Below are 72,089 nucleotides of genomic sequence, written 5' to 3'. Positions count from 1 at the left end.
TATTTTTAAATTTTGGCTGCACTAGGTCTTCCTTGTGGCATGCAGGGTGTTTAGTTGTATACTTGCGCTTATCTGCCCCACAGCATGTATGATCTTAGTTCCCCAACCAGGGACTGAACCCACGTCCTCTGCATTGGAAGATGGATTCTTAATCACTGGACCACCAGGAAAGTCCCACACCTGCGATTCTTGAGGTCTAAAATTGATTTGCCAATTTAGTGATGTGGGCTAACAATTTGTGTCATATAACAAGCACTAACCTGTTTTCTATGCATTGATTTATGTGATAACCAAGTACTACTAATATCTCTACTTTAGAGACAAGAGTTAAAGCATAGGATTAGTGACTTGCCCAGTGTTACTCAGTTCAATGGGCAAAGGAGGATTTGAACACAAGCCCTCAGTTTCAGAATCCACTCTCACCTGTATTGCCTCTTGTATAATCATTTGTGTCTCTCTATACTTCTGTGTTCTCACTTATGGGGTTCTGGGAAAATATCATTCACCTCATTTGGCTATTAAAATTACATGTACTATGCATTTGAAAGGGCTTTGTAAGGTATAACAGACTTCATCAGGTTGGGTGGCCAAGAATCTAAAATATCAGCACAGTGACCTTTAAAAAATGCCAACTCTCAGAGATAACACAGCTATAAGATTTAGTGGTTTGCCTAAGAATTGGGGAGAATTTTCACTTTTCTACATCCTGTAGTTCAAGGATTTTTGCTTTTGGAGTGTGAGAGGCCTGGCAGCTTTCCTGCAGTTCCAAGTTTTCAGTGTCTTAGAGTTGCTTCAGTCCTAGAACAACCCGATGTCTTCGAAATCACACATAGGAAAGGGATTCAAGGATGAAGAGAGGCAGTGGTGTGTGTGTGTGTGTGTGTGTGTGTGTGTGTGTGTGTGTGTGTGAGTGAGTGTGTGTGTGTGACTAAAGGCCAATGCATGACGTTTATGGACCCTCCAGGAGGTGAAACCTTCAACCAGCACATTTATATATATCTCCACTCTCATGGCTGCTAATACCTACAAAGAGTTCCATGCATTCTTGGCTGGTTCCAGCTGTGACAATTTAGTGAGTAGTACTCTGTCGCCATGACCTGTCTGCCTGAGAGTCCGCTTGCTGTTCTGATTGGAGTCCTACTTCGAGGTGCTAGTATCCATGCATGTGTGTGTATTAAGTTGCTTCAGTCATGTCTGACTCTGCGACCCTATGGACTGTAGCCCAGCAGCTCCTCTGTCCATGGGATTCGGGTTCTCCAAACAAGAATACTGGAGTGGATTGCAATTCCCTTCTTCAGGGGATCTTCTCAATGCAAGGAGGTTCTTTGCCACTAGCGCCACCTAGGAAGCCCATTAGTAGGCCATAGAAGTCAGAAAATTTTTTAGAGAGGCTGTCTTAGGAAGCAATAGTTTTAAAATGTCTCTTAAAGGTGGAAAAGAAGACTGGATAAATAACATCAAAATTCATTAATTTTTTAAAAATAAAAGTAAATGGTAATTTATTTATTAGATACTTAATTATCATTCCCCTGATATACACAGTATAGCTGACATTGACTGAACTCACACCAATTTAACTTTACCATCACTTTATACTTTCTTTCACTTTATTATCATAATAGCCTTGACCTGAAAATGAACACCTACAGTTCAGAATAAAGTACAAATTGAAGCTTAATTTTTTCCTTTCAGTGTTCCTACCTCCTTCGTAGGGAATTCTTGTTAGTACACAATGTATGATACGCCAATTAAGTTATGCAAATTTTCAATGCATCTAGCCATTATAGATTTCCATCATCCATTAAGCATAGCTTTTCCACTTTAAAGAAAGTGTGGTGCCTTAAGATCTCAAGTCGCATACACTTTCAACATTACACCCAGTAACCTAGGTAGCTTTCAATATAGGCTGTTAAGGAGGAAGACAAGGAAAGGTGCAGAATATAGTAGAGATTATTCTAGAGCACCTGACTGGGAAAATAGAGATGGCCAAGAAAACTGTCACGTAAGCAGAGGCCCTGTAGGCCGGGATGGCAGGCCCTGGGCGTGGGTGCGTCTTCCTCCTTTCCTCCTGAGCTCTTGGCACAGGCAGAATTCACAGCTCAGCTCCATTCGCGTAAGGTCTCTCAAAACAGAGCTCACACCACCACCACCAACTAACTGATCTGATCGGAGCTGACACTCACATAATGAACTCTGTTCTTCATCCAGCCTCTGTGATTTTTACTGCCTTGAGGGAAGGATTCAGAGTTTTCTGCTCTCTAATGTAGATTGACTAAATTATGGTAGATTATGAAACATGTATAACAAGGTACTACTCTTTCCATTATTGTAGTAACTCAAAGCCAGCAAGGAAAGTGATCTGAAAGAATTTTCACAGGAGTGTCAGGAGGGCTTGCCTCTCTGGGTTTATGAGTTTTTTTTTTTTTGGCCTACTTTTGGTTGGCTACATTTTCTGATGCTTCAGTAATGACTTAAATTGTTCTATCACAGTAACAAAAAGATAAAACAACTGGAGCTTAATGAAAGAAATAGTAAAATGTATTTTTTTTATAGTCAGTTTCTTTTATCTTTTTTGCTAGCATAAGCAGCCTAGAACAAGAATAAGACTGAAAATAAATTATATACACAAAATGAAAAGTTAGGCTAAAATCCTAAATTTTGGAAAAATTATTTTAAAACTGTAAAGCACCATAAACAATTGTAATAGAGCTTCAAGGTATGCCAAGTTACCCATACCAAAAAAAAAAAAAAAAAATTCACTAAGAACACTTGATGTCTTGAAATTAACTATTGCATAGATACACAAAACAATATTTATAAGCACATGTTTAAGATGCAGACATACAAAAGCACAGCAAATACCTGTGTACCTACCACCCACTTAATTTATGAAATGGAATATGATCATCATTTCCAAAGCCCCCATGTACCTCTCCAGTCCCATCCAATTTTCACTCCCCTGAAGTAACTACTCTTCTGAATTTGGGGGTTTTATCCCTTTGCTTCTCTTTTAAGTTTTATACCAATAAATAATAATTGTTTAATGTGTACATTTTATGCTTTAAATACATGAAATCATATTATGTATATTCTGCAACTTGCTAAGATTCTTTCATGTTATTAACTGTACTTCACTTTTGAAGTTGTGTAATATTCCACTACGTGAATACACAACAATTTATTTGCCCATTTTACAGTTGGTCATTTTTTATTTCTTTACTTCTTTTTATTTTTTCTTTGTAGCTTTAACAAACAGTGCTCCTAAGAAGTTTATCTAACATAGGGCAAGCTGTATCATAGGACATATGTATCTTCAAAAATAATGCTAATGTCACATTATGATCCAAACACCTTATACCTCTTTATGTTTTTACAGTGAATAAAACTACTTTCCAGAGGACTTCCCTGGAGGTCCAGTGGTTAAGACTTCCAATGCAGGGAGTGTGGGTTTAATCCCTAGTTGGGGAACTAAAAGCCCCCCATGCCATGTGGCATGGCCCAAAACAATAAATAAATAGATGAATAATTTCAAAAAGACTGTAAAAATGAAAGTGTTAGTTGTTCAGTTGTGTCCAACTCTTTGCAACCCAATGGACTGTAGCCCATCAGGCTCCTCTGTTCATGGAATTCTCGAAGCAAGAATACTGGAGTGGCTTGTCATTCCCTTCTCCAGGGGATCTTCCCCACCCAGGGACGGAACCCGTGTCTCGTGTCTCCTGCATTGGCAGGTGGATTCTTTACCACCAGTGCCACTTCCCACTTATCCATGTCCTCAGTAGTACTTGCGTTTGTCAGATTTCCACACTTGCTCCTCTGGTGGTGGTGAAGCAGCGCCTCTGTGGCTTGTTTTCATTTCTCTGGTTACCGGGGATAAATTCAAGCACCTTCTTCATGTATCAGTTTGGCAGCTGTGCTTCTTCACACATACAGTGCTGCTCTAACCTGTGCTCATATATCTACTGGGTTGCTTGTCTATTTCTTACAGGTTTACATACGTCTTTAATTATCCTGGATTAAACTTCTGTTGGTTATATGGGCCTTTGTACATCTTCTCCCAGTTTTTAGCTTGTTTCCCACTTTCTCTGATGTTTTAGTCAACAGAAGGTCTCAGTTTTAATACAATGTACTCTGTCAACTTTTTCTCTCATGATTTTCATTCTGTACCTTTTACAACTCCTTCATAATGAATTTATTTATTTATATGTGTTCTTTGAGCTTTAATAATATTTTCTTTCTCATTTAAGTTTTTGATCCACTTGAAGCTGATTTATATATAATGTTTTTTCATTTCATATGAAACTATGAGAATGACTATTAATGTAGTTCCCTCCTGTCAAATACATGTTTATACATTTAATGTTTTCTCTATATATTCCAAAGCTTAAATTTATGAAAATTGACTTTGAAAATTTATTGTGCATATTTCTCTGGTTGTCTGATAGCTCAGTTGGTAAAGAATCTGCCTGCAATGCAGGAGACCCCAATTCAATTCCTTGGTTTGGAAGATCCACTGGAGAAGGGATAGGCTACCCACTCCATTATTCTTGGGCTTCCCTTGTGCCTCAGTTGGTAAAGAATCCGCCTGTATTACAGGAGACCTGGGTTTGATTCCTGGGTTGGGAAGATCCCCTGGAGAAGGGAAAGGCTACCCATTCCAGTATTCTGGCCTGGAGAATTCCATGGATTATAGTCCATGAGGTTGCAAAGAGTCAGACATGACTGAGCAACTTTCACTCTCTTTCTTTTAGGCTATGTAAGATACCTATTATGTTAACCAATAGATGTAACCTTTCCCTTGATTCTTTGTGCTTTCAACATATCTAGTATTTTCTCTGCTTCCAAATGAATGATAAAAAAGCTCTGCAGAACAGAATCCTGAAGCATGTCTCTCCAGATTGTTCTTCCAACTGAATTCTGTTCACAAATCAAAACTCTAGAGAGTCACCTTTTAAAGCAGCTACAAATCCACCAATAAATATTATCAACTTATTCTTTCCAGGTAATCTGTTTGTTGCTATGGTTGTTCAGTTGCTAAGTCATGTCTGACTCTGTGACCCCATGTACTGTAGCTCACCAGGGTTCTCAGTCCTCCATTATCTAAAGGAATTTGCTGAAATTAATGTCTGTTGAGTTGGTATTGCTATCTAAACAACTCATCCTCTGCCACCCCCTTCTCCTTTTGTCTCCAATATTTCCCAGCATCCCGGTTTTTTCCAATAAGTCGACTTGTTGAATCAAGTGGTCAAAGTACTGGGACTTCAGCTCTAGCAACAGTTCTTCCAATGAATATTCAGGACTGATTTCCTTTAGGATTGACTGGTTTGATCTCCTTGCTGTCCAAGGGACTCTCAAGAGTCTTCTCCAGTACCACAGTTCAAAAGCATCAATTCTTCAGTGCTCAGCCTTCTTCATGGTCCAACTCTAACATCTGTACATGACTCCTGGAAAAACTATAGCTTTGGCAATATGGACCTTTGTCAGCAAAGTGATATCTCTGCTTTTTAATACACTGTCTAGGTTTGTCATCATTTCCTTTCCAAGAAGCAAGTGTCTTTTAATTAGCAAATATTAAATTCATTCACCCTCCCTAGAATCTAATGTATCTGGCTGCACACCTCCACTGACCCTGAGGAAATTTGAATATCCTTTAATATTACATACAGAAAACAAAGAGGGACTAAAAAGCCTCTTGATGAAAGTGAAAGAGGAGAGTGAAAAAGTTGGCTTAAAACTCAACATTCAAAAAGCGAAGATCATGGCATCCAGTCCCATCACTTCATGGCAATTATATGGGGAAACAATGGAAACAGTGATAGATTTTATTTTCTTGGGCTCCAAAATCATGGCAGGTGGTGACTACAGCCATGAAATTAAAAGACACTTGCTCCTTGGAAGAAAAGCTATGACCAACCTAGACAGCATATTAAAGAGCAGAGATATTACGTTGCTGACAAAGGTCCATATGGACAAAGCCATGATTTTTCCAGTAGTCATGTATGGATGTGAGAGTTGGACCATAAAGGCATTGGAGTGCCGAAGAATTGATGCTTTTGAACTGTGGTGTTGAAGAAGACTCTTGAGGGTCCCTTGGATTGCAAGAAGATCAAACCAGTCAATCCTAAAGGAAATCAGTCCTGAATATTCATTGGAAGGACTGATGCTGAAACTGAAGCTCTAATACTTTGTCCACCTGATACAAAAAACTGACTCACAGGAAAAGACCCTGATTCTGGAAAAGATTGAAGGCAGAGGGAGAAGGGGATAACAGGATGAGATGGTTGGATGGCATCACCAACTCATTGGTCATGAGTTTGAGAAAGCTCTAGGAGTTGGTGATGGACAGGGAGGCCTGGCATGCTGCAGTCCATGGGGTTGCAAAGAGTCAGACATGACTGAGTGACTGAACTGAATGGAACTGATAACCAAAGAAGTGAATTGAAATAACGTGTTAGACCTTGTGGAATTATATATGTCATCAATAATACTCCCTTATTTGTAAATATCATGAAGCTATGTGTGTGAGTGTATGTGTGTGTGTTAATGTCTTTCCAGTAATTTATTTATGCAGAAGCAAATTGGTATTTGGTTAAAATTTTAGGCTCTAGAGAATGATTACCTAGGATCAAATTCTTACAGCTTTCTTATATCTTTGTAACCTCAGGAAAGTAACCTATCCTCTTTATATCTTAGTATCTCAGTCTGAACATAGACACTGATTATTTCTATCCTTAGGGCTGTGGTTGGGACTGGAGAACACAGGGACATGAAGATACACCTTTACCCTCTCAGTTACTTGCATGAGGCTCTGTTCTCACTCCTCATCCCCCCTTCACTGTGTTCTCCCCTTCCCCCAGATTAGAGTTTCAACCTGCTTCAGTCTGATAATGTGAGGCAGGCAGAGAATGGGAGCCAGTCTCTAATCTGTATGATTGTGGGGCATGTTTTGTGGAGTTTGACTCATGCCTAGGTAGGGCTAAAACTGTTACATGCCATCAGAAACTCCAGCTGCACATATGTTCATGAACTTTGGTACTTGTTGTATATATTATGTAGTATTTTTCAGATAGTACAGCATGGTGATGTTTTCCTATGTTACATTCTTCAATACCATCCTGGTGACTGGTCTGTTAGTTTTGTTCAGAAAATATTTTTGTATTTTACTGTTAAAATTGTGTTAGGATGAATAGTCATTTCTTTAGATCTTTAAGGATTCACATTTTTAATTTCTCAAGGTCAATTCTAGGAAGTGGATTGCTAATTATTTGCTCTTTTTTTGTCAAGAATCTTTAATTCATTGTAAAATCCAGACTAACCTAATTGTTGTGGCCTAACAATTTCACCTTTTAATTGTTTCCTTCCTTAATTTGAATGAAAGGAAAAGGGTTATCGTTAGGGTGAGTGTCTGCGGACAAATCACCCTCTTCACTTCCTGTTCTCTTGTGTAACATCAGTGACGCCATTCTTTCTTTTCTTTGTGTCCTTGAAGCCACTCCATGGCCGAACACTTTTAGAGGTAACATCAGTTTAATTGGAGAAGGAAATGGCAACCCACTCCAGTATTCTTGCCTCGAGAATCCCATGGACAGAGGAGCCTGGCAGGCTACAGTCCATGGGATTGCAAGAGTTGGGCATGATTTAGTGACTACACCATCACCACAACCAGTTTAATGGTCACCTCTTAAAGAGGGTATTTTCAATGGAGAGGGACAAAGCCATCTTTGTTTTGGCAGTTACTGGCATTTGATGAACACACAGACACACACACATTTGCACAACATTTATGGGATCACTCTTATACTTCACAGGGTTTCCCTGGTGGCTCAGACTGTAAAGAATCCGCCTGCAATGCAGAAGACCTGGGCCTGATCCCTGGGTTGGGAAGATCCCCTGGAAGAGGGCGTGGCAATCCACTCCAGTATTCTTGCCTGGAGAGAGAATCCCATGGACAGAGGAGCCTGGTGGGCTACAGTCCATGGAGTCTGACAAAAAGTCAAACACAACTGAGCAACTAACACACACACACACACACTTATACTTCAGCCTCCTAAGTTACTTTCCAAATAAAAGGGTGTCTGGGGAGGACAACCTTGAGCTGGTTGCTTTGGTTCATGCTATCCAGGTTGCTCCAAAAATAGAGATAATCAGGATACAAGTAATGATTTTGTTTTATAAGTACATAATTTTATTCATGCTGCCCACCCTCAGGCATGTATGATCGTCTTGTAACTTGTGAATCTTTAAGGATCGCAGGAGTTCTTCCTCTTCTTCTGTGATGGGAACAGTGAAAAGGCTCATAGTAATATGAAAAGGGAAAGATGGAACCCAGGATGGCATACTGTGAGGAGCATGTCACTGTGAACTGATTCTGCCCTGCTTTTTTCAGGGGTCACAACAATGCATGGTATTAATCTGACTGAAGAAAAATTTTTCTATCCTTCTCACCCATGAGACCAAGAATGTCTGAATATAGAAACTTTAACCTCTATCCCATCATTCTTTTCTCTGTGTTTTTTAAGTTCCTTAATCTTTTATTAATTACTTTTTTTATTATCTTCCTAAGTTTAACATTTCCTTAGGACAACACAAACTAAGTTCTATAAGTTTAATGTTGGTGTTGAGGTTTCTCATTTAACAGTGATTTATCTTTCCTGATGACAGTGTATCTTTACTCTCATGTTTTCAATCAAAGAAGAGGCTAAAAGGGAAAGGAGGTCAATAAGAAGTTCCTGAATAACAGGGGTCCCAGGAGGAGTTTGGGCTTGAGTCTTTGAGACTGAGACACTTTATGCTAATGTGGTTAATTAGAGTGAGTTTTTCCTAGTGAAAAATTTTATCATCAACTTAAAAGAGAATTTTATCCCAAAGTGGGATCAAATATTGTTGTCCCAATGGTTTCCTAAAGTTGAACCATGCCTAGCACATGTCTGATGTTGATACTGATCGAAAAGACCTGTGTCTAATCAACATATCAGAACACTAGATAAGTAGCTCAAGGTCAAAACAAAAACAAAACCTTCAAACACAACCTTGTAAGAAAGACTATTTTCACTATGAAGATTTCAGGTAAAATTTTGGCCTTGGTCTAAAGTGGTGAAAGAAAACATCTAATTAAGTCCTATTAGAGATTAAAATAAAAAACTGAAGGTCAGGGAATTTTTATGGTGTGATGAGAATTACAAAGTTACGAAATGTGAAGTGATCACACACTCTAGCAGCATATGAGGACAGACTGATTGATTCCCAATTCCACAAGACTTTTACCTCCTGGTGTGTTTCTGAATTATATATCCATGTGCTTTGCTGATATATATCTTCACACTGCACTCTTGCATCTTATTTAAAGTGACAATGTTGCTGGTATATTTGAGGTTCTTGCTTTGTCATGAAAGAATTCAGAGATGAAATGACAGGTAAGAAGTGGATTTATATAGAAACACACTTCACAGACAGAGAGTAGGCTATCTCAGAAGGAGACAGAGTAAAAGAGTCTTGAAATATGGGGTGATTAGTTTTTATGGGCTGAGTAATTTCATAGACTAATACATAGGAGGATTATTCCAATTATTTTGGGAGAAGGGTTGGGGATTTTCAGGAATTGGGCTACAGCTCACTTTTTGACCTTTTATACGTGGCCTCAGAACTGTCATGGTGGGAATCTCCTGCCATCTTGGACCTAGTTGTTCTAACCAGTCCTTGTCATGTCCTATGTGCTGGTGGCTCAGCAGTAAAGAATCCGCCTGCCAATGCAGGAGGAGCAGGAGACACGGGTTCAATTCCTGGGTAGGGAAGCTCCCTTGGAGAAGGAAATGGCAACCCACTCCAGCATTCTTGCCAAGAAAAATGCATGGACAGAGGAGCCCGACAGATTACAGAGTCGGAAACAGCTTAGCAACGAAGCGACAACAACAACAGCAATGGCTAAGTCATTCTTTTAAAGGTTGTGCCCTAACCCCTTCCCTCCGTTTCAACAGTATCTGTGAATATCACTGACGCCGAGGTGAGTCTTGTCTTAGGTTGGGGGTTCCCTGAGAAAGATTCAGAGATTTGCCTGCAGGAGGCTTGTGGAAGGATGTTCTCATAACTGAGCAGGACCCTATGGGGCCCTCCCAGAACAAGCCTTCCCCCAATATCCCCCGCTTTAGCTCCTGTATTTAGTACCCAGATACTAGCATTTGAGGCACATTTCCTGAGCTCTTTTGCAGATGTGAAATCCCGTCTCTGCTCACAAATGGAAGATGTTAACTGCTTGATGATCATAAGCACATAGCCCTAGGCCTTCTGGAGCCTAAGACCTGATAATGTTTCCCACGTGACACAACCCGCTACTCCAACATCAGCCAGTCAGAGACTTGTGCACAAGCTGATCACATACCCTCCAACCCCCCCACCCCCACAGCTTTTAAAAGTGCTTTGTGGAAACCCTTGGGGAGCCCAGGACCTTTTAGAGCATGAGCCACCTTGTCTCTTTACATGGCCCTGCAATAAACCTTTCTCTGCTCCAAACTCTGAAGTATCCATTTGTTTGGCCTCACTTTGCTTCAGGCATGCATGGAGCCAGCTGAGGAGTCTGTGCCTATAGAAGGTTGACCCCAGGCTGGCAGAGTTCTTTCTCTGAGCCCCCAGCAGCAGCCAGAGTACATTTGGTTCTGGGGATTTTAGAAGGACTATCCCTGACAGGTGCCGGCTGCTGATGGCATGTTGTTTGGTGCCAAGAAACATCTGGAGCCGTGGTCCACATTTGGTATTGTTGGGTGAGTTGCCCTGCTGCAGCAAAAATCTAAATGAAGCTTTTTCTCTCTTGAGAATTAGCAAAGTAAAGGAAACAGTGAACAGGCTGGAGAAGAAACGTAATCAGGCCTGAAAGGGTTAATCACTTCTAGTTTTATTTTAACTGTTGCTAATCTGTGGTGTCTGCAACTAGATCTGTCCTTCATGAAGCTTAACTATCACCTCCTAATACTATGTCAATTATATCTTGCACCTGGTGTTTGCTCTCCCTTCTCTCTCCTGTAGCAATTCACCCCCTATAACTATTTACATTTCAGAAAGAAGGTCTCAGGCTCTTAACCCAGAGACAAACAGACCCAATTACTGGGCTGCCAGATGCCAGCTGTGAGTATTTTGAAATAAGGCAGGAAGAGGAAGAATGCAAGAACTTCATTACTTTGAGCTATATAATCTGCCTTAGACCACAAGACCCAGGATATATAACATCTCTCAATTCCCCCCGAAGTGGGCACAGTTCTTGAGTCACTAGCCTGTTGTGTTCTCTCCCCTTGCTCAGGAGACAGAATAAAAGCCACTCTTTCTGTTTCTTCCAAACTCTGTCTCTGCATTTCTATTTGACACTGGGCAGGGAGCCAAGATTTTGGCAACAGCTCTGGCTTCCACAGGCTGGGAATTCTCCGTACCCCCTTTGGGAGGCTTCCTTTGCAGTGAGTCACGCCATCCACTCTTTTGAGACTCTGGCCAATTTGTTTGAAGGCCTCCATCTGGGAGTGGAAATGGGCATTCTAGACTGTACCTCCTCTGATTTTCTGTCTGTGTCAGCATAGCTTAGTTGTTGCTTGTGTTTTTGTGTGTATTATGTTGGGGTGGAGACCTCCATTTGCTTGAGGGTAAGTCGCTCTCCTGAGTATAACCGGGAAAAATTTCCCCTCTCAATTTGGGCTCTCCCTCTATGAGACTAGCCAATTTGTTGATGGGGTACCCTGTTGGAGAGGGAAAGTGTTGTAGGACTCAACCCATTTTGAGAACTGATTCATTTGCTTCTGTTTTGTGTGCACTTATGTTGGAATTTGTACTTTTAATTGCTATTTGCTTGAGATTTAATAATACTGGTCATGAATAATTAAATGTGGATGATCAGGGCTCTGTTCCATCCTACAGTCCCGTGGGGTAATTTGACAAAACTGAGAGATCTTTAGCTAAGTTTGCTAAATGAAAGAGAACACCTCAAAACTCCCTGAGATCTGGAGAGTAAAGTCCCTTGATGGCTCCACTATTTTATAGAGGTGTGCCTTTTGCAATTGCTTTTATCTTGGGGGAGTATGTATATATATGTGAATAGTGTCTTGGTACCTATGTCCAAATCCCTTCCTGATTTGCTTCAAGGGGGGCAAACTAATGTGAGAGGATGATATGTACTAATTTTTGTCTATTACTGTTGTTTGTTTGTTTGAACTGAGGTGGATATTTGGGAATGGGAAAGATGTCTGGGTTTTTGTATAAGCAGATACAGGAGAAATATGAGACGTAAATGATCTACCTGGGTTCTCTGGAGCTCATTTAATCAATCTGAATTGCTTGGAATTGAAGAGTATCTATGGCAAATTTGTTAGCAAGAAACATGACTTGGTATGATAAAATTTTTATGAGTGAACTAAATGCAAATATGCTAAGAGCTTTTAGGTAAACTCTATAGTAACAATTATGTTCTGAAAATTATCTAAAATAGTCTCTCGATTTTGGTAACAGTTATTTGCCTCTTGGTTTTCACTAAAGACCCCTGGAGAAGGAAATGGCAGCTCACTCCAGTACTCTTGCCTGGAAAATCCCATGGATGGAGGATCCTGGTGGGCTACAGTCCATGGGTTGCAAAGAGTTGGACACAACTGAGCGACTTCACTTTCATTTTCACTTTTCACTGAAGTTAAGGTTTTTAATAGTTAGGGATTTTCTTTTAAATATGTAATTAAAGCTACTGAAAATATTAAAACATTACACTACACAGTAGGAAATTGGGATATATGTTTTGAGTAAAAAGGAGTTGTGTGCATGGTCAGTCTGAAACTAGATTAAACTTAATTGGTCAAATGGATTGTTACTAAAATTAGACTGGTGAAGGACTAGATTTGGTTTCTCTCTGCTAGGAGAACAAGTGTACAAGAATGCTGCTTTTGATAATAGATTGTGTGAACTTTTTTGCCTTTAACTGATCTCTATGTGCTCAGTCACTTCAGTCGTGTCCGACTCTTTGTGACCCCATGGACTGTAGCCCACCAGGCTCCTCTGTCCATGGGATTTCCCAGGCAGAATACTGGAGTGTGTTGCCACGCCCTTCTCCAGGGGATCTTCCTGACCCAGGGATTGAACCTGTGACTCCTGTGTCTCCTGCATTGCAGGCAGATTCTTTATCCACTGAGTCACCAATGAGGGTTTAACTGATCTATATTCGTTTTTAAATATTCACAGTGACCTATGATTCTATCTGACTGAATGTTTTTTCTTTTTTAACTTTTGGATAATTTTGATGAAAAGAGAAAGTGAAAGTTGCTCAGTCATATCTGACTCTTTGTGACCCCATGAACTATACAGTCCATGAAATTCTCCAGGCAAGAATACTGGAGTGGGTAGCCTTTCCCTTCTCCAGGGGATCTTCCCAACCCAGGGGTCGAACCCAGGTCTCCCACATTGCAGGGGGATGCTTTACCAGCCGAGGCACAAGGGAAGCCCAGGAATACTGTAGTGGGTAGCCTATCCCTTCTCCAGTGGATCTTCCAAACTGAGGAATCGAACCGGGGTCTCCTGCATTGTAGGCGGATTCTTTACCAACTGAGCTATGAGGGAACTTCCTATCAAATTCTAATTAAAGTTCTTTTGACTTCAGATGCAGTGCGGGACACCTGGGTTTGATCCCTGGGTTGAGAAGATCCCCTGGAGGAGGGCATGGCAACCCACTCCAGTATTCTTGCCTGGAGAATCCCATGGACAGAGCAGCCTGGCAGGCCACAGGCCAGAGGGTTGCAAAGAGTCGGACACGGCTGACTGACTAAGCGTAGCACACACAGCTTTGGCATGCTTCAGCGGGCCACTGAGGCACCTCAGGAAAAAAAAATATATTACTATTAAACTGACCAGAATGTGTGGGTATGCTAAATTACACAGAAAACATTGTCAAATGAGTGATAAACCTCCTCAGATTATACTGTATGAATAAATGTTATTAACATAGACAGTTTAGAACTTTTATAAAGTTTCTGAAATTTGTATATGTCTTGGTATTATGTTTTACTGTTAGTTGTTATTTTAAAATGCTGTATGTCACAACAACATGGATAAGCTTCTTTGCCAAGAATCAGATCTTTAACCTTGCCTTTTTAAGAACTTTATCATTCATAGGCAGCAAAGGTATCATTCATACTTTGCAAAACTGCCACATCTTCAAGAAGAGTCATTGAAAGAACATTTTGACAAAACAGATTTCTGATAACTTTTAAAATATTAGTGCTAAACTAGGTCATATATTTTAAAAGTCTAGTGGAAAGAGGGTTATTTTTTACATGTGGTATATGGGAATCATATAATTAACAAATGTGCATCCAAGTCTTACTAGATTCCAGTCCCAGTGATGATTTTTTTCTTTCATTTTATAGACAAGATAGATTCAGTTTATGCCCCGATAGAGCTTATATCTCAGTGAAGAAGGCAGATATTAGGCCTCATAAAACAATACAATGAGAGTGATGATACTGACATTAATAATAATGCACAGTGTTTGCCAACTGCTTTTTGTCTTTCAGTTACTTTGCTTTGTGCTTTAAATGTGTGAATTCAATTTTCACGGCACCTACATGGATTGGGCCCTACTGGTCCTCAGTAGGTTAAGAGATATTTCCAAGCTCACACAGGTAGTGGAGTAGGGATTTTAATTTTGTGCAGAACCAGAGCCCAGGCACCTCTTTGCATAATGTTAATATATATGAAATCCTAAGTTTCATGGGGATTGGCAGTAGGATTAGTTAACCCTGATTTAGGCTGGGAGGACTTGAAAATAATTTTGGAGGAAGTGAAATATAAAGAAAGACCTGGAGGTGAATAGGAATGAACTAAATGAAGGATAAGGAGGAAATGGAGGTCAGGTATGATAAGGGTAGCCTGAGCTTAGTCTATTGGGGCAGAGAGATATGGGGGAATGCCTGATCACCGAGCATTCTGGATAAGATGGCCAGGAGGAGAACAGAAAGATGTCCACACGCCACAAAAGGCCTGTGTTTCTGAGATAGGAAGAGCAGGAGGCACTGAGGATATAGGGGAAAGAATATTACTCAGAAGCTGGAAGAGCCTTAGGATCAGCTCTCAAGTTTTTACTGTTGCCTCAGCCATGTTGTGTTTTTACCTACCCTGTTTCAGTTTATTGTGACTCAACATAACAGATCAAACCGGACTAAAGTTATGGAGTGAAGGATAAAATTTGGAGGAAATGAATAATTACCTAATAACTGATTCCAGAAGGGTCTGCTGGGTCTGGACCCCACCCTTCTTGAAATGTTCTCTGCCTTGCCTTCCAGACCCCATTAACTGCTGCTTCCTTTCCATTCTGCCCTGACCTTTCTTTGTCAGTTCTCTTTGCTGACTTCCTCTTCTGCTCAGCTATTTCCTGCCTGAACTCCCTGTGGCTCCAACGCCTACCCTTTCCCCACTCAGCATGCCCTGACTATCTCATCCTGTTCTAGAGGATCAATGGTCATCTGCATTCTGACTCTGTTCACGTTATTATCTAGAGTTCTGACTTTTCATCTAAGCTCCAGGGTCATCTATTCAATTAAGCATCTCCATTTACATCTCACAGGAACCCCAAGTTCAACACTTCAAGCATTAAAACCACATCTCTTCACATATTCTGATATACTTCTCCTACAGTGCTCCCATTCTCTGTAATGAGCCCATCATTCTCTTATGTTCTTGAGCTAGAAATCTGTGAATGATGTGACTCCTATGTCTTTTGAATGGTTTTAGAGTAGACATGTCATATTCATGGCTACCCAACATCTTTTAAACAATCCACATGTTCCCACCTTCCAACTCAGAAGTCAAACACTCAAGTTCTCTTGCAGTCCAGTTGGATACATGTGGCATAGGTTTGCCCTGTCACCTGCTTCCAAGTGAGGCTTAATTTAGAAGTCATCAGCAGAAGAACCAGGATACACATGGGGCTTCCTTCTGGTGGACACAGCTGGTTTCAAATATGTGAGGGTATTAGGTGATAACAACAATCACAAAGTCAAATTCCCTATATGGAAGTGGCATTAGTACTGCAGATTTCATGAATAAGGTGAAATCAGGTCTTGACATCTTGTATGCAGTGGCAGAAGTACTGAGCTTGCTCTTTCAAAACAATTTTGCTGCCTTGTTTGGAGTGTGTGAATGTGGGTGGGATGAGGAGGTGTGTGAACCATGGTGGAATTTTTTTGTGTGAGTGTAGACTTAAAAAAAAAGAAAGTATTTTATTTAGGCTGCACCCAGCCGTCATTGCTGCATTCGGGCTTTTTCTAGTTGTGGCAAGCAGGGGCTTCTCTTCATTGAGGTATGCAGCTTTCTTGCTGCGATAACTTCTCTCATTGAAAAGCACAGTCTCTATAGGCTGCAAGGGCTTCAGGTGTTGCTGCACGCAGACTCAGTACTTGTGGCAAAGGAATGGGCTAAGTTCCCCTGCCTCGTGTGGAGGGATTGAACCCTTGTCCCCTGCATTGCCAGGCGAATTCTTAACCACTGGGCCACCAGGGAAATCCTGAGTTTAGACTTGATTTTGCTCCTTCAGCTTTCCCAGTGATCAGAGAGGTTAATATCCTTTAATGAAACCCTTTGATTCACTATATCATCACATTGTATGACAAACTAAAAAAAAACCAAAAACAACACTAGTTACAATTTCTGGTAAGGATCTTGAACAGTCTGAGGTTGTTGCTTCCTCTTTAGTAGAATGTTTATCTGTGTGTTGAGCTGTGTGAAAACTGAAGCGGGAAATGGTGTGGTGAGAGAGACATTGAAAGGGTGGATGTGGGTGAATGCAGGGCCTTCCCCTCTAGGGTTTGTTTATGTGATCTGTCTGTACTCCCCCCAAAAAGATTTCTGTATATTGGTGTGTCAAATATACAAATTATTTGCAAATATTCTAAAAGGCAGGGCAGAGTGATATAAAGAGAATGGGCATTTAACAGAAAACAACTGACTTTAAATTCTGTCTCCACCACTAGCTTGCTGGGTTGCTGTTGTTCAGTCACTCAGGCATGTCCAACTTTTGTGACCCATGGACTGCAGCACGCCAGGCTTCCCTGTCCTTCACCATCTCCTGGAGCTTGCTCAAATTCATGTCCATTGAGTCAGTGATACCATCTAACCATCTCATCCTCTGTTGTCCCCTTCTCCTCCTGCCTACAATCTTTCCCAGCATCAGAGTCTTTTCTAATGAGTCAGCTATTTGCATCAGGTGGCAAAAGTATTGGAGCTTCAGCGTCAGCATCAGTCCTTCCAAAGAATATTCAGGACTGATTTCCTTTAGGACTGACTGGTTTGATCTCCTTGCAGTCCAAGGGACTCTCAAGAGTCTTCAACACCACAGTTCAAAAGCATCAGTTCTTTGGCATTCAGACTTCTTTATGGTCCAACTCTCACATACATTCAAGACTACTGGAAAAACCATAGCTTTGACTATATGGACATTTTTTGGCAAAGTAATGTTTCTGCTTTTTAATATGCTGTCTAGGTTTGTCATAGCTTTTCTTCCAAGAGCAAACATCTTTTAATTTCATGGCTGCAGTCACCATCTGCAGTGATTTTGGAGCCGAATAAAACAATATCTGTCACTGTTTCCATTGTTTCCCCATCTATTTGCCATGAAGTGATGGGACCAGATGCCATGATCTTAGTTTTCTGAATATTGAGTTTTAAGCCAGGGTTTTCACTCTCCTCTTTCACTTTCATCAAGAGGTTCTTTAGTTCCTTTTTGCTTTCTGTCATAAGCGAGGTGTAATCTGCTTATCTGAAGTTATTGATATATCTCCCGGCAATCTTGATTCCAGCTTGTGCTTCATTCAGTCCGGCATTTCGTATGATATACTCTGCATATAAGTTAAATAAGCAGGGTGACAATATGCAGCCTTGACATACTCCTTTCCCAATTTGCAACCAGTCTGTTGTTCCATGTCTGTTTCTAACTTGCTTCTCATTCTGCATACAGGTGTCACAGGAGGAGGCAGGCAAGGTGGTCTGATATTCCCATCTTTTTAAGAATTTTCCACAGTTTGTTCCTTGAGCAATTGCATTAGCCTCTTTCAATTTCAGTTCCATTATCGATGAGATGTAGTTAATGTTTAATGTCTTTACCACATGGTATGTTGTGAGGCTACTGGAGAAAATATTTGGAAGGCCCTAGGACTTAGTGTCTAGAGATAAAGTTTAGCTCTCTGTGCCAGAGGCAATCAGAGACTCCAGGGAATATAAGGCTTATTGACTCTACTTATTGTAGATGGTCCTTGAAATTGACTATTTCATTCTGTTGACCTGGGATTCCATTTTTTGTATTCCTACTTACTGAAATCTGATTCTTTCTGATAAGACCATTCCAGTATCTTTTTCCCTAATGGAAGCTTCCCAAATTCTCTTAGTTGTAAGTAATTAAATCTACTTCTGAAATACTATTATGTCTTAATGTAAGTTGTGTTTGAAATTTTGTGTAAAATTAATAGATCCTTAGAATGAGCAAGTGGGAAGGTACTATAATCAGCATCTAGTAGGGCCATTATGTTTCAATTTAATCTTTAAAAAATTTTTGTTATTTTTTAAATTGAAGCATAGTTGATTTACATTGTTGCACCAAACTCTGCTTTATAGCAAACTGACTCAGTTACATACAAATAGAAAGTCTTTTTTATATTCTTTTCCATAAACAAGAATGAAATAATGTCATTTGTAGCAACATGGATACAACTAGAGAATATCATAGTAAGTGAAGTTAATTTAATTTTTCTTGTCATCAAGTGAATATGTTACTATGGATGAGATTTCAAACAGTATTACAGGATGATTTAAAAGAATTATGATAGATAGCATTCTTTAGGCGGTTGATACTGAGTCCATGGGCCCAGTCACATAGTCAGCCTGGTCCTGGAATTTGTGGCCATTTGGGATTTATGTCCATTCACACAAGTCAGAAGCAGATCTAGGGGAACTGACTAATTGATAACAGGAGAGTCAGAGAGGCTGGTTTTCTTGATGTTGTCAAGAGACCTGCCTTCAGACTTTGTAACAAGATCTAAAAAAAACAAACTGACCTAGTGTTAACTGCCCAATCCTATTCAAAAGCTGTTAACAAGTCAAAAGGTATATAATGAGATGTCTTAAAGGGTGGAGGGGTCTCTTCCTACTCCTTGAAGGCGTTTATGTCAGAAGTTGTCTCTCTAACTTCTAACTTTAAGTAATGCTGCTATTTTGCTGCAAAGACCTGAGTGATTGCTTTCCTTTGGTTCTGGATGAATTGTTTTTTTTTTTTTTTTTTGCTTGTGAGACCGTGAGCCAACACCAAATGTCTCAGAACACTAATCCTTGTATGTGATCTTTTTTTTTTTTTTTCAGAAATTTTAAGACTAGCTCTCTTGTTGATGTTTTGTGATTTTTAAAATGATGTGCTTTTGTAAGCACATTCATCAAGCTAGATATTATTTCTTTGATAATTTTTTTCTGTATTATCTTGGTTCACTCTTGCTTGGACACCTATTATATATAACCATCTTGATCTGGTTCATATTCACCTAGGCATAAACGTCTACATTTCTCCTTTTCTCTGTCTCATTGTTTTTTAGGTATACACTGAAAAGGAACTCTTCAAATTTATCCTCTACCACACTATTACATGTAAATTTGTTCTATCACATTTAAAAGACACATCTCTAAAAACTCTTCTGTTAATTAAAAAAATTTTTTTTTCACATTTGTTAGCATTATCTTTTTGTTTCAGTGATACAATCTCTTCTCCTGTCTCTGATGATTAAATATGTGTGTGTGTATGCAGTTTCCTTCTGCCTCCTCTGTTTCTTTCAAGTTCTTTTTTTCTGAATGCTTTGTTCTTTGTCTTTCACTTTAGAGGTTTTTCTGAAGGTGATTCATATTTAAGAGTGAAAACTGCACACATACACAAACTTTAAAAGTTACCTATTTTTGTAAAAATGCTTAAGATTTAATCTCCTAGCAAACTTCAAGTATACATTACAGTATTATTAGCTATAGTCACCATATTGTATTTTAGATCCTTAAATATTACCTATTGTTAAATATTTTTTGAATTAAAAAAATAAGACAGAAGAACTTTCTTCTAAACATACAAAACCAAGAGAATGATCGGCTGTCTCTGTGAATATGTATGTACACCATGTATGCTAATGCATACATGTATGTGTATGTATATGTACATATGTGTGTGTTTGACTCATAAAAGCCAAACCAAAAGGATGAGATGCATATTATTCAGCTGAATTGCCAAAGCCAAAGATTAATGTTAATCTGCAAACTGGTTATTGTCATTTCCTCTAATGTTGAATCCCACTGAATTTCCAAGCCGGTTGTGGCCACGGCATGAAATAACTAACGCCCCCCTCGGAGGAGTCTAGAGTGTGTCTTGCTGCCATAGAACAGTAACACACATCTTAACTGAGCTGACATTTCCTCCCCCATCCTATTGCTCCTCTGTAACTGAATTATTTTGGTTTGTACAACTGCGTGTCTGTCTGCCTCCGTGCCATACATGTCATCCTCCTGAGAGTGAAATTCTATAAACCTTAACTAGCTTGGCAGACCAAAGGGTTTTCAGCATTCCTTTGCTTCATCTATTACAATGTCAACTGCACAGTAAGAATTATGGAGCATTACTCTGAATTGTGCTTATTGATAACAGTAATCTGTTATCAATCTGTTAATCTACAAACATTGATGGTCTTTTAGGGCCCATTTGCAGTCATCTCACTCTCCTTGCAGATCAGCTGGTGAGTAACCAATATAATGTCTGCTGGCTCATGCTGTTTCTTTGACACCTCAGGGTGTATGGTATTCCAGAAGGTATCCACTGTCCTTCACTGAAGTAACACCATAGACCAAATTATTTATCAGACCTGTCTCATTCCAGAGGTTCAGTGTCCTTCCAGAATTTGCAAGATTTCAAAGTTGTCATGAAATAAACCCACTAGCCACTTATGTTTATCCATGACTCATGAGAAAGCATGATAAATAATTGTGAATTTAACCAGTGAGGTTAGGTAGCTAATCATAGTCAGAAGGGCAACTAGTACTTGCTTCTATTATCTGACAAAAGATTGATATATTTGTAATGATCTTTTACAGAAATAAAAGTTTTGTCAAGTTCCAGGTGTGTCAATCATTAACTGGGTGAATGTTTTCAGTTCAGTTGCTCAGTCATGTCCAACTCTTTGTGACCCCATGGACTGCAGCATGCCAGGCTTACCTGTCCATCACAAATTCCCAGAGCTTACTCAAACTTATGTCCATCAAGTTGGTGATGCCATCAAGCCATCTCATCCTCTGTCATCCCCTTCTTCTGCCTTCATTCTTTCCCAGCATCAGAGTCTTTCCCGATGAGTCAGTTCTTCGCATCAGGTGGCCAAAGTATTGGAGCTTCAGTATCAGTCCTTCCAGTGAATATTTAGGACTGATTTCCTTTAGGATTGATTGTTTTGATATCCTTGCAGTACAAGGAACTCTCAAGAGTCTTCTCCAACACCACAGTTCAAAATCATCAATTCTTCAGTGCTCAGCTTTCTTTATAGTCCAACTCTCACTTCCATATATGACTACTGGGAAAACCAGAGCTTTCGCTAGAGGGACCTTTGTTGGCAAAGTGATATCTCTGCTTTTTTAATATTCTGTCTAGGTTAGTCATAACTTTTCTTCCAAGGAGCAAGTGTCTTTTGATTTCATGGCTGCAGTCACCATCAGTAATTTCAGTTCAGTTCAGTTCAATTGCTCAGTCATGCCCAACTCTTTGCGACCCCATGGACTGCAGCACACTAGGCCTCTCTGTCCACCACCGACTCCCAGAGTTTACTCAAACTCATGTTCATTGAGTCAGTGATGCCATCCAACCACCTCATCCTCTGCAGTCCCCTTCTTCTCCTGCCTTCAGTCTTTCCCAGCATAAGGGTCTTTCCAAATGAGTCAGTTCTTCGCATCAGGTGGCCAAAGTATTGGAGTTTTAACTTCAACATCAGTCCTTCCAATGAATATTCAGGACTGATTTCTTTAGGATGGATTGGTTGGATCTCCTTGCAGTCCAAGGGATTCTCAAGAGTCTTCTCCAACACCACAGTTCAAAAGCATCAGTTCTTCAGTACTCAGCTTTCGTTATAGTCCAATCTCACACCCATACATGACTACTGGAAAAACCATAGCCTTGACTAGATGGAGGTTTTTTGGCAAAGTAATGTCTCTGCTTTTTAATATGCTGCCTAGGTCGGTCCTAATTTTTCTTCCAAGGAGTAAGCATCTTTTAATTTCATGACTGCAATCACCATCTGCAGTGACTTTGGTCCCCCCAAATAAAGTCTGACACTGTTTCCACTGTTCCCCCATCTATTTCCCATGAAGTGATGGGACCAGATGCCGTGATCTTAGTTTTCTGAATGTTGAGCTTTAAGTTAACTTTTTCACTCTCCTCTTTCACTTTCATCAAGAGGCTCTTTAGTTTTTCTTCGCTTTCTGCCATAAGGGTGGTGTCATCTGCATATCTGAGGTTACTGATATTTCTCCAGCAATCTTGTTTCCAGCTTGTGTATCCTGCAGCCCAGAGTTTCTCATGATGTCCTCTCCATATAAGTTAAATAAGCAGGGTGACAATATACAGACTTGAGGTACTCCTTTGCTGATTTGGAACCAGTCTGTTGTTTCATGTCCAGTTCTGACTGTTGCTTCCTCACCTGCATACAGGTTTCTCAAGAGGCAGGTCACATGGTCTAGTATTCCTGTCTCTTTCAGAATTTTCCACAATTTATTGTGATCCACACAGTCAAAGGCTTTGGCATAGTCAATAAAACAGAAATATATGTTTTTCTGGAACTTTCTTGCTTTTTGATGATCCAGAATATGTTGGCAATTTGATCTCTGGTTCCTCTGCCTTTTCTAAAACCAGCTTGAACATCTGGAAATTCATGGTTCATGAACTATTGAAGCCTAGCTTGGATAATTTTGAGCATTACTTTCTGCATGAGATGAGTGCAATTGTGCGGTAGTTTGAACATTCTTTGGCATTGCCTTTCTTTGGGATTGCAATGAAAACTGACCTTTTCCAGTCCTGTGGCCACTGCTGAGTTTTCCATATTTGCTGGCATATTTTGCACAGCACTTTCACAGCATCATCTTTTAGGATTTGAAATAGCTCAACCAGAATTCCATCACCTCCACTAGCTTTGTTTGTAGTGATGCTTCCTAAGGCCCACTTGACTTCACATTCCAGGATGTCTGGTTCTACATGAGTGATCACACCATCATGATTATCTGTGTCATGAAGATCTTTTTTTAATGGTTCTTCTGTGTATTCTTGCCACCTCTTCTTAATATCTTCTGCTTCTGTTTAGTCCATACTATTTCTGTCCTTTATTGAGCCCATCTTTGCATGAAATGTTCCCTTGGTATCTCTAATTTTCTTGAAGAGATCTCTAGTCTTTCCCATTGTATTGTTTTCCTTCATTTCTTTGCACTGATCATTGAGGAAGACTTTCTCATCTTTCCTTGCTATTCTTTGGAACTCTGCATTCAAATGGGTATATCTTTCCTTTTCTCCTTTGCTTCTCTTCTTTTCACAGCTATTTGTAAGGCTTCCTCAGATAGCCATTTTGCTTTTTTGCATTTCTTTCCCTTGGGGGTGGTCATGATCCCTGTCTTCTGTACAATGTCATGAACCATCATCCATAGTTCATCAGGCACTCTATCAGATCTAGTCCTTTAAATCTATTTCTCACTTCTATGGTATAATCATAAATGATTTGATTTAGGTCATACCTGAATGGTCTAGTGATTTTCCCCACTTTCTTCAATTTAAGTCTAAATTTGGCAATAAGGAGTTCATGATCTGAGCCACAGTCAGCTCCCTGTCTTTTTTTTTTTTTTTTTTTGCTGACTGTATAGAGCTTCTCCATCTTTGGCTGCAAAGAATATAATCAGTCTGATTTCAGTATTGACCGTCTGGTGATATCCATGTGTAGAGTCATCTCTTATGTTGTTGGAAGAGAGTGTTTGCTATGACCAGTGTGTTCTCTTGGGAAAACTCTATTAGCCTTTGCCCTGCTTCATTCTATACTCCAAGGCCAAATTTGCCTGTTACTCCAGGTGTTTCTTGACTTCCTACTGTTGCATTCCAGTCCCCAATAATGAAAAGGACATCTTTTTTGGGTGTTAGTTCTAGAAGGTCTTGTAGGTCTTGTAGCTGTTCAACTTCAGCTTCTTCAGCATTAATGGTCATGGCATAGACTTAGACATTGAATGGTTTACCTTGGAAATGAACAGAGATCATTCTGTCATTTTTGAGATTGCATCAAAGTACTGCATTTCGGACTCTTTTGCTTAGTATGTTGGCTACTCCATTTCTTCTAAGGGATTCTTGCCCATAATAGATATAGTGGTCATATGAGTTAAATTCACCCATACCAGTCCATTTTAGTTTGCTGATTCCTAAAATGTCGATGTTCACTCTTGCCATCTCCTGTTTGATACTTCAAATTTGCCTTGATTAATGGACCTAACATTCCATGTTCCTATGCAATATTGCTCTTTACAGCATCGGACTTTACTTCCATCACCAGTCACATCCACAACTGGGTGGTGTTTTTGCTTTGGCTCCGTCTCTTCATTCTTTCTGGAGTTATTTCTCCACTGATCTCCAGTAGCATATTGGGCACCTACCGACCTGGGGAGTTCATCTTTCAGTGTTCGAAAGCATCTCCTGTGGAGGTGTGAGTCAGCAGTTGACTGCCACAGGGACAGGGGCTGTGGGTGCAATGGCATAAGCCCTCTTGGAGGAGGTCGCCATTAACCCCACCACAGAGCTGCCAGAACTTACACAAGACTGGGAAACAGACTCTTAGAGAGCACAAACAAAACCTTGTGTGCACCAGGACCCAGGAGAAAGGAGCAGGGAGCCCACAAGAGACTGAACCAGGCTTGCCTGTGAGTGTTCAGGAGTCTCCAGTGGAGGCATGAGTCAGTGGTGGCCTGCTTCAGGTTTGGGGGCAAGTGAGTGTAGCATTACTTGCATGGGATCTTTTGAGGAGGTCACCATTATCTTCATTACCTCCACCATAGTTTGGTCTCAGGTAAATAGCAGGGAGGGAACACAGCTCCACCCATCAACAGAAAATTGGATTAAAGATTTACTGAGCATGGCCCTGCCCATCAGAAAAAGATACAGTTTCCTCCTGTCAACCTCTCCCATCAGGAAGCTTCCATAAGCCTCTTATCCTTCTCCATCAGAGGACAGACAGACTGAAAACCACAATCACAGAAAAATAACCAATCTAATCACATGGATCACAGCCTTATTGAACTCAGTGAAACTATAGGCCTTGCCGTGTAGGGTCACCCAAGACGGACAGGTCATGATGGAGAGTTCTGACAAAATATGGTCCACTGGAAAAGGGAATGGCAAACCACTTCAGTATTCTTGCCTTGAGAACCCCATGAACAGTATGAACAGAACTGTTTCAGTGATTTGGGCTTCCCCCAAAATAAAGTCTGTCACTGTTTTGCTTGTTTCCCCATCTATTTTCCATGAAGTGAAGGGACCGAATGCTATGATCTTAGTTTTCTGAATGTTGAGCTTTAGGCCAACTCTTTCGCTCATGTCTTTCACCTTCATCAAGAGGCTCCTTAGTTCTTGGCTTTCTGCCACAAGGATGGTGTCATCTGCATATCTGACATTATTGATAGTTCTCCTGGCAATCTTGATCCAGCCCAGTGTTTCTCATGATGTACTCTGCATATAAGTTAAATACGCAGGGTGACAATTTACAACCTTGACATACTCCTTTCCTGATTTGGAACCAGTCTGTTGTTCCATGTCCAGTTCTAACTGTTGCTTCTTGGCCTGCATACAGATTTCTCAGAAGGCAGGTCAGGTGGTCTGGTATTCCCATCTCTTTAAGAATTTCCCACAGATTGTTGTGATCCATGCAGTCAAAGGCTTTGGCATAGGCAATAAAGCAGAAATAGATGCTTTTTGGAACTCACTTGCTTTTTCAATGATCCAGCGGGTGTTCACAATTTGATCTCTGGTTCCTCTGTCTTTTGCAAAACCAGCTTGAGCATCTGGAAGTTCACCATTCATGTACTGTTGAAACCTGGCTTGGAGAATTTTGAGCATTACTTTGCTAGTATGTGAGATGAGTGAGATAATGGTGAATGTTTTAGGTCCTATTTAAACCAATAGATAACTTATAGAAAAATCACTCCCAGGAGTTTCAGACAAAAAAAAAAGAAGAAAGTAGAAAGATGGATCTTCCAACTTCTTCTCTTGCCACTGCAGCACCAACAACAGTAAATAAGCCTAAGTAGCCAGATGACTCACCTTACTTCTGTTATATATGAGAGTCATTCAAGTGAATATAGATTTTTAATGACTCACATGTAAGTCTTCTGGATAAGGAAGTTCTAATCTTGGAACTCTTCATCTGCCAACATTTATAATTAAAAACAAATTTGAGTGTAACCTTGCCATAATTCTTTGTTTTTGAGTAAGATATTTACAGGAAATAAATTGTTTTCTCTGACTGAGGAAATCGAAAGCTAAGAACATTGGTGGGAGGAGTCTCAATACTGTTTCATAACGTCCCTCTCTCTGGGAAAGTACAGTACAAGGTAGCCAGCACTAAATCAAGGGTTTTGACTTGTCAGTTCCCTTTTTGCCTGTTATCTTTCAAAATACTTCTTTTCCCGCTGCCCTTCAGGAGATTACACAACTTGGCAGTTCAGTCTCTGAGAGCTTTACTGATTTATCATCCTACTTAAACAGTGATTTTTATATTTCTAAAGAAAACCTCAAGATCTGGACTACTGTGGAAGACATCTCCACTGAGGTAAGATGAGTAGGCATTCTTGTTGAGAGCTCTGGGTATCTGGTTGGTAACCTCAAGAGGACAAGGGGAGGTTGGATGGATTTGGGGGGAATGGCTTGGTATCAACTATATTCAGAAAAGTGAAAACAGCAGTAACTTGATTCTAAACATTTACTGCCTAGACAAATAATAGACATTTCATTCCACCATAACTAAATCTTGAACAAAGGGAGATGCATTTTGACAATAGAAGATATTAAAATGTATTCCTCAGGCAACTATCGGCCTGAGTTATATTTAGACAGTATTTGCTTTCCTTCCCCAAAAGATGCACAGGAAACTTAGTGGCTATGGTGGGGGCCTGGGTAAAAGTCCAGATAGGGGCATGATAAAATATCATAAAAAATACTGAGTAAAAAATAGAACCAGATATAAAACTATATTGTGTGATATTATCCTAATCTTTGAAAACACACACCCACAGAGCAGAGTACGTTTCAATTCCACAAATGAAGTTATACAAAACATGGCTTCCTTACCTCCCTTAAAACAGTTAATTTTTCTTTCAGACTTCATTCTATACCTGCTGCCAGAGTTGTTATTTCACTCTCTTTTAGAATTACTTTCTGCTTTCCTGAAAATTAATAACTTTTTTTTTTTTTGGCACAGCATAAAAGAGATGCACGGAGAGGCAATTACAAGCAGATTTCTATTGTCTACTTTTAGAATTGTTGAAAGACTTTCTGAATGACCTGATGCAATAATATTTCATATGTGCTTGACTAGAATATAAGATTTTTTTTGACTAGAATATAAGATTTTTTAATATTCATTTCAGAATCTTCTGTATGTTAGATAAACAATCTTAATCATACTATTATATTTTCTTTTAGTAGGTAAATAGACAATTAAAACTGTTGTATCTCCCTAGGAGTTGTACCTTTTATCATTGTGTTGTGTTCTGATGATACTTTTTTATTTCAGATCTGTTTAAAACTAGACTACATAGATAAACTGCTTTTCTGTTAGGTACTCTTTACATATTTTAGCTACTGTTTTCTTATTTAGGTACTCTTTAACATATTTTATGATAAAATATTTTTCTTTTATTTTCCACCATCAAATGATCTTCTGTTAAAAATACATTGGCTGATTTCCTAAATCCAAGTTGGCCAAGTTTTCACTTAAGCTTAGCCAGTTAGATTCTTTGTGTCTATGCTGACAGTTAACATATATTATCTTGTTTCTTCTCTTCGTTTCAATTTATGATACTTCTATATTCTCCTTTCTTGATTTTTTTTTTGAGGGGGAGGAGTTAGTAATTTTTGTTTTGCTTTTTACTCATACCCCTATCTTACTTAACGTTTAAGACAAATATGTTAGTGTACTATCATATTCTTTGTCTTTCCTCCCTCCCTCAACCATGTTGACATACTTCCTCCTTTTTTCTTCAGACTGAGCTTTATTAATCTTAAGACATAGGCAGACACACCTAGTCAGGTTAAGTTTTCACTTTTATTTACCTTTCAGCTTACAGTTTTTCTCGACTTCCTTATATGTGGTGTGTATGCTCAGTTGCTCAGTCGTGACTTTTTGTGATCCCATGGACTATCATCTACCAGGCTCCTCTGTCCATGGAATTTTCCAGGCAAGAATACTGGATTGGGTAGTCATTCCCTTCTCTAGGGGATCTTTCTGATCCAGGAATCAAACCTGTGTCTCTTGCATCTCCTGCATTGGCAGGCAGATCCTTTTACCACTGAGCTACCTGGGAAGCTCCATCTTCCTTACATATTAACCTAGTCAATATTAACATATTGACTAGTTACTTCCAATAGACGTCTCCATGTGATCTATCTGTCAAAACTACTAAGGCTTGAATACAGGAAAGTAGTTATTGAAGTTCTCATATTTAAGAATCATTTTGACTAGATTAAAAATCCTACTCTAAAAATTATTTTTCCCTCAAGGTACATTAGCAATACTTTGTCTAATACCCCTGGGACTAGATATGTTGTGAAATTCTGACCTGGAAAATTCAGAAAATGCTATATAATTAATCTAATTTATTATTTGGGGAGAAGGGGCTAAAGTCTGCATTTTATTATTTTTCTTCCAGTTTTTTTGAGCCATAATTGACATACACCACCATGAAGTAGTAAGCACAATAACTTTAGTGAGCATCCATCATCTCTTATAGGTGCAAAATTAAAGATGTACAAAAAATTTTTTTTTCTTGTGATGAGAACTCAGTTTACTCTCACAATAACTTTCATATATAACATGCAGCAGTCGTAATTATATTTATCATGTTGTACATTACACCCCTAGAACTTATTTATCCTATAGCTTTGAAGTTTGTAGCTTTCACCTACCTTCATTCAATTCCCCTCCCCCCTACCACACCCTGATTACTGGTTTACCATCTTTTGCTATGAGTTTGCCTGTTTTTGCAGTATAACTGACCTAAGAAATTGTGTTGGTTGCTATAACACGACACAGTAATTTGATATTTCTTTTTTTATTTTAAATTTATTTATTTTAATTGGAGAATAATTACTTTACAATATTGTGATGTTTTTTGCCATACATCAACCTGAATCGGCCACAAGTATACATGTGTCCCCCCCATCCTGAACCCCACTCCCACTTCCCTCCCCACCCTGTCCCTCTGGGTTGTCCCAGAGCATTGGGTGCCCTGCTTCATGCATCAAACTTGCACTGGCCATCTATTTTACATATGATAATGTACATGTTTCAGTGCTATTCTCTCAAATCATCGCAACCTCACCTTCTCCCACTGAGTCCGAAATTTGCTCTTTACATCTGTATCTCCTTTGCTGCCCCACATGTAGGATCATCAGTACCATCTTTTTAAACAATATTTCTATACATTTCAAACCAATCACCGGAAGTCTAGCTATGATTGTTACCATACATACTTGTCACCATGTTACATTCTTATTGATTATATTCCCTACACTGTACATTTTACTACATTATGTACATTCCCTACACATGACTCATTTATTTTGCAACTGGAAGTTTGCACATGTTAATCTCCCTCACTTATTTCTTTGCTTCTGCTATACCCTGCCTCTGGAGAATACCTATTTGTTCTCTGTACCTATAATTGTTTGTTTTTGATATATTTGTTATTTGATTTTTTTATCACACAAAATCATAAAATATTTGTCTTTTTCTTTCTTTTTTCTTTTTTTCAATTTTTTAAATTTGTCTCTTTCTGTCTGGCTTATTTCACTTAGAATAATATCCTCTAGGTCCATCCATGTTGTTGTACATAGCAAGATTGCATTTTTTTAATGACTGAGTAATAACCCATCACATATATTTGCCATGTCTTCTTTATCTATTCATCCACTGATGGGCATTTAGGTTGTTTCTGCATTTTGGCTATTGCAAATAGTTCTGCCATGAACATTGGGGTGTGTGTATGTTTTCTAATACTATTTTTATTTTGTTTGGGTAGGCACTCAGGAGTGGTATTTCTGGGTCATATGGTAGTTTTATTCTTTATTTTTTGCAAGTCTCCATGTTTTTTTCCATAGTGGGTACACCAATTTACATTCCTACCAATAGTGCACAAGGGTTCTCTGCATCCTCATGAAGACTTGTTATTTGTCACTGTAATGAATAATAACTGTCATAATAATAATCTGTCATAATAACTATTCTGACAGATGTGAGATGATATCTCACTATAATTTTGACTGCATTTCCCTGGTGATTAGTTATGTTAAACAACTTTTCACAAGCCTGTTGGCCATCTGTATGTTTTCCTCAGAAAGATATTCCTTCAGTCCCTCTACTGATTTTTCAACTGTGTTGCTTGCTTGTTTGATGCTGAGTTGTATGAATTCTTTGTATATTTTGGATATCAACCCATTATCAGATATATTGTTTACAAATAAAGTCTCCCATTCAGTAGGTGGCCTTGTGGTTTTGTTGATAGTTCCCTTTGCTGTGCAAAAGATTTTGAGTTTGATGAAATCCTATCTTTTTATTTTAATTTTTGTTTCTCTTACCTGAAAAGATATATCCAAAAAACTATAGTGAAGACTGCTGTCAAGTAGTATAGTGCTAGTTTTCTTCTAGAAGTTTTATGCTTTTAAGTCTTCCATTTAAGTCTTTAATTCATTTTGAATTTATTTGTGTATGTAGTGTCAGAAAGTAGACCTGTTTGTTTTTTTTTCACATAGCTGTCCACTTTTCTCAACACCACTTGTTGAGACTGTCTTTTATGCACTGTAATTCTTGCCACTTTTATCAGATTAATTACCCTTAAAGTGTGGATTCATTTCTGGAATCTGTTTTATTCCATTGATCTCGGTATGTGTTTTTGTTCCATCACTCTACTGTTTTGATTAGTGTAGCTTTGTAGTATACTTTCACATCAGGGAGTGTTGTACCTCCAGGATTGTGCTTGCTTTCTTTAAATTGTTTTGGCTATTTGAGGCCTCTTGTGCTTCCATACAAGTTTTTGAATTTTTTGTTCTAGTTCTGTGAAAACTGCCATTGGTAATTTGATTGGGATTGCACTGGATCTGTATGGTTCCTTGGGTATAAAAGTGACTTTAATAATGTTAACTCTTTAAATCCATATTTTTCCATCTGATTGTGTTGTCTTCAATTTCTTTCATCAGTGTTTTGTAGTTTTCCAAAAAGAGGTCTTCTATTTCCTTAGTCAAATTTATTCCTAGGTATTTTGTTCTTTTTGATGTGATTGTAAATGGGGTTGCTTTCTTAATTTCTGTTTGTGATAGTTCATTGCTAGTATATAGAAATGCAACAGATTTCTGTACTGTACTAATTTTGAGAGTTTTTTTATTTTTTTTTAATTGGAGGAAAATTGCTTTACAATTTTGTGTTGGTTTCTGCCATACAACAAGGTGAATCAGTCATAACTGTGTGTATACCTCTTCCTTCTTGAGCCTCCCTCCTCCCCCAGCCCCACCCTCTAGGTGATCACAGAGTGCCACGCTGGGCTCCCTGTGTTATATAGCAAGTTCTCACCAGCTATCTACTTTACACATTGTAGTGTATATATGTTGATGCTACTTTCTCCATTTGTCCCACTATCCCCTTACCCCTCTATGTCCATAGGTCTATTCTCTACATCTGTGTTTTCATTCCTTCCTTGCAAATAATTTTATCGGTACCATCTTTCTAGATTCCATATATATGCATTAACATATGATATTTGTTTTTCTCTTTCTAACTTACTTCACTCTGTATAATAGGCTCTAGGTTCATCCATCTCACTAGAACTGACTCAAATGCAGAGTTGGAGCTTGAGCAAATTCTGGGAGATAGTGAAAGACAGGGAAGCCTGGTGTGCTGCTCTTCACGGGGTCACAGAAAGTCAGACATGACTTAGAGACTAAAAAATAACAACAAATGGTGTTAAAAAGTGTTCTAGGGCTTCCCTGGTGGTCCAGTGGTTAAGAATCTGCCTTGTAATACAGAGGACACAGGTTCAATCCCCTGTCTGGGAAGATCCCGCATGCCCAGGGGCAACTAAGCCCAGGGGCCACAACTAATAAGCTGGAGTGCCCGAGAGTCCACACTAAACAAGAGATGCCACTACAATGAGAAGCCCTCGAACTGCAACTCGAGAGTAGACTCCACTTGCAGCAACTAGAGAAAATCTGCCAACTCCAAGGAAGACCTGGCACAAAAATAAAAATACAACAATACATTAAAAAAAGAGTGTTCTAGTTTCAAGTTTTTTGTTCTAGTCTGTGAAAAATACCTTTGGTAGTTTGATAGGGATTGCATTGAATCTGTAGATTGCTTTGGGTAGTATAGTCATTTTCACAACATTTATTCTTCCAGTTTAAGAATATTCATCTGTTTGTGTCATCTTTGATTTCTTTCATCAGTGTGTTATAGTTTCCTGCATACAGGTCTTTTGTCTCTTTAGGTGGTTACATTCCTATTGTATTTTATCCTTTTTGTTGCAAAGGTGAATGGAATTGTTTCCTTCATTTCTCTTTCTGATTTTTTTTTTTTTGGTTAGTATATAGGAATGCAAAGGATTTCTGTGTGTTAATTTTATATCCTAAAATTTTACTATGTTCATTGATTAGCTCTAGTAGCTTTCTGGTGGCATCTTTAGAGTTTCCTATGTATAGCATCAGGCTTCCCATGTGGTGCTAGTGGTAAAGAGTCTGCTTGTCAATGCAGGAGATGTAAGAGACACAGATTCAATCCGTGGGTTGGGAAGATCCCCTGGAGAAGGGCATGACAACCCACTCCAATATTCTTGACTGGAAAATCCCATGGGCAGAGAAGCCACGTGGGCTACAGTTCACAGGGTCACTTAAGAGTTGGATTCAACTAAAATGACTTAGCACACATGCTTGCATGTATAGTATCATGTCTTCTGCAACAATGAGAATTTTACTCCTTTTCCAACCTGGATTCTTTTTATTTCTTTTTCTTCTCTCATTACCGTGGCTAAGACTTCCAAAACTATGTTGAATAATGGTTGTGAGAGGGGATATCCTTGTCTTGTCCTGATCTTAGAGGAAATAATTTTAGTTTTTCACCATTGAGAATAATATTTGCTGTGAGTTTGTCATATACAGCCTTTATTATGTTGGGATAGGTTCCTTCTATGCCTACTTTCTGGAGAGCTTTTATCATAAATGGATATTGAATTTTGTTGAAAAGCTTTCTCTACATCTATTGAGATGATTATATGGTTTTTAACTTTCAGTTTGTTAATATGATGCATCACATTGATTTGTGTATATTGAAGAATCCTTGCATCCTTGGGATAAACCCCACTTAATCATGTTGTATGATCCTTTTAATGTCTTTTTGGATTCTCTTTGCTAGAGTTTTGTTGGAGATATTTGCATCTCTGTTCATCACTGATATTAGCCTATAATTTTCTTTTTTGGTGGTATCTTTGTCTTGTTTTTGTGTCAGAGTAATGGTAACCTTGTAGAATGAGTGGGATGTTTCCTTCCTTTGCAATTTTCTGGTAGAGTTTGAGCAGGTTACATATTAGCTCTTCTCTAGGTGCTTGGTAGAACTCACTTATGAAGCCATCTGTCCCTGGGCTTTAGTTTATTGAAAGATTTTTGATCATGGTTTCAATTTCAGTGCTCATGGGTCTGTTAATATTTTCTATTTCTTCCTGGTTCGATCTGGAAGGTTTTACTTTTCAAAGAATTTGTCCATTTCTGTCAGGTTGTCCATTTTATTGGTGTATAGTTGCTCATAGCAGTTTCTTATGATCCTTTGCATGTCTGCATTGTCTGTTGCAACTTCCACTTTTTCATTTTTAATTTTACTGATTTGAGCCTTCTCCCTTATTGTCTTGATGAGTCAGGCTAGTGGTTTGTCAATTTTTAAAAATCTTCTCAAAGGACTAGCTTTTAGTTTTTGTTGATGTTTGCTATTGTCTCCCTCATTTCTTTTTCATTTATTTCTGCTCTGAGCTTTATGATTTATTTCCTTCTACTAACTTTGGATTTTTTGTTCTTCTTTTCCTAGTCGATTTAGGTGTATGGTTAGGTTGTTTATTTAATGTTTTTCTTGTTTTTTGTAGGCTTGTATTGTTGTAAGCTTCCCTCTTAGCACTGCTTTTGTTGCATCCCATAGGTTTTGAGTTATAAAGTTTTCATCATTATTTGTTTCTAGGTATTTTTTTATTTCCTCTTTGATTTCCCAGTGACCTCTTGGTTGTTCAGAAGCATTTTGTTTAGCCTCTATGTGTTTGTGTTGTTTACAGGTTTTTTTTTTTACTCCTTGAAGTTGATATCTAATCTTATGGCGTTGTGGTCAGAAAAAATGCTTAATGCAGCTTTATTTTTTTTTTAATTTATCAAGGCTTGATTTGTGACCAGAGGTATTATCTATCCTGGACAATGTTCTGTGTGAACTTGAGAAAAAAAGTGAAAACTAATGTTTTTGGATAAAATGTCTTATAGCTATCTATTAGGGTCCAGTGTATCATTTAAAGCTTGTATCTCTTTATAAATTTTCTGCCTGGATGATCTGTCTGTTGGTGAGTAGAATGTTAAAAGTCCCCTGCTATTACTGTGTTACTGTCAATTTCCTGTTTTATAGTTATTAGCATTTCCCTTATATACTGAGGTGCTCCTATGTTGTATGTGTATATATTTATAATTATTATATTTTCTTCTTGGATTGATCCCTTGATCATAATGTAATGTCCTTCCTGTCTCTTGTAATGATCTTTATGTTAAAGTCTATTTTATCTGATATGAGTATTGCCACCCCCACTTTTTCCATTTTCATGGAATACTGTTTTCCATCCCTCACTTTCAGTCTGTATGTGTCCCTAGGTTTGAAGTGGGTCTCTTCTATATATAGGAACCTTGTTTTTGTATCAATTCAGCCAGTTTGGTTGGAGCAATTGGTTCATTTACATTTACACTAATTATTGATATGTATGATCCTACTACCATCATTTGCTTTAGTTTTTTTTTTTTAACTTTGTTTTTGTAGGTCTTTTCTTTCTCTTGTGTTTCTTGTCTAGAGAAGTTCCTTTAGCATCTATTGTAAAGCTGATTTAGTGGTTCTGAGTTGTCTTAACTTTGCTTATCTGTAAAACTTTTGATTTCTCCATCGAATCTGAATGATAGCTTTGCTGGGTAATCTTGATCATCGATATTTTTCCTTTCATCATTTTAAGAATATCCTGCCACTCCCTTCTGGCTTGTAGAGTTTCTGTTGAAAGATCATCTGGTAGCCTTATGGAAATCCCCATATATGTTATTTGTTGCTTTTCCTTTGCTACTTTTAATATTTTTTCTTTGTGTTTAATTTTTGTTAGTTTGATTAATACATATCTTGATGTGTTTCTCTTTGTGTTTATCGTATATGGGATTCTGGGCTTCCTGGACTTGGCAGCTATTTACTTTCCCGTGTTTGGGAAGTTTCCAACTATAAACTCAAATTTTTTTTCATACTCTTTCTTTTTCATGTTCTCTTCTTCTAGGACCCCTGTAATTCAAATGTTTGTGTGGCTAATGTTGTCCCAGAGGTTTATGAGGCTGTCCTCATTTCTTTTTTCTTTATTCTTCTCGACTTAAGTTATTGCCACCATTCTATCTTCCAGTTCACTTATCTGTTCTTCTATCTTGGTTATTTTTTTTGGTTCCCTTGAGTGCATTTTTAATCTCAGTTATTGTGTAGCTCACTGCTGATCGTCTATTCATTATTTCCTCGAGATCCTTGTTAAGCATTTTTTGTATCTTCTCAATCTGTGCCTCTTCTATTTATCCTTGCCTTCATTTTATTTGGAAGATTTTGAATGATCTTTACTACCATTACTCTGAATTCTTTTTTAGGTAGATTGCCTGTTTCTTTGTTCATTTGGTCTTATGGGTTTTTACAATATTCCTTCATCTGCTGCATGTTTCTCTCTCTTTTCAACTTGTTTGATTTATTGTATTTGCCATCTCCTTTCTGCTGGTTGCAAGATCATGTTCCTCTTGTTTGTGAAGTCTGCCCCAGTGGGTGGGGACGCCTCTGTGCCTTGAGAGAGTTTCCTCTTGGGGAGACTAGTGTCTGTCCTGGTGACTGCAGCTGGGTTTCGTCTCTCTGGAGGGCAGTGCCACGTTCAGTGGTTTGTTTTTTTGGGTTTCTTTGGTTTGGCATGGCCTTGGGCAGCCTGCTGCTAATGGGCAATGTTGTATTCTTGTTTAACTGATGATTTGGTATGAGGCATCTGACACCGAACTTGCTAGCCTTTGGGTGGGGTTTGGTCTTAGGGCTGAAATGGAGACCTTTAAGAGACTTCTCACTGATTAATGTTCCATGGGGTCAGAAGTTCTCTGGTGATCCAATGTCCTATACTCTGTTCTCCCACCTCAGGGGTTCAGGCCCAAACCCTTACTATAGACCCAAGACTCCACAAGTTACACAGCACAGAAAGAGATAGAAAAAAAAAAAAAAAAAGGAAAAAAAAAAGGTGTGTGTGTGTGTGTGTGTGTGTATACACACACACACACACACACACACACACACACACACACATATATATATATATGTTTATGTATATAAAAAGTGGTAGTAATAATGTCCTCCTCAGTCTTCTGTTGTCCTCACCACACAGTGAGCATCAGTCAATCTGCCTACTCAGGAAGTCCTCCAATATTTCTAGGGAGGTGGTTTCTGGACATGCTGTGGGCACTGTGGAGTCAGTTCAGACTCACATCTGGCCTAATTCCAGCTTGTACTTGCTTCCAAATCCCATAATTGCCCACAAAGTCCACAGTCTCAAGCTAATTGTGGATATTTAATCCACTGCACCTGTGGCTACAGGCATAATTTCCCTTCCTCTTCCTTGGTCACACAACCTCTCGTGCTCAGCTTTGGTTTTGGCCCTGCCTCTGGTGCCTCTTTGGTTTTGGCCCTGTCCTCTTAAATCTAGATTTAAGGGACTACATCTGATAGACAGAGCGCCTGATGAACTGTGGATGGAGGTTAGTGACATTGTACAGGAGACAGGGATCAAGACCATCCCCAAGAAAAATAAATGCAAACAATCAAAATGTTTGTCTGAGGAGGCCTTACAAATAGCTGTGAAAAGAAGAGAAGCAAAAAGCAAAGGAGAAAAGGAAAGATATTCCATTTGAATGCAGAGTTCCAAAGAATAGCAAGTAGAGATAAGAAAGTCTTCCTCACTGATCAGTGCAAAGAAATGAAGGAAAACAATAGAATGGGAAAGACTAGAGATCTCTTCAAGAAAATTAGAGATACCAAGGGAATATTTCATGCAAAGATGGGCTCAAGAAAGACAGAAATGGTATGGACCTAAGAAAAGCAGAAGATATTAAGAAGAGATGGCAGGAATACACAGAACTGTGCAAAAAAGATCTTCATGACCCAGATAATCACAATGGCATCATCACTTACCTAGAGCCAGACATCCTGGAACGTGAAGTCAAGTGGGCCTTAGGAAGCATCACTACAAACAAAGCTAGTGGAGGTGATGGAATTTCAGTCGAGCTATTTCAAATCCTGAAAGATGATGCTGTGAAAGAGCTGCACTCAATATGCCAGCAAATATAGAAAACTCAGCAGTGGCCACAGGACTGGAAAAGGTCAGTTTTCATTCCAATCCCAAAGAAAGGCAATGTCAAAGAATGCTTAAACTGCCACACAATTGCACTCATCTCACATGCTAGTAAAGTAATGCTCAAAATTCTCCAAGCCAGGCTTCAATAGTACATGAACCATGAAATTCCAGATGTTCAAACTGGTTTTAGAAAAGGCAGAGGAACCAGAGATCAAATTGCCAACATATTCTGGATCATCAAAAAGCAAGAGAGTTCCAGAAAAACATCTCTTTCTGTTTTGTTGACTATGCCTTTGACTGTGTAGATCACCACAAATTGTGTAAAATTCTGAAAGAGATGGAAATACCAGACCATGTGACCTGCCTCTTGAGAAACCTGTATGCAGGTGAGGAAGCAACAGTCAGAACTGGAAATGGAACAACAGACTGGTTCCAAATCGGAAAAGGAGTACATCAAGTCTGTATACTGTCACCCTGCTTATTTAACTTATATGCAGAGTACATCATGAGAAACGTTGGGCTGGATGAAGCACAAGCTGAATCAAGATTGCCAGGAGAAATACCAGTAACTTCAGATATGCAGATGACACCACCCTTATGGCAGAAAGTGAAGAAGAACTAAAGAGCCTCTTGATGAAAGTGAAAGAGGAGAGTGAAAAAGTTGGCTTAAATCTTAACATTCAGGAAACTAAGATCATGGGATCCAGTCCCATCACTTCATGGCAAATATGTGGGGAAACAGTGGAAGCTGTGGTTGACTTTCTTTTTTTTGGGGCTCCAAAATCACTGCAGATGGTGATTGCAACTATGAAATTAAAAGATGCTTACTCCTTGGAAAATGTTATGACCAACCTAGACAGCATATTAAAAAGCAGAGACATTACTTTGCCAAAAAACCTCCATCTAGTCAAGGCTATGGTTTTTCAAGTGGTCATGTATGGATGTGAGAGTTGGACTATAAAGAAAGCTGAGTGCCAAAGAATTGATGCTTTTGAACTGTGGTGTTGAGAAGATTCTTGAGAGTCCCTTGGACTACAAGGATATCCAACCTGTCAATACTAAAGGAAATGAGTCTTGGGTATTCATTGGAAGGACTGATGTTGAAGCTGAAACTCCAATACTTTGGCCACCTGATGCGAAGAACTGACTCATTTGGAAAGACCCTAAAGCTGGGAAAGATTGAAGGTAGGAGGAAAAGGGGACGACAGAGGATAAGGTGATTGGATGACATCTCTGACTCAATGGAAATGAGTTTGAGTAAACTCTGGGAGTTGGTGATGGTCAGGGAGGCCTGGTGTGATGCAGTCCGTGGGGTTGTAAAGAGTCAGATGCGACTGAGACCCTGGTGTCTGTTCCCTCCCCAGACACAACGGGGCGAAAGTAGCAGCTTATTAAGGCTCACTTACTCCGTTGGACTGGAAAGAGGGAGAGGTATGTCAGACACAGCATGGTATGTGGGGAGTGCCCACTGTGGCTGAGATCTGCAGCAAGTGGCCACAGTCTGAGGTGGGTCATGTGTTTCCCCAGAGGAATTGGTCCCAGATCTTGGGTCCCTCAGCAGGGCCAAGTTGCGCAGATTCCCAGGAGGGTGTGAGCAGTGATTTGTACCTGAACGCAGCTTGGTGGAAGCTGTGAGCCCTGAGGCTGAAACTGCAGTGGCCTCCTGTCCTCTGCCTCTGGCATCTACCCTGGCCCTGGTGGTGGCCAAGCGGCCCGTGTTCCCCCTCTGGGATCACAAATGCAGGTATGTGTAGTCTCACCTCTGGCACTTACGCCGGCTTTGGGATATCTACCTCAGGTTGCAATCCACAGCCTTGACTCATGCCACTTATGGCACTGACAAAGGTGATGTCCTAGATCTGCCAGCATGCAAAGTTAGGGAGTCTCTTGCCTCTGTGGCAGGCCCAGGCTTTTCTCTGGACTCCCTAAGCTGTCATACTCGCCTCCTCAGAGTATCTTCACAACAACTCAACCCCGGTCGTCTCCCAAGGGTCCAACCCCCAAAACTTGAGCCTCAGCACCCAGCTCCCACTCATTGCAGTGAGCGTGCAATCAGTCTCAACTGGAAAGTGTTGATCAGCAATTATCTATGTGGTGAATCATCTCCATTCTACCTGCTGAGGATCTGTTGATGTGTTCCTCTCTGAGGCTCTGAAGCTCTGCCCATCCCTGCCCATGAAGGGGTTTCCAAGTATGCAGAAACTTCTCGTCCTTCTTGACTTCCTCCCCAAGGCACAGGTCCCTGTCCCAAGTCCTTTGTCTCTTCATTTTTCCATAGCTTCTGTCCTACCTCATTCTGTGGAGGTAAGCTTGCCTTTTTGGAAGTCTGGGGTCTTCTGCCAGTGTCTAAAAGTCTTCTGCAAGAGTTGTTCCATATGTAGATGTATTTTTTTTTTAATGTAAATGTGGGGAGGAAGGTGATCTCTCCATCTTGCTCCTCCACCATCTTGAAATTTCCTCCTGTATATTAATTTTGTATCCTCCAACTTAAGTGAATTTATTGATGAGTTTTAGTAGGTTTTTTATAGTGTCTTTATCTCATCTGCAAGCAGTAACAACTTTAAATATTCCTTTGAAATTTGAATTCCTTTTATTTCTTTATTTCTTGTTTGATTGTTGTGACTAGGACTTCTAATATGTTAAATAAAAATGGGGAGAGTGGATATCTTTGTCTAGTTCGTATATCTATGATTATTGTAATTTACTGATCTAAGTTTAACTACATTTTAATAACACTGCCTTTCCTCCCCACTGCCATGTTTAAAATTTTGACATCATATTTCACGACTTTTTGTTTTGTATATCCTTTAACATCTTATTGCATATATAGATGATTTGACAACTTTTATCTCTTAACCTTCCTACTAGCTTGATATGTTACCTTTACTGTATATTTACCTTTACTAATAAGATTTTTCCTTTTATGTTTCATGTTTCTTTTCTTTTTACTTGGAAAAGTCCCTTTAGCGTTTGTTTTAAAGCTGGTTTGCTGGTGCTGAACTCTTTTATCTTCTGCTTGCCTATGAAACTTTAATGTTTCCGTGAAATTTGAATAAATGCTTTGCCAGCTAGAGTATTCTTGGTTATAGAGTTTTTTTTTTTTCTCCTCTTCATTTTAAACATATCATGCCTCTCTCTTCCCGTCTGCAGAGTTTCTGTGGACAATTCAGCTGATAGCCTTAAGGGAATTCCCTTGTATATATGTTGCTTTAACCTCGCTGATTTTAATATTTTCTCCTCACCTTTAATGTTTGCCAACTTAATTACAACGTATCTTAGTGTGGTCCTCTTTGGGTTTACTCTTTTGGGGGCTACATATGCTTCCTGGACCCAGATGTCTGTTTCCTTACTGGAGTTAGGGAAGTTTTTAGCTATTTAGCTATTATATCTTTAAATACATTCTTTGCTCCCCTTTCTCTCTATTCTCCTCCTGGGACCCACTATAATGATATGATGAATGATAACATGCTTGATATTCTTCCAGAGTTCTCTTAAACTGTCCTCAATTTTTTTCTTTTTTTATTCTGTTCAGCTTCAGTGATTTCCATTACTCTGTCTTCCAGCTCAGTGGTCTTTTCCACTGTATCATTTGATGTACTGTTGACTCCTTCTGCTGTATTTTTCATTTCAATTATTTCACTCTTCATACTCTCTTTGATTGTTCTTTATATTTTCTAATTTTTTGTTAAAAACTTCTAGTTTCTCACTCTGTACATCCCGTCTTCTCCTGAGTTTTTTTTTTTTTTTTGAGCATCTTTGCTGTCATCTTTATGAGCTATTTATTGGGTAGATTGCCTATCTCCATTTCACTTACTTCTTCTGAGGTTTTAGCTCCTTTCATCATTTGAAACATATTCTTCTGTAGCCTCATTTTGTCTAACTTCCTCCTTTATTTCCCTGTATTTGCTAGATTTGTTACATTTCCTGACCTTAGAGAAATAACCTTTTGTTTAACATACCCTATTTTTCCCTCCAGTGCTCCAGTACATCCCTTCTGGTCACCAGAGCTGTAAGCTCTAGGAGCACAAACCCTCCTGTAAATTCTGTTTGTGAGGGATCCAGGTTGTGTTTTCCTCATGAGAATCTAATGCCTGATGATCTGAGGTGGAGCTGAGATGGTGACGCTAGTGCTGCAGGGCGGCTGCAAATGCAGACTGTCTTTAGCAGAGAGGTTTGACTGCACAGAGAACATAATAAAGCATTTGCTTGCAGACATATCAAAACCCTTTTAGTGAATGGCAAATGGCAAGCTGCATCTGGTGGCAGGATTTTAGTGGCAAGTGAGTTGATGTACTTTAAGTTTACAGCTGCACCTGATGGCCGGCTTTCAGTCTGAATTCAACACTTATTTTAGTCCTCATGTGGCCTGCCTATTATTTTATTTGCCACTACATCCAGGTCTGTCTTTCTCACTGTGTGCTAGTCTTGGTCACAATTTTGGTAAGTCCATAAGTTAACCCTTGCCAAAATGATTAAAATACAAATGTCACTGGAGTGAAAAGTTGAAAAGTTGGAAAGACCCAATGATGAGACAGCAGAAGACTCTAAGATTGTAGGCAGAAAGAAAACTGCATTTAAAGAAAGTACCAAGTCCTCTTAAATTACAAGCTCATTGCACAGGTAATTCACATTCTCCAAGCCTGCTTTGTATAATATGTGGTGACTAACTATCCAACAAAGCCATGAAACCTTTAAAATTTTCTTGTCACATAGAGAAAAAAGTACCCTGCATTAAACATCAAGCCTTTGGATTTTTTCAAAAGAAAAATATATTACACAAAGAAAAGAAACAATTTTTGAAGGCCACCACTTCATCAAATATGTCTGAACTGAGAAGATCATTCTTAGTGGCTAACCACATTGCTAAAGCTATAGTGGCTAACCGCATTGCTAAAGCTAAGAAGCCCTTTACTATATTACTGGTGAAGAGTTGATCCTGCCTGCTGCTAAAGACATTTTGTTGTTAACTTTTAAGAGAGGTTGCAGTTCAAAAGGGGACACATGTTCTTCTCTCAGCTAGTATCATAACTGGATGAGCTGATGAAATGGCAGAAGATATTGATGCACTATTGTAGGGATTAATGAGTCACCCTGGTACCTAATGCAGACTGAAGAGTCTACTGAAGTGGGTTGCCATGTCCTTCTCCAAACTTCAAATCTCCATACATTCTGGTGGGATATCTGGAGATTGCCTCAAAAGCATTGAAAAGCCTGCTTCCATTTCCAACATCCTATCTTTGTGGAGCAGAGTTTTCTACAGTGGCTGGAACCAAAATGAGATTACAGAGTAGACTGAGAATCAGCAGCAGACTCTGAGTGTCACTGTTTCTCATCACTCCCAAATGGGACTATCTATGTACTAATGTGCTAAGTTGTTTTAGTTGTGTCCAACTCTCTACAACCCTATAGACCACAGCCCACCAGGCTCCTCTGTCCATGGGATTCTCCAGGCAAGAGCACTGGAATGGGTTGCCGTGCCATCCTCCATGGGATCTTCCTAACCCAGAGACTGAACCCATGTCTCTTATGTCTTCTGCATTTGTAGGCAAGTTCTTTACCACTAGCACCACCTGGGAAGCCTCAGTTAGTTGCAGGAAAACAAGCTCAGGTCTCTCACTGATTCTGCATTTTAGTGAATTATATAATTATTTCCTTATATATCACAGCATAATAATAGAAACAAAGTGCACGATAAATGTAATGTGCTCAGATCTTCCTGAAACCATCCCCCCACCCCAGTGTGTGGTCTATATAAAGGTGTAACACTGTATGTTATTTTTCTCTTGTAGGCACATCCCTAACTTGACAGATGGGGAATGACTATAAGAAAATTATCCTGCTAAAAGGATTTCAGCACATCAATGATAAATGTTTTAACATGATTAAGTCTTTACTGGCTGAGGATTTAAAACTGAATAGCAAAATGCAAGATGAATACGACAGAGTTAAAATTGCTAACTTGATGGAAATGAAGTTCCCAGGACCTGAGTGTGTTAACAAGCTAATAGAGTTGGTCAAAGAAATAGATGAAATTAAAGACCTTGCCAAAATTCTTAGAAATGAGAAGTTGAAAGGTAACTGGAAGGACCCTTATTTCTCACTCTCTCTCACTGACCTCAGCTTTGACCTTGAACTGGTCAAAGTTTAGACCTCTCTTTTCCAACTTGGGACTCAGTAGCCATGACAATGGTAGAATTTTAGATGCCAAAAATTAATAACTTAGAGGATGTGTTTCCTCCAAAGAAATCTGATGTGTTTTAAAGGGTGTATTCTGGGGGTGTGAGCAAAGAAAATAGTAGAAGTTGATGAGAAAGTCTGAGGCTTCCATGCATTATAAAGTTTAGACAATGATGAAACAAAATTAGAACATGTAGGTTTTTGAAATATTTAAACCAGTTAATATGCATGCTCTATTATCACATTTACTTCATCATTTTTATACTTTCTAGAAATAAATATGAAACAGTACTTAAGCAAAAATCTACCTCTCAGAGATGTGAAGAACTCACCTCTTATAAAACCGCTGGATTAGAAGACATATTTGAAAAAGTGAAATCCAGTATCACCATTTTGTCCCATCACAAGTTAGATTATATTTTCCTTCTTTGGTTTCAATAATTCAAATAGATCTTATATAGGCATTGACCCATGACTAGCATCATGAAATTTTAGTTTATTAAGAGGAAGATAAAGAATACAAGAGTTGTAAAAGGATTCGACTGAGATAGATGAGTCCAGAGGATAGAAAGAGTATGCTTGTTGTACAGGGGACAAGAAAGGAAACCACTGAGGGTGTTCGAGTCAGAATCTGAACCTATGTTGCTACTTTTGGCCGCCTTTGGCCAAGTTAGGCTAATGCAGTGGAGGTAGATACAACCATACCCAGATCCACCAGCAGGAACTGAAAGGAAACAGTATTGAAGGTGCTTCATGTATCTCGACCAGCTCCTTTGGATTTACCATGTTCTCTTTTACTACATCAGTTTTAAAGAAAAACAAGGAAAAAGGAGCAACTCCAGTGCAAAAACGCAAGCAGGATAAGTCCAGTCTTGGCCAATCCACATCCACCGCAAATGAAGCTTTGGGACCTGAATCAGTCAAGGATACACCTGTGAAGGTAGGATGGCTAAGGTCCCACAGAAGGAGTTTTTTTTCTATGGCTCTTTTTATGAACACTTAGTCCTTTATTCATTTCTCAGTGTACAAATAGAAGAATCAGAGAAAAGGGGATCCAGGGGCAGAGTGAAAATGAGTTTCAGAGTCAGTAAATTAATAGGTACTGACTAACCATTATGTTTCTGAACTACTGTGCACTTTAATTTGTATAATATAATTCTGAATGATGGAAATATGGAATCATTACTCCTCTTCTAGAAGTGTATTAAAACAGCAATCAGATTAAGAAAACAGTTTACTGAAGTTTGCCAAAGCCTACCTGGATAATCACGATGGTATGGTCACTCACCTAGAGAGAGACATCCTGGAGTGTGAAGTCAAGTGGGCTTAGGAAGCCTTACTATGAACAAACCTAGGAGGTGATGTAACTCCAGCTGAGTTATTTCAAATCCTTAAAGATGATGCTGTTAAAGTGCAGCAAATGGCAGTGGCCAAAGGACTGGAAAAGGTCAGTTTCATTCCAGTCCCAAAGAAAGATAATGCCAAAGAATGTTCAAATTACTGTACAATTGCACTCATTTCACATGCCACCAAGATTATGCTCAAAATCCTTCAAGCTAGGCTTCAGCAGCATGTGAACCAAGAACTTCCTGTTGTACAAACCAGATTTAGAAAAGGCAGAAGAACCAGATGTACAAACCAGATTTAGAAAAGGCAGAAGAACAAGAGATCAAATTGCCAAATACTGCTGGATCATAGAAAAAGCAAGGGAATTCTAAAGCAAAACAAAACAAACAAACAAACAAAAAACAACAAAAAAAACTCAGATGGTAAAGAATCTGTCTGCAATGCAGGAGACCTGAGTTTGATTCCGGGGTTGGGACAATCCTCTGGAGAAAGGAATGGCAAACCACTTCCGTATTCTTGCCTGGAGAATCCCAAGGACAAAGGAGCTTGGTGGGCTACAGTCCATGGGGCCAACAAGAGTTGGACATGACTGAGTGATTAACACTTTTAACTTTGAGCTCTACTTCATTAACTATGCTAAAGCCTTTGACTGTGTGCATGCTCAGTCACTCAGTTGCGTCCGACTCTTTGTGACCCTATGGGCTATGGCCCACTAGGCTTCTCAGTACATGGGGTTTTCCAGGCAAGAATACTGGAGTGACTTGCCATTTCCTTCTCCAGTGGATCCTCTTGACCCAGCGATTGAAACCATGTCTTCTGCATCGCCTGCACTGGCAGGCAGATTCTTTCCACTGAGGCACCTGGGAAGCCCTTGTCCCACAGTGCTTGCTGCACATGCCTGTCATCCCTCTCTGTCGCTGCCAGCCCTCCCCCACTCTGACTGTGTGAATCATAACAAACTGTGGAATATTCTTAGTGAGATGGGAATACCAGACCACATTACCCGCCTCCTGAGAAAACTGTATGCAGGAAAAGAAGCAATAGTTAGAATTGGACATGGAACAAGGGGCTGGTTCAATTTGGGAAAGGAGAACCACGAGGCTGTATGTTGTCACCCTGCTTATTTAACTTATATGAAGAGTACATCATGAGAAATGCCAGGTTGGATGAAGCACAAGCTGGAATCAAGATTGCCAGGAGAAACAAATAACCTCAGATATGCAGATGACATCACCCTTATGGCAGAAAGTGAAGAGGAACTAAAGAGCCTCTTGATGAAGGCGAGAGAGTGACAAAGCTGGCTTAAAACTTGACATTCAGAAAATGAAGATCATGGCATCCTGTACCACCACTTCATGGCAAATAGATGGGGGAAAAGAGGAAACAGTGAGAGATTTTATTTTCTTGGGCTCCAAAGTCACTGTGGATGGTGGCCAAAACCATGAAAATAAAAGATGCTTGCTCCTTGGAAGAAAAGCTATGGCAAGCCTAGATAGCATATTAAAAAGCCAAGACATCACTTTGCTGACAAAGGTCCTTATAGTCAAACCTATGGTTTTTCCAGTAGTCATGTACTGATGTGAGAGTTGGACCACAGAGATGTCTGAGTGCTGAAGAACTGATGCTTTGAAATTGTGGTGCTTAGGAAGACTTTTGAGAGTCTCTTGGACAGCAAAGAGGTCAAACTAGTCAATCTTAAGTGAAGTCAACCCTGAAAATTAATTGGAAGGACTGATGCTGAAGTTGAAGCTCCAGTACTTTGGCTACCTGATGCAAGGAGCTGACTCTTTGGAAAAACCCTGATGCTGGGAAAGATTGAGGGCAGGAGGAGAAGTGGGCAAGAGAGAATGAGATTAACTAGAATGAATATAACTAGAATATATTAATAAAAAGTTGATTTTCTCAGTAGTGAAGATGTATTTCATTTCTCATTGAAAACTACTAACCAGGCAGGGAAAATCCTACTTTCAGAAAAAGAAAACCACCAAAACTAATGAATCTAAGAGGATGAAGCTAACCGAGGAGCAGAGTCAGCTTCCAGGATTGTCAGTAACGAGCACAGTGTCAACCGCGCGCCTTCCCAAGACTCCTCAAATGCCTCCATCAAAGCCATCCAGCAGTTCCTCAACCAAGGTACCGTTTTCCTGTTCCTAATATGTGTCCCTCCCTACATCATATTACAAAAATACTCATGACCCTGAAAGAATCTCTCAGTATTCTCTTCCTAGATACAAACTTCTTTATGCAATCAAATCACCCAAAAACTTATTAAATAAAATATTGAGGCCAATTAAATAAATGAATTAAAAAGATGCTGAGGCCTCAGTGTATTCTAAATCCTTGGACTTTTGGAAATTTTTACATTTATGAATAATTGCTGACCTTACAAATGTAATGGTCTTATGGAGGTGGCCAGACAATTGGACAGGAATGTAAGGGTATGTTTATCCCCTACATTTCGGTTTCCTTTCACCCCTTTTCTCTTAACCGCACCTCTAGATTAGTTCTCAGCATTCTATTCTCCTTCCCACGTCAGGTATTTGCACACAGGCTAATTCGTTGATTTGTATTAATGATTCATGTTGCTTTAATGGCTAAATTAATTCAACCATCAGGTACCAGCCTGAATTCCTTCCTCAGCATGTCCTCACCAAGACAACCCCTCCCCAAAACTTATAGATAGTCTCATTTTTTATTGCCTTTATAGAACCCTTTACTATTTCTTTATAGTATGTATCATGACTGTAATAAATTTGTTTTTCTTCCCTTCTAGAAAATGATCTTGGAGTATAGGTACTTTATAAAAAAGGAATACAAGACAGGGGTGGGAAAGTGAGTCCATAGCTATAGGCATCAACCTCTATCCCAGCCGGATTTTTATTTTGCCCTGGGTTACATGAAACCTGGGACTATGGAGCATGTGTCTGAGATGAATGGGCAGGGAAAGATTCCCCCAAGATAAGTGTCAGTGTTTGGCAAGGGCAAGATTTAAACCACAATCTCTAACACAGTTTCTTTCCCAAGACTCAAGCTGTCCTCTAACTCAGGCTATATCCTCATCACAACCCCCACACATTCCACTTGAGGACAGAACCCCTAGATGAGGGGACTTTAAATTTGTGGCTTTGTTGTGGTTGTTGTCATTGTTCTTATTAGTTACAAGAGTCCATATTTCTCCCAGTAATCTTTCTCAGAAGATCAGTAGGTTTGTAGAAGCCTGTAGAATAGATATTAGAAACCCACTTTTGTCTTTTCTTGATGAGAAAGTCATAGTTAAGAAACATCCTTAAGTGCAGCCAACTTTGGGCTGAGATTTGCTTCTCTTATAGCTGGGGAAGGTTATCTACTTGCTTTGGCCAGTTTGCATCAGATGTAGGACTCAGATTCCATCCCCAAACCAATGAAATTTTGTCTGAGCTTTTAATATTTGGAGAGTAAAATTTATAATCCTAGTTGAAATAGGTAAAGGATAAGAAATACAGGTATCTGAATATGTGCTATTAGTTTAGAAAAAATTAAAAAGTTCAGATTCAACATTTAAAAAGAGGAAAGATGCTGTATTCTGAGTGATTTTGAAAATCATTTTCAAGAACTAAGAAAAAAATCTATTTTCCTCCAGAAAAAAAGTGACACACCCACCAAACCTAACGACGTAAAAGGAAAGATGATATCTCATAACCAGAGTCCGCTTCCAGGAACTTCAGCAACCAGCTTGTGCCCAAGTGTGAGCAGTAAGCAGATCACTCCAATGTTTCCACCGACACCATTCCGCAATTTCTCAAGCAAGGTACCAGGTTTTGATTCTATTCCTTGTACTTCTTACAACATAAGTACAAGAACTATCATCTTTGAATTTCCTATTTATTCCCATTATCTCATTTATTATTTATTATAATCACTCCCTCATTTATCAGTGTTTAGTCTGTGATTCCACTCTATTCTAACTCCTTGTTAATTTGGCTATGTTCCAAAGCATGAGTTCATGAAACCTCCAATTTTGAGAGGTTTACTCTCTTGTATTGAATAGAAAGAGGAGGGAAAGGTGACCAAACAGGTCAAAATGAGTGTGTCTTTACTCCATACATTCCACTTTCCTTTGGCCCTCTTCCCATTTGCTCACTGACCACATGACAGGGTTTATTTTCAAAGTCCGATGCTCCTTCTCAGGTCAGATGTTTTGACATAGACACTTCCCATGTTTGAAATCACTTGTCTTGAGTTGAAAACTAATCTCTTCCTAGGGCAAGTCCTCACTGATACCTGCCCACTCTCAGAATATATTAGGTATTCCTCTTGTTTGCTTTCAAAGGTCAGTTCACTTTCCCTTTTTTTAGCATTTATTGCAACTGTAATCAGAGAAGGAAATGGCAACCCACTCCACTGTTCTTGCCTAGAGAATCCTGTGGACAGAGGAGCCTGGTGGGCTGCTGTCCATAGGGTTGCACAGAGTCAGACACGACTGAAGCCACTTAGCATGCATGCACACATTGGAGAAGGGAATGGCAACCCACTCTAGTGTTCTTGTCTGGAGAATCCCAGGAACAGAAGAGCCCAGTGGGCTGCCATCTATGGGGTTGCACAGAGTCGAACACGACTGAAGCAACTTAGCAGCAGCAGCAGCAACTATAATAAATGTACATTTTTCTTTGTTACTGGACTATAATATAAATTATAAGGTGCCTGTCAACTGAAAAAATGCACAACCTAAAAGTTAAGAGTTATGTTTTATTCAGCAGACAAATATGAGAATTTACAATGGGGACACATATTCTCAGGTAGCTCTGAGAGAGCTGCTCTGCAGAAGCAAGGTGGGGAGGCAGGTTATACGGGAATCTTGTAACAAAGAGCAGGCAGTCAGAACTTCAAAATGTTACTGTTTGTAAAGAGAACCTGATATCTCAAGTTAAGAAATTTAACACATTTTTATATACAGAAAGATGCAAGGGTCTGAGCTCACTGAAATAGTCCCTTTGCTATAAAGTTCGGCTATCTGGGGCGAGTATCTTGTGCTTCATCACCCTGAATCTCCTGAGGGTGCGCCGTCAGGATTGGCTGCAGCGGTTGACTGCTTGATGGAGGACATTCTGCTTCTATCCTGAGTTCCCTCAGGACTTGCAGTTTGGGCAGCTGTAATGTGATGGCTTGATGGCCACAACATCCTCAGTTTACTGATAGAGCAGGCAGCATTTTTCATTCATAGTGCCCTAGGCCCAGGATAAGACCAGATCAGGATGGAAAAGTGAGCACGCACACACATGTGCATCAACTCCTATCCTCACCTGCCTTTATTCTGTCCTGATATGACCCTTGTGGTTACCATCACACTGGGGTACAACACCTATTCCTGCAGCAAATAAGCAAGTGACAGGAGGAATAGGCCAAAGCAGCATTTAAATCACGAAAATAGTTTGTCACCCAAGTTCCAAGCTGCCCAGGCTGAAGCCCTCTCTACGAATCCAAGCATACCAGTTGAAGACATTTCTTTTGACAAAATTGTTCAAGTTTTAACGTGTTATTGTTTTTATTACTGTTAACTCTGATAATTAGTAATGCCTTATATAGTCTCTCTTTGTTTTATTTATGGGATAGAGCTAGTAATCTGTGCCTGTTTGCCTCTAGGTCCAGATGGCCTTGGTCTAGTCATTGAAACCTCAGACCCACTGTTAGTCTGCTATGACAATGACATGCATTTACACCACAAGTCACCTCTACTTTTTTATGCATACAGGCTTAGAATTGACACTCTCTAAGGTTGCATCTGCCTAAACTTGTGAAATAGTCATTTCTACTTTCATATGAATCATTCTCCTGCCCCCCAAATTCCTGGGAGCATAGGAATCCCAGAGAGGCCTGTCTATTCCCTTGGCCTCATACACCTAGACACACCTTGCAGACAGTTCTCCTTTGGGGTCTAGCCACTTCAGTAGGAAGCATGGAACAAAAGGATCTGGCCATTCTGCTGGGAAAGAGCAGGAAAGCCTTGCTCCTTCATCATAGGGTCTTCCAACTATTTTTTCTGTGATATAGGCTATGTTTGGGATTCAGAGACCAGACCAATATTTTCTTTGATTCCTACTGCTGTGTCTCCCTCAAAGCAAATACCACATATTGGCATGATTTAAGAACCAGGTAGAGTTGTGAAGAAAATAAGCTAAGGGAAAAAAATTAGTTATTATCTTTAAATACTATCCACCCAAATAGTGTATTTTAGGGATATAAATCCTGCTTTTATGATGGAAGTTTTTGTTTTAACTGATTGTGAAAACCAATCATGATGCTCTTGTCAATGTGATTAAATTAGTAGTAGAGGTGAATAGAAAAGTTTCTTTAATAAAGTGCTTCCGATACCACTTCTATCTGGGGTTTCCATCAAGAAGCCCAGGATTAAGCATGAATATCTGTGGATCAGAGCAGAAATAGAAACCCCTATGTCTACTGTAAAATAATAATGCAGTGATATTTCTATGTATGAGCACTTAATGGTGCTAGACTTTTAAGATGTGGGTTCTTTGTGTACATTATCTCATTTATTCTTTATAACACCACATGAGGATGCTATTGTTAATCCCACTTGACATATGAAAATACTGAAGTTCCTAGAGGTTAAAAAGCTTCTCCTAAGCCATGCAGAAAATAAACATCAGAGCCAGGATTCAAATCTAGTCTAACTGAATTCTAAAACATGAGCATTTAATGGCATATATTGCTCCCACAGTCAGAGGATAGACTGCTACAATATCTGAAATTTACCTCTAAAAATTTATATCAGATAATGTTATGTCTCAGATTTGTTTTCATATCCTAGGTTCTCAAGCCTTCTAATGAGAAATGAGGTGACAAGAGAGGTGAGAGAGTATCCTAATCAAGAAGCTACATGTCAGAGACAGTCATTTTAATCAGGTCCCTCATCTAAAGTTTTGTCAACAGCTGATACTTTATGAATTGGTTAAATGAATGCTCAAAGTGGTAAGAACTGTGGCAATTCTATACTGTGCATGTTAAGTTGCTTCTGTCGTGTCTGATGCTTTGTGACCCTATGGACTATGACCTGCCAGGTCCTCTGTCGATGGGATTCTCCAGGCAAGAATACTGGAGTGGGCTGCTATGCCCTCCTCCAGGGGATCTTCCTGACCCAGGGATAGAATCTGTGTCTCCTGCACCTCCTGCATTTCAGGCAGATTCTTTACCGCTGAGGCACTGGTGAAGCCCTCTATACTGTAGAATGTTAAAAATAGTCTTTCATGGGTAAAACCAGAGATAGTCAAGATAAACTATTTCATAAACACTTCCTGTCCTGGCTTAAACAAGTGTAAAAATTCAAGTACTAAAATTGTATATGTATGGGTCTGTACCCTGGGTGAAATTGCAAATGGATTTGTGCATCGTTCATAACGATGAAAGATTTGGTGGCCTGATAGAGACTATGCAGACAACAGAATCCCGCCTAAGGGTTTATGACTTTGAGGGAATATCTCTGGTATGTTGACAAACAAAGCATTCAAATGAATGGAGACCTGGGTTTCCTAGATTTGAAGAGTAGAGGATGGAAACCATTTTGCTTATTTGGTAAACACGTGAGGTAATGAAAGACTTAATGAGTAAAAGCATTCATGAATGCAGCCTATGCTGTTCTGAGACCATTATAACCTGATAGAATTTTCCACTATTATATTATCCCAAGTGTTGTCTTAGTGAAGTTGCAGCCGAGGTGGAGCCAGAATTCCGGAACAGACCAATGACATTGCCATTACCTGCGTTTTAACATCTGCGGAGAGAAGTTTGCAATCCTAGTGGGGCTCCAAGCTGGGGAGGTATTGGGAGTGTCAGAAGATGTGCTCTTATTCCAGAGAAATTTGTTATTCCAGAGAAAATTGGTAGAGTGTGGATACTGTGGTGTGTCTGTGAGAGAGAAAGACAGACAGATACAGAGACAGATAAAGGGTAAGAGAGAAATGTTATTGTTCATATGATATTGAAAATCATTAACCAGAAAGAAGAAACTGCATGTATTTCAATTGGAAAAATAGAAGACATAACCGCTAGAACTGCTGACCCCAAGATGGAACTATCCCTGGAGCAGAGTCAGCTTCTGGAAGTTCCAACATGCAGCAAAACCTCAATTGAGAATTACTTCCAGACTCCTCAGAAGCTGCCACCAACCACATCCAGCAGTTCCTCAACTAAGGTACCAGATTCTCATTTTCAGTATTTCCCTCTTCTTACAATATAATGACAGGGACCAGTAGAACCATAAAAGAGCTTCTCACTAATCTCTGACAGCATCCAATTCTTTATTAATTAGGTCACACATGTTGTTACTGAGTGTGTACTTTGAGATGCTACTGGCATTCAAATTCTGACTCTCACTACGCTGTCCTTTGCTTTAGGATAATCTATGGCCTAGTGTGCACTTAAATCATTCCTCTTCAGTGGTGGGTATAATTAGTAATTTGTTTAATTTTATTTTTGTGTTTCCTTCAATACTATGAAAGAAAGTTTTCTTATAGTTTTCTCACTATGAAAGAGAGAACTTAGGGTGCAATAGGGTAGAGAAATATAGAAACACAGCACTATCATCTTTCTCTTTTTTCTTTTGGAAATAATATCATCCATATTAGGATGCAGAAATTTAGGAAATGTAGATACATGGACAAAGATAATTAGTGTTAACTGTCTGAAATCTCCCCTCTATCACACACTCTCTTTTGGTAAATAGACTTTCTGATTGTACCTTTTGTTATGTATACACAAGGAATATCAATTTGTTTCAGGTTGATCACATTACACATATTTTTCTATAATTCAGTCTTTTTCTTTCATCTTGAAATGCTATTCAAGAAATGTAGATTTAAATTATTATTTTAACATAAAAGAATAATTGCATGATTATTTTATAAGTTAAACAATAATTATTTGCTATTTGACCTTAGGCTATTTCAGTATTCCACATACATACAATGAACATAATAAGAACCTGTGTCCATCAGGTCTACTTTCATGAGCCTGTGTATAGAACATAATTTTTTTCTTAAGTCCTGTGTACTTCTTCTCAAGATGCTGCTCATATTACTAGTAAGAAATTTGTTGTTACTGATTAACTTGTCCTGGGAATGAGCACTTGGATATGGGGAGAATTGGCCACAGTGATGAAAATGTTATCAGAGTTGAGCCCCGCGACCCACAGGTCATAGCTTGTACGCTTGTGCAGGTCAGACCACAAGGAGCACGGCTGCTGGTGTGTGGAGGCGGCTGTCCTGTCTCCATGAACTGGTCCCTAGGGCTCTCATAGCCTGCCTTTGCCTTCATACTTCCTCTTACAGATCAGTGGCCTCCCTTCCAATTCAAACCGCTCTTCTAAAACTCAGAAATGGTGCCACCCACTGGGTAGATAGGAGGTCATAGAAAAGCTCCTTGGCACCTGACTTCCCTTTTGGCATTCTTCTCCTCAGGATCCTGCCATTATTCTATCAGGAGTGTGTAGAGGAGGAAAAATAATTTCCCCTCCGCCCTTCTAAGCTCTTAGCTGAGATCCCTTTTTTAAAACAAAGATTGTTGTTGTTCAAGTGCACAGTTGTGTCTGACTCTTTGTGACCCCATGGATTGCAACACGTCAGGCCTCCCTGTCCCTCGCCACCTCCTGGAGTTTGCCCGATTTTTGTCCATTGCATCAGTGATGCCATCCAGCCATCCAGCCATCTCATCCTCTGATGTCCTAGAAGAGGGCAGCTTCCTGCTGCCCTCAATCTTTCCCAGCATCAGGGACTTTTCCAATGAGTTGGCTATTCATATCAGGTGACCAAAATACTGGAGATTGAGCTTCAGCATCAGTCCTTCCAATGAGTATTCAGGGTAGATTTCCTTTAAGATTGACTGGTTTGATCTCCTTGCTGTCCAAGGGACTCTCACGAGTCTTCTCCAGCACCACAGTTCAAAGGCATCAATTCTTTGGCACTCTGCCTTCTTTACGATCCAACTCTCACAACCATATGCGACAATTGGGAAGACCATAATCCTGACTTTGTCAGCAGAGTGATGTCTCCACTTTTCAACACACTGTCGGGGTTTGTCACTGCTTTCTGCCAAGAAGCAATCATCTTCTGATTTCATGGGTGCAGTCACCAACCGCAGTGATTTTAGAGCCCAAGAAGAGGAAATCTGTCACTGCTTCCACCTTTCCCCCTTTTATTTGCCATGAAGTAATGGGGCCAGATGCCATGATCTTAGGTTTTTTTTTTTTTTTTTTTTAATATTTAGTTTTAAGCTGGCTTTTCCAATCTCCTCTTTCGTATGCATCAAGAGGTTCTTTAGTTCCTCTTCACTTTCTGTCATTGGAGTGGTATCTTTGTTAAAACTGAGATTAACAAGAAAAAAAACAACAAACAAACAAGCAGAAGTTTACAAACAGGTGTACCTCATCTATACATAGAAGATACCCAGGAAAAATAAGTAACTCCCTAAGGAGGCCTAAGCCACCAATTTAAAATACCATCTTTAGTGAAAGATGAAAGAAAAGTGTGGGAGGTCAGTTATAGGAAAGTTACCAGGAAAATTAGGGTAAACAAGGGTAATGTTTATTATGCAGGTTTAAGTTAGTTTCTCCTCTAGTGATAATATTCTCCCAAGGTTTAGAGTCCTCCTTCTCTTCCTGATACACAGAGATAGACACACTTAGAAATGGAGATTTAATTTATAAATACAAATTTTCCTTACAAAAAGGCATCTTCATTTCTGGTTTTAGAGCTTCCTCTATGTATGCTGTTTTGTAAAAACAATCAGCTTAAAATAATCTTGTACCAAGGAAACATATTTTGGGGTGGCTGATTTTGTTACTCTTCAAAATGTCCTTTATCCAGGACATTTCCACATTCAGAAAATTCATGAGATTCTTCCAATGACTGTTTTATTAATACTTTTTCAACATAACTGCTTTCCTGAAGAGGACTGTCTAATTTTGGTCTTTAAATTGTCACATCTACTGGGGTGTATAGGAGGCAGTGTTCAAAATCATCCCAAAGAAAAAGAAATGCGAGAAAGCAAAGTGATTGTCTGAGGAGGCTTTACAAATAGCTGAGGAAAGAAGAGAAGTGAAGGGCAAGGGAGAAAGGGAAAGATATGCCCAACTGATTGGAGAGTTCTGGAGAATAGCAAGGAGAGACAAGAAGGCCTTTTAAAATGAACAATGCAAAGAAATAGTGGAAAGCAATGGAATGGGAGAGACTAGAGATCTCTTCAAGAAAATTCAAGATATCAAGGAAATATTTCATGCAAAAATGGGCACAATAAAGGACAGGAATGATAAGGACCTAAGAGAAGCAGAAGAGATTAAGAAGAGGTTAGTAAGAATATACAGAAGAACTACACAAGAAAGATCTTAATGACCCAGATGACCATGATGGTGTGGTCACTCACCTAGAGCCAGACATCCTGAAGTAAGAAGTCAGCTGGGCCTTAGGAAGCATACTACAAACAAAGCTAGTGGAGGTGACAGAATTCCAACTAAGCTATTTAAAATCCTGAAAGCTGATGTTGTTAAAGTGCTGCACTCAGTATGTTAGCAAATTTGGAAAACATAGCAGTGGCCACAGAACTGGAAAAGTTCAGTTTTCATCCCAATTCCAAAGAAAGGCAATGCCAAAGAATGTTCAAACTACCATATATGTTAGCACAATTATGCTCCAAATCCTTCAAGCTAGGTTTCAACCGTACATGAACTGAGAAATTCTAGATGTAGAAGCTGAGTTTCAAAGAGGCAGAGGAATCAGAGATCAAATTGTCAACATTCTTTGTATCATGGAAAAAGCAAGGGAATTCCCCCCCAAAATCTACTTCTGGTTCATTGACCATGCTGAAGACTTTGACCGTGGATCACAAAAAACTGTGGAGAATACTAGAGAGATGGGAATACCATACCTCCTTACCTGTCTCCTGAGAAACCTATATGTGGGCCAAGAAGCAACAGTTTTTATAGAACTGGACATGAAACAACTAATGGGTTCAAAATTGGGAAAAGAGTATAACAAGACTGCATCCTGCCACCCTGCTTATTACCTTCTGGACAGAGTGCATCACGCTAAATGCCAGGCTGGATGAAGCACAAGCTGGAATTAAGACTGCCAGGAGCAATATCAACAACCTCAGATGGGCAGATGATACAACTCTAATGGCAGAAATTGAAGAGGAAAGATCCTCTTGATGAGGGTGAAAGAGGAGAGTGAAAAATCTGGCTTAAAACTCAACATTCAAAAAACTAAGATCATGCCATCCGATCCCATCACTTCTTGGGAAATAGAAGGGGGAAAAAATAGAAGCAGTGACAGATTTTATTTTCTTGGGCTCTGAAATCACCGTGGATGGTGACTGCAACCATGAAATACACTTGCTCCTTGGAAGGAAAGCTATGAGAAACCCAGACACTGTATTAAAAAGAAGAGACAACACTTTGCTGCCAAAGATCAAAGCTATAATTTTTCCAGTAGTCGTGTATGGATATGAGAGGTGGATCATAAAGCAGGCTGAGTGCCACAGAATCTATGCTTTTGAATTGTGGTGCTAGAGATCTTCAGGGTCCCTTGGACAGGAAGAAGATCAGACCAGTCAATCCTAAAGAAAATCAACCCTGAATATTCACTGGAAGGACTGTTGCTGAAGCAGAAGCTCTAATATTTTGACCACTTGGTGCGAAGAGCTGACCCACTGGAAAAGACTCTGATGCTGGGAAAGATTGAAGGCAAAGGATAAGGTGGTGGCTGAGGATGAGATGGTTAGATAACATCACCAACTCAATGGACATGAATTTGAGCAAATGCAGGAGGCAGTGAAGGACAGAGGAGTCTGCATGCTGCAGTTCATTGGGTTGCAAAGAGTTGAACATGACTTAGTGACTGAACACCAACAGGGATGAACAGTGGATTCTAACTGGAGCCATTCTCTACTCTCAGTGCTACTGATGCAGAAAATTCAACTTCTCTGTACACCCGTGCTGAACCAAATCTCAGAGACAGAGTTTTGGGTGACATAGAAAAAGATAGCTTTATTGCTTTGCCTGGCAAAGGGGGACACAGTGGGCTAATGCCCTCAAACTCATATGTCTCAACTTGAGGAAGATAGTGACAAGTTTTATAGTAAAAGAAAGCATGATAAGCACATGGACATTCTTCTAATGGGTTGGTGATGAGCTAAGTAGGAGTCAGCACCAAAACCTTCAAGTCCAGCTGGTCTGGGATCTACATGCTTGTAGGCAGCATATCATTGTTAATCATTAATTAACTTCTCCCATCTGGAGGAGGATTCAGTATCTGCAAAATAGATTAAAGATATTTTTGTTTGTATCCTCTGATGGGGAAACAGTACCTTGCCCCAAGGCTACTCTTGACTCTTTCTTCTTGGTCTCCCATTTACTTCCTCAATTAACTGTTGCTTGAACTCAGGGAAGGTCATGGAGGTTGAATGAAGGCTACTTCCTATAGTCAAAGAAATGGGGGACACAAAAGCCTTGTGCCCAGGAGCCCCTCAAGGCCTGCACAGTATCACTATTTCATCATGATTTGTATCTTAACTTGTGCACTAACATAAGTTAATGGGATAATTTAAGATGATTTTTTTTCATTCTCATCTCTACTAGGAATCACCACACCGCAGCATTGCTACTGTCTGCTGCCCCTGTAGTCTACATAGCTCTTGTTGGGAAAAAAAGTACTTTTTCTTTTGAGCGAACACTTTTTAAAGAAAAATATTCTTCCTACCACACTCATAAAGCAATGGAAAAAACAAACAAACAGAGAAATCACTGATGACATCTTCTCCATTATTCCATTAGTTTATTTATACCATGTCAGTGACCTTTGTTTAGTTTCTTTTTCTTTTCCTCAAACTCTACCCAATTATGTTCTTTATTGAGGTTCAACATTAAGCCATAGATGGTTTTCATTAGGGAATGAGGCTGCATTCCTTTTCTTAACTGTGCCTGTTTTTGGTGTGTGCTTCTAAGTAGAAACCAAGATTGAAGTCTGTCCCTAAAGAAGCTTCCAGAGAGGAGGGCTTCCAGAGGGGCCCCAAAGAAGTGATGGTGCTGAAGGCAACGGAACCATTCACATATGATGTCACAGGAAGCAAGGAGATGTTCCATGCCACAGTGGCTACTGAGAGTCAGTTCTTCCAAGTGAAGGTTTACAATGTTGCCCTGAAGGAGAAGTTTATCCCCAATAAAGTCATTGCCATATCAGATTATATTGGCCGCAATGGGTTCCTGGAAGTGTTCAATGTCTTATCTGTGTCTGATGTTAAACCTGAACGAAAGATGGAGATCTCTAAAAGCCTAATTCAAAAGGCAAAGGCAACTCCTAAAATCAGTCATCTTCATCTGCAAGATCCAGGAACATTTGTGAATGGGGTTTTTCTGGTGTGTAAGGTAAGTCCACATCATTGTTTTGCAATATTTCTCCTGCAATCCCAGAATTCAGAAGTCTTAACTGCCAAATGAATATAGTTAACTTCATAAATATAGGAACTCAAAGCCCTTCTGACCAGGGATAGTTGGGTGCAGTCTTTCACTTCAGAACATAGGGCTGATAATTTCTTAACATTCTTCTTGCCATAACAAAATACAAGTTTTTAAGAAAGTGATTCACCAGAAATCATAGTATTTTATGAGCTGTACTGATCCATTCACAGCCACCCTGTGCAGAGTTTATATTTATATTTATCTACTAACATATTATTAACATGTTATCATAGAGCACTTCTTATAATTGTGGTTTTTTTTTTTTTTTGAGTTCTACCTCACCTATTTCAGTGACAGTTTAGGTTAATTTGTGAATAAAGAATTGTTCTTTCAAGCTTGGATTTCAACTGTGACAAACAAGATGAGAAATCAATACACTGCTTTGCCCTAGAATCTGCTCTTATCAATAATTAGCTAAGATTCTGATCATCTGAACCGTAAAGTGTTCTCACATTTTCACATTCTTTCATCAAAAAGTTGTTGAGCCAAAATCTTTAGCGTTAATTAAGATGAGAGATATGGATATTGAAAAAATGTGAGAAATCAAGTCACTTCATTTTTAAATTTGTTAATATGGACAGTAAAAGGTAGAATTTAGGTGAATTCTTAGAATCAGTGTAGGTATTTCAGTCCCAATGCTTCATAGAAATACTTAGCTGATCTAACTTTTATGTAACTTTTATGTAATATGTATGTAACCTAACTTTTATGTAATATGTTTCATATTCCATTATATATGTCTTCTAGGGTGGCTGTTTACTTATCCCCTGTTTTTTGTGCACTATGTTATAGAGACTGTGCATACATGAGCGTTAACAGAATTGATGAGTAACATAAGTGACATAGAAACTAGAACAATGGAATGAGATGATCTATAGTCAAGATTTGGGCAGATTAGGGAAGAATGAATAAATACAGAAGATAAAGGAAAGAATTACATATTGAAACAAAAATCAACTGAAGGAGGATTTGTAGCAATTTTTTTAGATTCATCATAAGACAGGAATAGCCTCTCTTCTCTGTTCTTAGGGAAATCCAAAAAAGCCTCTAATGCTTATCAGACCACACCACATCTAAGTTCCTTAAGAAATCTCAGCTATTCTTAGATGGAAGCAGGAAAAATTAGGAAAGTAATCCCTTTTTCTAGAACGACCCAGCACACAAACACCTAAAGGAAGAAAAGATAGAGAATTTAAATGGGAGGATAAACTGAACAAGATATCTTACACTGTTTGAAACCTGTAATACTAGACCTCCAGCTCGTATTAACTGTTCTGAGAGAAAAGTGTCCACTAACACCCTCCATTTTTCAAAGTTGTGGTAATTCCTGATCCAGTTCTCAAAAGATGAATGCTAATTTTCTTTTGCAGAAATGGGTATGTAAAGAATTCATATATTATGTAATACAAGATGATACAGGAGTGATGGAAGTCATGGTTTATGGACAGCGGCTGACCAGTATCAACTGTGAAGAAGGTGATAGACTTACACTCGTGTGCTTTGAATTGGCAAGCATTGGGAATAAGAGGCAGCTGAGATCTGTAATTCATAGTTTCATCAAGGTGAGATCTTCTGGTGGGTCATCGTTGTTCCAAAGTGGAAGTCTTTAAGAAAATGATACCGCTGCTATTACACAGAGTCCAGCAGGTGGAATAGCTAATCCTTGTCATTAGCAGGTGTAAAGTTCCTTTTCATCATTCTTTTTTTAAGGATATTTTTAAACTTATTTTTTTGTACTGAAATATAGTTAAAGTGTAGGTTAGTTTAAAGTGTACAGCAAAGGGATTCACTTATGCACACACGCACATATATTTATATATTGTATTCACACACACATGTATATATATATATATTTATTTTAGATTCTTTTCCATTATAGGTTATTATAAGAAACCAAGTATAATTCTTTGAGCTATACAGTAGGTCCTTGTTATTTACCTATTTTATATACTGTAATGTGTATATGTTAATCCAAAACTCCTAATTTATTTCCCCTCCCCCCACCACTATCCCCTTTGGTAACCATAATTTTTTTCTGTGTCTGTCAGTCTTTTCGTGTTTGGTAAGTTCATTTATATCTTTCTTTCTTTCTTTTTTTTTTTTTAGAATCCACATGTAAGTAATATCATATATTTGTCCTTCTTTGTCTGACTTACTTCACTCAGTATGACAATCACTAGGTTCATCCATGTTACTGCAAATGGCATTATTTTATCCTTTTTATGGCTGAGTAGCATTCCATTGTTACCCCCCATCTTCTTTATTCATTCATCTGTTAATGGGCATATAGGTTGCTTTCATGTCTTGGCTATTGTAAATAGTGCTGCTATGAACTTTAGGTTGCATGTATCTCTTCAAATTAGTTTTCTCCAGATATTTCCCCAGGAGTGTGATTGTACGATGATATGGTAACTCTATTTCTAGTTTTTTAAGGAACCTCCATACTGTTGTCCAGAGTGGATGCACCAATTTATGTTCACACCGAGAGTGTAAGAGGGTTTCTTTTTCTCCACATCCTCTCCAGCATTTGTTACTTGCAGACTTTTTAGTGATTGCCATTCTGACTGGTGTGAGGTGATAGTCATTGTATTTTTGATTTTCATTTCTCCAATGATAAGCGATATTGAGCATCTTTTCATGAGTCTATTCTCCATCTATATGTCTTTACAGAAATGCCTATTTAGGTCCTCTGCCCATGTCTTGATTAGGTTTGTTTTTTGATATTAAGCTGTATGAGCTGTTTGTATATTTTGTAAATTAATCCCTGTTGTTAGCATCCATTGCAAACACTTTCTCCCAGTCTGTGGGTTGTCTTTTTGTTTTATTTATGGTTTCCTTTGCTATGCAAAATCTTTTAAGTTTAATTAGGTCCCATTTGGTTATGCTTGTTTTTATTTCCATTACTCTAGGGGACTGATTCAAAAAATATTGCTTCAACTTACTTCAAAGATTATTCTGCCTATATTTCTGATAGGAGTTTTAGTGTATCCAGACTTACATTTAAGTCCTTAATCCATCCTGAGTTTAATTTTTAATGGTGTTAGAGAATGTTCTGGTTGATTCTTTTAGACATACCTATCAAGTTTTCCCATCACCACTTACTGAAGAGACTGTCTTTTCTCCATTGTATATTTTTGCCTCCTTTGTCATCATTTAATTGGCCATAAGTGTATAGGCTGCTTTCTGGGCTTTCTAGCTTGTGCCATTGATCTATCTATCTATCTATCTATCTATCTATCTATCTATCTATCTATCTATCTATTTTGTGTGTGTGTGTGTGGCAGTACCATACTATTCTAATGACTATAGCTTTGTAGTATTGTCTGTAGTCAGGGAGCATGATTGGTCCAGCTCCATTTTTATTTCTCAAGATCATTTTGGCTATTTGGGGTCTTTTGTGGTTTTATGCAAACTATACACTTTTTGGAGTTCTGTGAAAAATGCTACTGGTAATTTGATAGGGATTGCATTAAATCTGTACATTGCCTTAGGTAGTATAGTCATTTGAACAATATTGATTCTTCTAATCCAAGAACATGGTATATCTTTCCATCTGTTTGTGTCATCTTCAGTTTCCTTTGTTAACATCTAATAGTTTTTATTTAAGGATATTTTTAATCATATTAAAGAGAGAAACTTCAGAAAGTCTATCAAAAGCTATATCTAAGCTGAATATTGTAAAGTTGTTTGAATTTTCAGATCAGGTGGATTAATTATTAAATTTTGACTTTTTAAGTTTATTTCAAATACTGGCTGTATGATTTGCTAGTTGACTAATGACTTAAGTACTAGAAACTTCTGATTCATCATCTATAAAGTGGAGGAAATATCTTTTATCTCAGAGGGTAGTTACTTGCCCATTTCAGATCTATTAATAAATGATCAAGGATGTCTCTGAGCCTTTCAGAATACAAAGTTACCTGCCTTTGGTGAGATACACATGCTGGTCAACAACAGAGGTGACTGGTCCTACAGGACAAATTCTATGGTTTTTGTCAAACTCACACATTCATGTGGAATGAATTCTTTGAATACTAACAAAGGCTTCTATGAGCATACTTTGCTTTATTATACTTCACTTTCTTGTGCTTCATACATATTTGCTTTTTTAAATTTATTTATTGTACAAATAAAGGATTTGTAGCAATCCTGTGTAGAGCAAGTCTCCTGGAGTCATTTTTCCAAAACATTTTTCACTTTGAGTGTCTGTGTCATGTTTGGCAATTCTCTTAATATTTCAAGCTTTTTCTTGAATTTGTCGTTTTGATCTGGGGTTAGTGATCTTTGATGTTACTATTGAAATCATTTTGGAGTGCCATGAACTGCATGCTTGTATAAGATGGGGAATTTCTTTGATAAATGTTATGTGTGTTCTGAATGCTCCCCTGATGGACAATTCCCCCATCTCTCTCTCTCTCCTTGGTCTCCCAATCCCCTGAGGCAAAACAATATTGAAATTAGGCCATTTAATAACTCTATAGAAGCTGCTAGGTGTTCAAGTGAAAGGAAGTGTTATACATCTCTCACATTAAATAAAAAACTAGAAATGATTAAGCTTAGTGAGAAAAGAAAAAAAAAGCTGTCAAAAGTTAGGTCTCTTGTAACAGACAAGTTGTGAATGCAAAAAGTTTTGTTTTTTTTTTTTTTAATTTTTATTAGTTGGAGGCTAATTACTTTACATCATTACAGTAGTTTTTGTTATACATTGATATGAATTAGCCATGGATTTACATGTACTCCCCATCCCAGTCCCCCCTCCCACCTCCCTCTCCACCCGATCCCTCTGGGTCTTCCCAGTGCACCAGGCCCGAGCACTTGTCTCATGTACCCAACCTGAGCTGGTTATCCGTTTCACCCTAGATAATATACATGTCTCAATGTTGTTCTCCTGAAACATCCCACCCTCGCCTTCTCCCAGAGTCCACAAGTCTGTTCCATACATCTGAGTCTCTTTTTCTGTTTTGCATATAGGGTTATTGTTACCATCTTTCTAAAGTCCATATATATGTGTTAGTATACTGTAATGGTCTTTATCTTTCTGGCTTACTTCGCTCTGTATAATGGGCTCCAGTTTCATCCATCTCATTAGAACTGATTCAAATGAATTCTTTTTAATGGCTGAGTAATATTCCATGGTGTATATGTACCACAGCTTCCTCATTCATTCGTCTGCTGATGGGCATCTGGGTTGTTTCCATGTCCAAGTGCTGCGATGAACATTGGGGTGCATGTGTCTCTTTCAGATCTGGTTTCCTTGGTGTGTATGCCCAGAAGTGGGATTGCTGGGTCATATGGCAGTTCTATTTCCAGCTTTTTAAGAAATCTCCACACTGTTTTTCACAGTGGCTGTACTAATTTGCATTCCCACCAACAGTGTAAGAGGGTTCCCTTTTCTCCACACCCTCTCCAGCATTTATTGCTTGTAGACTTTTGGATAGCAGCCATCCTGACTGGCGTATAATGGTACCTCATTGTGGTTTTGATTTGCATTTCTCTGATAATGAGTGATGTTGAGCATATTTTCATGTGTTTGTTAGCCATCTGTATGTCTTCCTTGGAGAAATGTCTGTTGAGTTCTTTGGCCCATTTTTTGATTGGGTCATTTATTTTTCTGGAGTTGAGCTGGAGGAGTTGCTTGTATATTTTTGAGATTAATCCTTTGTCTGTTGCTTCGTTTGCTATTATTTTCTCCCAATCTGAAGGCTGTCTTTTCACCTTGCTTATAGTTTCCTTTGTTGTGCAAAAGCTTTTAAGTTTCATTAGGTCCCCATCTTACTCAAACTCTTCCAGAAAATTGCAGAAGAAGGTAGACTTCCAAACTCATTCTATGAGGCCACCATCACCCTAATTCCAAAACCAGACAAAGATGCCACAAAAAAAGAAAACTACAGGCCAATATCACTGATGAACATAGATGCAAAAATCCTTAACAAAATTCTAGCAAACAGAATCCAACAACATATTAAAAAAAATCATTCATCATGACCAAGTGGGCTTTATCCCAGGAATGCAAGGATTCTTTAATATCTGCAAATCAATCAATGTAATACACCACATTAGCAAATTGAAAGATAAAAACCATATGATTATCTCAATAGATGCAGAAAAAGCCTTTGACAAAATTCAACATCCATTTATGATTAAAACTCTCCAGAAAGCAGGAATAGAAGGAACATACCTCAACATAATAAAAGCTATATATGACAAACCCACAGCAAGCATCACCCTCAATGGTGAAAAATTGAAAGCATTTCCCCTGAAATCAGGAACAAGACAAGGGTGCCCACTCTCACCACTACTATTCAACATAGTTTTGGAAGTTTTGGCCACAGCAATCAGGGCAGAAAAAGAAGTAAAAGGAATCCAGATAGGAAAAGAAGAAGTGAAACTCTCACTGTTTGCAGATGACATGATCCTCTACATAGAAAACCCTAAAGACTCTACCAGAAAATTACTAGAGCTAATCAACGAATACAGTCAAGTTGCAGGATATAAAATTAACACACAGAAATCTCTTGCATTCCTATACACTAACAATGAGAAAACAGAAAGAGAAATTAAGGAAACAATACCATTCACCATTGCAACAAAAAGAATAAAATACTTAGGAGTATATCTACCTAAAGAAACAAAAGACCTATACATAGAAAACTATAAAACACTGATGAAAGAAATCAAAGAGGACACAAGCAGATGGAGAAATATACCGTGTTCATGGATTGGAAGAATCAATATTGTCAAAATGGCTATACTACCCAAAGTAATCTCTAGATTCAATGCAATCCCTATCAAACTACCAACAGTATTTTTCACAGAACTAGAACAAATAATTTCACAATTTGTATGGAAATACAAAAAACCTCGAATAGCCAAAGTAATCCTGAGAAAGAAGAATGGAACTGGAGGAATCAATCTGCCTGACTTCAGACTCTACTACAAAGCCACAGTCATCAAGACAGTATGGTACTGGCACAAAGACAGAAATATAGATCAATGGAACAGAATAGAAAGCCCAGAGATAAATCCACGAACCTATGGTCACCTTATCTTCGACAAAGGAGGCAAGGATATACAATGGAAAAAAGATAACCTCTTTAACAAGTGGTGCTGGGAAAACTGGTCAACCACCTGTAAAAGAATGAAACTAGAACACTTTCTAACACCATACACAAAAATAAACTCAAAATGGATTAAAGATCTAAATGTAAGACCAGAAACTATCAAACTCCTAGAGGAGAACATAGGCAAAACACTCTCCTACATAAATCACAGCAGGATCCTCTATGACCCACATCCCAGAATTTCAGAAAATGTTTTTAAGAAATTAAAAATGTTATGCAAAAGTGAACCTATGAATGATAAGACAAAAAAACAGCCTTATTGTTGACATGGAAAATTTTTGTGGTCTGGATAGAAATCATTCTCAGGGAAAAGCCCTAACACTTAAATATTGTGAAGGCTGAGAGATGTAGGAAATCTGCAGAAGGAAAGTTTGAAGCTAGCAGAAGCCGATTCATTAGGTTTAAGGAAAGAAGCTATCTCTAACGTAAATGCACAAGGTGAAGCAGCAAGTGTTGCTGATATAGAAGCTGCGGAAAGTTATCCAGAAGACCTAGCAGAGATGATTGATAATGATTGCTACACTCAACAACAGATTTTCAGTGAAGATGAAGCAGTCTTGTATTGTAAGAAGATATCATCTAGAACTTTCATAGAGAAGAGAAGTTAGTGCTGGCTTAAAAGCTTCAAAGGACAGCCTGACTCTACTGTTATGGGCTAGTGCAGCTGGTGACTAAGTTCTAAAAATCTTAGGGCCCTTAAGAATGCTAAATCTTCTCTGCTTTTGCTCTTGTAAATGGCACAATAAAGCCTGGATGACAGTACATCTGTTTACAACATGTTTTACTGAGTATTTTAAGTCCACTGCTAAGACCTACTGTTCAAAAAACAGAAAAAAAGATTCCTTTTTAAAATATTACTGCTCATTGACAATGCACCTGATCACCCAAGATCTCCTATGAAGATATATGAAGAAATTAATGTTGTTATCATACTAACATAACATCCATTCTGCAGCCCAAGGATTGTGATTTAAGAAATACATTTCACAAAGCTATAGCTGCAGTGAAAGATATGTCTCTTCTGATGGATCTAAACGAAGTCAAATAAAAACTTTTGGAAAGGATTCAGCATTCTAGATGTCATAAAGAACATTCATATTTCATGGGAAGAGGTCAAAATTCCAAGATGAATAAGCATTTGAAGGAAATTAATTCCAGTCCTCATGGGTGATTTTGAAAGGTTCATGACTTCAGTGAAGGAAGTAATGACGGATGTGGTAGATACAGAAAATGAACTAGAATTAGAAGTGGAGCCTGAAGATGTTACTGAATTGTTGGATTTCGATGATAACTTTAACAGATGTGGTGTTGTTTCTTGTTGTTCTTGTTCTCTAAGTCATGCCCGGCTCTTTGTGACCCAATGGACTGCAGCATGCCAGGCCTTTCCCTCCTTCACTATCTCCCAGAGTTTCCTCAAATTCATGTCCTTTGACTTGGTGATACTATCTAACCATCTCTGGGTGAGCAAAGAAAAGAGCTTCTTGAAATGTCATCTACTCCTGAGGATGATGCTGTGAATATTGTTGAAACAATAAAGGATTTAGAATATTACACAAACTTAGTTGATAAAACAGTGGCAGGGTTTGAGAAGTTTGACTCTAATTTTGAAAAAAATAAAAGTTATACTATGTCTATTGTTGGCGAGGAAAGAAAATTTCTTCTACGCTTCTAAGTTTTTTAGACTGGATTAAGAGTTAAAATGAGATAGATTAACAAGAGAAATGCAAACAAAAGTTTAATAACATGTATACGTGGAGAGTATACATGTCATACTTGCTTGCTCCTTGGAAGAAAAGTTATGACAAACCTACACAGCATATTAAAGTTGCAGTCCTTGAGTTCACAGAGAATTGGAAACAACTGAGCTACTGAACTGACTGATTCATGAAGAGACCCAGAAAAAATGAATAGCTCACCAAGATGGCTGAAACCCTCAACCTAAATACCATCTTCAGTTAATGATAAAAGAGAATGTCAGGGGTAGTTTTTTGAGACCTCCATTGGGGAGAAAGACAATTCACATAAAGATGGAAAAATGAATGTTTTAGTAAACAAATGTTTGCTGGACATGCAGAGATCAGACATAGAGTGGACTCTACTCTCTGGGCCCTGCAAAGTTTCCTCTACCACACTTAGCCCATATTCTTTGCAGATACCTCTTATGAGACCTTTATTCTGAGAACAGCCTCTATCTAAATTCTCTAGGTAGCTAAGTTCAGTTCAGTTGTCACTCAGTTGTGTTTGACTCTTTGTGACCCCATGGACTGCAGCACGCCAGGCCTCCCTGTCCATCACCAGCTCCCAGAGATTACTCAAACTCATGTCCATTGGGTCGGTGATGCCATCCAACCATATCATCCTCTGCCATCCCCTTCTCCTCCTGCCTTCAATCTTTCCCAGCTTCAGGGTCTTTTCAAATGAGTCAGTTCTTCGCATCAGGTGGCCAAATGATTGAAGCTTCAGCATCAGTCCTTCCAATGAATATTCAGGACTGATTTCCTTTAGGATGGACTGGTTGGATCTCCTTGCAGTCCAAGGGACTCTCAAGAGTCTTTTCCAACATCACAGTTCAAAAGCATCAATTCTTTGGTGTTCAGGTTTCTTTATAGTCCAACTATCATATCCATACATGACTACTGGAAAAACCATATCTTTGACTAGACGGACTTTTGTTGGCAAAGTAATGTCTCTGCTTTTTAATATGCTGTCTAGTTTGGTCATAACTTTTCTTTCCAGGAGTAAGCATCTTTTAGGTAGTAAAGAGGATGTGAAAAGAAAGATTTCCAGAGACTTCTATTTCTTAAAAATAATCAATGTAAGTTAATCCTCATGCCTGAAAAACATCTTTTGGGGGTGATAAATTTCCTCTACACTATCAAACAGCACTGCATACTACAGAGAGATTTTCCCTGAAAGGAAAACTCAATCAGTCCAACAAAATTCATCATTGTCTTATTTAAGAAATTGCCACCACTAACCCAAGCTTCAGCAAACATAACTTCACCAGTTGGCAGCCGTGTCAATATCCAGGCAAGATCCTTCTCCAGAAAAAAAAAAAAAAAGATTATGACTCACTGAAGATTCAGATAATAGTTAATGTTTTTTAGTAATAAAGTATTTTTTATTCAATTATGTACATTGATGCTCTTACACAGTTAATAGACTGCAGTATAGTATTGTATAAACATAACTTTTATATGTACTGGGAAAGCAAACAAATTATGTGCCATTTTATTGCAATATTCTCTTTGTCACAGTGGTCTGGAACTGAACCCATAATATCTCTGAGGTATGCCTGCACTGGAATGCAAACAGATCAAACTCAAAGGCTGACATATCCAGGCACTCAGAAATGCACATGCTCTTTAGTCTTGCCAGTTCTCAGGCTCTCAACGAGATATCCCAACTCTTCCTTCACAGACAGCATGGCACCAAGAATATCTTTTGCCCCTTCCTTCTACCTTTCCTCCCAGTAAGAACTTTCCCTTCAACTCTTGGCCTTGAGTATAATTGCTTCTTCCTCTCTCTTGTTCTCCAACAACTCCTGCCTGTCCACATGCATTTATGCTGGATATGAGTGCATATCTCATTTGAGGGTCCCAACAAAGAATTGGGGTGGTGGCTCAAAAGTTAGGAATTCACTAAATAAGCTAGATGAGAGTCGGAGAAGAGACTCTTAGGTAGGAAGAGGAAAAGGGATGTGACAGTGTGGATGAAGGGAGAAATGTATAATCAGGTTCATCTCATTGTTTATCTTTTTCTTCTTCAAGGTCACCAAGGTCAAGCAAAGAACAACCACACAATCCTGAGTCATATACAGAAACCTGCTCAGAGCTGTTCTTCTAAAAACCTGGATGTCATTAATATTGATGTTTATGGAACTAAGATGCAATTAAAGCAAAAATGTGTGTATATATATGCATATATATATATATATACACACAGAAACATATAGTGTACTATATTAGCTGTTACTTGTTAGGAATGAAAAGCTTTTCATTTTTTTATACTTTTCTGTAACATCTCAATGTCCCATTTTGCATCTATAACTTTTATAACTTGGAAAAAAATAATAAATATATTTTTCTTTCATAAAGTTATGTACCCCTAGGAGTCTAATTCATTGTTTTGTTGCTTAAAAAGAAATAGTCATCTGTGGCCTGAAAATCAGATAGAGACACCTAAGCCTCGAGCAATATTTGAATTTATACTTTGTGTGTGATCTTTATAGGATATAACTCTGGTCAAGAATGAACAGGTTGAGCAAGCTGTGCTCAAAGAACCCAGGAGGACAGCAGACCAACTGAAATTCCATCTGTCCTTCAATTGCCAACCCCCATCCCAGGGTGGAGCTGCTTTAGTAAAACAATGTTATCTTTTCAGAATTGACCTCCTGGAGGGGCCATAAGTGGGTAATTTGCTGACAAAATAAGGCAGCTTTTGGCTATTTGCCGGAAGTCACTAGTACATTTTGAAAGTAACTCTAGCCCCTCTGATGTGAAATAACTGGTTCCACTTTTTATTCAGCAGCTCAGTAGTTCAGTTATACTTCATGGTCCTCACATGTGTGGATCCGATGAGAAAGTTGCTCCAGGCAAAGACTTGGATTAGGCAAGCACTGAAGAATTATTAATTTACTTTACAGTACAGTGGCAGAAAGTAACTAACACTGATTTTACAATGTGTTCTTTTACATTTATTTTTTTGAAGTACAGTTGATTTATATTGTTAATTTCTGCTGTACAGCACACTGATTCAGTTATACATATTAATGTATTCTTTTTGTATTATTTAATAAACCACTATGGTTTATTACAGGATACTGAGTATAGTTTTCTTAGAGTGTATTTGTTGATCCCACATTTGGTACTTGATATTTTGCAATTACTTTGTGTCACTTAATCTTATACCAGCTCTAGAGGGTTGATTGGATTCTTTTTTTTTTTTTTTTTCCTTTAACTCTGCTAATAAGAAAAATAAGAGACAGAATGGCAAGATCATGTTTTTTAATGATTAGAACAGTTCCATTATAA

General features: G+C 38.8%; 1 protein-coding gene across 1 annotated transcript; it reads left to right on the top strand.

The window, feature by feature from the left end:
- Window positions 1-26,605: 26,605 nt before the first annotated feature.
- LOC110132545 (interferon-activable protein 203-like) lies at window positions 26,606-71,152 on the top strand. The gene is made up of 9 exons (XM_020885975.2): window positions 26,606-26,849; window positions 43,701-43,985; window positions 44,895-45,028; window positions 47,407-47,568; window positions 49,055-49,222; window positions 53,426-53,620; window positions 59,426-59,842; window positions 61,306-61,497; window positions 70,827-71,152. The coding sequence occupies exons 2-9, from the start codon at window positions 43,721-43,723 to the stop codon at window positions 70,863-70,865; spliced, it is 1,572 nt and encodes a 523-aa protein (XP_020741634.2). The 5' UTR covers window positions 26,606-26,849; window positions 43,701-43,720; the 3' UTR covers window positions 70,866-71,152.
- The last annotated feature ends 937 nt before the right edge of the window (window positions 71,153-72,089 follow it).

The sequence above is a fragment of the Odocoileus virginianus genome, chromosome 5, assembly GCF_023699985.2.
Source record: "Odocoileus virginianus isolate 20LAN1187 ecotype Illinois chromosome 5, Ovbor_1.2, whole genome shotgun sequence".
NCBI classification, from domain to species: domain Eukaryota; kingdom Metazoa; phylum Chordata; class Mammalia; order Artiodactyla; family Cervidae; genus Odocoileus; species Odocoileus virginianus.
This window is presented reverse-complemented; position numbering and strand designations above follow the sequence as displayed.

What these genes read in the sequence shown, in the direction of transcription:
- LOC110132545 (XM_020885975.2), top strand. Translation starts at nt 43,721, where the DNA reads ATGGGGAATGACTATAAGAAAATTATCCTGCTAAAAGGATTTCAGCAC. An exon ending in TAGAAATGAGAAGTTGAAAG is followed by an intron (nt 43,986 to 44,894) that starts GTAACTGGAAGG and finishes TTACTACATCAG; the next exon opens with TTTTAAAGAAAAACAAGGAA. An exon ending in GGGTTTTTCTGGTGTGTAAG is followed by an intron (nt 59,843 to 61,305) that starts GTAAGTCCACAT and finishes TTTCTTTTGCAG; the next exon opens with AAATGGGTATGTAAAGAATT.